Raw genomic sequence first — 52,483 nt, forward strand, 5'->3', positions numbered from 1 at the left:
CAAATGTGAGAATGACATTTATGCTCTTGGGACTACCACTCTTCAGCTTCTTATGAAGTAGAACCATATGGTAAGGATGGGTCTGACTGATCACCATCACATTAAAATCGTTGTGGAAGAGAATGCTCTGGCAGTGTCCCCTAGGCTCATATGCAGTGACACTACAACAAATAAATGTTTATTACCAAAAAAAAAAAAAAATCTTTGCAATAACATTAGAGTCATTGCAATAGTTTATGCAAAGTGTTGCAATAAAATTTAAGGTAATAAGTTTGGCTACAAAAAATCTCATTGCAATAAACCTTAAATATTTTAATAACAATTTTGATGTAATAATACATTTGCTATTGCAATAAACAATTTACTATTTTGAATATCTTGTAGCAATAGACTATTATTTCATGAATTTTATTCCAATAAATTGCAAAGAATTGACAAAAATAATTTGGGTCAGATTATTGTAACGATATCTTTATTGTAATAGATAATTGTTCATGTTTTTCATTACAATAGATTGTAAAGTAATTGGTATTAGATAATTGTAATAATATATTCATTGCAACTTCATGTTTGTCATTGCAATAGAATGTAAAATAATTGATATTTAGTTATTGCGATGATTAATTGCTGTAATAAGTTGTCTCTTTGAAATTTCTACTGTAATATATTGCATAATAATTGGTATCAAATAGTTTACTCTCTCTATTTTAGCTAAATTTTAGATTTATCTATAGTACTTTCAAAAAAATTATGATATTTTTAGTGTTGCATTAGCATTTCAAAAAAAAAAAAAAAAAAAAAAAAAAAGCAAAAGTCCAAGTTCCACTTATTTTTGCATTAGTTCTCACAGATCCATTAAACCTAGGCCTAGCTCTCACTAAACCTAAGCCTAGCGCTTACTTTAGAACAGCAAAATGGCTCCTATCACCTTCAATGAAGATGATATTACTAGTTTTCTTTCAAACTTTAATGAAGACAATAGATTAGGAACTTGGTTTAGTTCCCATGTCTACAAAGGATCCATTCCTGAAAACAATAGGTATTCTCTTCTTGAGCAACCTCTTGCTATCAAAAGGTCCTTCGACTTGAAATTAGAAAAACAATTTAAGATATGATAAAAATGATCAAATGTATGTCTTACATCTTCATTAGTTGACTGATCGAGTATTTTTCCGTGTATGAGAGTTTTACTTTTAGGGTTTAGTTTTTTAACTATTTGTTGGTGTATGAAAGTTTGATGATTTTATTTTTTCAAGTTGAGATGGAGTGGCGCACAAAGCTCGAGCACCGAAACATCATTCATTTGATTGGACACTGCCAAACAAACACCAACTATTCATTTGAGTGTTTCATATTTTTCATTATAATAAATTGTAAAATAATTAATATTAGATAATTGTAATAATATATTCATTGTAACTTCATGTTTGTCATTGCAATTGATTATAAAATATTTGATATTAGATAATTGTAATAATATATTCATTGCAACTTCATGTTTGTCATTGCAATAGATTTTAAAATAGTTGATATTAGATAATTGTAATAATATATTCATTGCAACTTCATGTTTGTCATTGCAATGATTGTAAAATAATTAATATTTAGTTATTGCAATAATATATTTGTTGTAATAAGCTATCTTTTTGAAATTTCTACTATAATATATTGCAAAATAATTGGCATTAAATTATTACAACGGTTTCTTCAATTTAAGTTATTGCAAAAAAAAATTTGATTTCTTCAATTTAAGTTATTGCAAAAAAAAAAAAAAAATTAATTCAATTTAGTATTAAAGCCTCTACTACAACTAAAAATTATAAATTATTGCAACTAATTATTATTAATATAATAATTTATCACTTTAAAGTTACTATTTCAACTACTTTTAATTTATAGATGTGATATTACGTTTAATACTGCTATACTAATTTTGTTATATTAACACTTGATGTAATAGACTTATTTTAATCTAGTGTGGCTGCAAGAAGAAGCACAGATAAAGACTTAAAGAGTTGGTGTCGAAGAGTCTTCCTACTATATATATGGCAGATTATGAATTTGCAACTTCAGGGGAGTGGAGCTTATTAGTAAATTCACTAAACATGGACACATTTAACAAATTTAAGGACCAGTCTACTTTAAAAAAAAAAAATATATATATATATATATATACCACTAAACATGGACACAATTAAAATCATAGTTTGAATTTAGGTTATATGTAATATGTTTCTCTTAGCATAGGATTGTGTCTCATGGACTTGCTCTCTATTTTAAACCTTTTTTTTCTCTCCTTTCCCTTTTGTTTTGTTTCAAAGCAGGCTAAATTAGGCAATTTGGGGAGGTTCATGACAGTGTATTAATTTGTGTAAGAATTTGGCTTGTTCTAGTTAACCCACAAACAATTTGGGGAGCCTCCTTTTATTTGTCTGTTAGTTCTTTTTTCTTTTTTTCCTTTAATTATTTGTGCTTTTCTTTTTAGTTATATGATTTGTGTGGATATCAGACGGTTGGTAATGACATTTTAATAGTAGCATATAAGCATCTTTCAATTATACATGAAAGTAATGTTAGAAAATAGCTTGAAGTGATTGTAGCCACTATGGAATTGCTGATTGGAAAAGTACTATAAGCCAAATAGTACTTGCATTTGATCGCTTCTCTCATTTGCATGTGTAGAGAGGGAAAATTCCCGACCTATCACAAGCTGACACGTCACATTACCAAGTCCACAAAATACAGCCAATTACAGAACACCATATATTGCTGCTAGGTTTTGCTATCACTATTCAGAAGCCAACAGAAATTTGCCAAGTGTCATGCAAGAGCTAATCACGCATCAGCGCACGTGTAAGCGATGACTCAAGCAGCCTCGCACGTGTAAGCGATGACTTAAGCAGCCTCGCACGTGTAAGCGATGACTCAAGCAACCTCGCACGTGTAAGCGATGACTTAAGCGGACCAATCAAGCTGTGACATGTGTCACCAATCAAGCTCCGCCACGTGTCGCTCACCCACCCCAAAACTCCTATAAATAGAAGCCTTCCTGAGACATTTAGAGGACCAGAATTCAGAAGTGAAAAAGCTCTGTGAAGATCAAGCCTCAAAGCCTTCAAGAACTTCAAGAACTTCAACCCCAAAATCGAAGAACATTCGAAGCAGAATCATCCAGATCATCTGCCTAGATCCTAAAGTTCACGGGAATCAAGCCAAAAGTGTCCGAAAACATCAACAACTCACAAATCATTGAAGCTCAACGGATTCAAGCCTCTAAAGCTCCGAAGAACTTCCACCACAAACCTTCGAAGACGAAGAACGCACGAAGAACACGAAGAACGCGAAGAACAAAGGATTTCTAAACAAGCTCATAGCCAGAGATTCATTGTAATTCCGTTTCAGTAATCTTCGATCCATCCATCAACCAAATTGAAGGATATTTTGTGTTTAAGTCAAATCCACATTACCATAAATCTAATCAATAAGTTTTGCAAGGAGATTGAATCAGAGGATCACTCTTTTATAATTTCAGAGAATTGTACCACACAATCATCAATATAAATTCGCATTTGTGAAACTATTTTACTTGTTTGATTTATTTCAAACTAGAAATTTAGTCGCTTACAAATTCTGGCACGCCCAGTGGGACATCTCTGCCTCTCATCTCATTCTCCTTCAAAGAAAGAAATCAACATCACCATCTTGCTACCTACTTCAATGGGCTCTAGCAAGAATATCCGAAAATCAGTGGTTGATGATTCCAGTGCTGATGAGTATGTCGGCCCAATCACTCGCAGTCGATCTAAAGCTCTTGATCGACTCCAACCTCAACCAACCCAAGAAAACCAATCTCCTGCTGACACTTCTCTGGACTTTCTTGCAAATAGGAAAGCTACCACCAAAGATTCATCTACCTCGGAAGATTTGGAAATCAGTAATGAATCATCCCCAACAAAGACCTTTTCTATCAACTCTTCGCCCATGATGAGAAACTTAAGAAGTGAAGTACCACTAACTCATCCTGTTTCATCATTTTCTCCATCATCTATAGAGGTCATGCCAGTAATGATGACTAACACCTCTACCATGGAAGAAAAGATGGCTGAAATGGAACAAAGAGTCATCCTTCTTACAAAGGCACTTGAAGAAAAGGACGTCAAAATTGCAACCCTAATGAACAAGCTGGAGGTACAAGATTCGGGTGAATCAAGCCTTGGCCCTGAGCAGCCACCTGGCTTTACCTTCAAAGGAGAAAACGTCAAGGGTGATAAAGGAAAAGGAGGTGAAGGCACTTCTCAACACGGACATTCCACCTCAATGGCCTCAATATCTGTCCAACAACTGCAGGATATGATTACAAACACCATTCGAGCACAATATGGAGGTTCTTCCACAAGTTCTCTCATATATTCCAAACCCTATACAAAGCGCATTGATAACATGAGAATGCCAAATGGGTATCAACCTCTCAAGTTCTTGCAATTTGATGGCAAAGGAAACCCTAAGCAACACATTGCTCACTTTGTAGAAACTTGCGAGAACGCAGGGACTCAAGGAGGCCTCTTTGTAAAGCAGTTTGTCCGTTCCCTAAAGGGGAATGCCTTTGATTGGTATACAGACTTAGAGCCCGAGTCAATCGATAGCTGGGAACAACTTGAAAGGGAGTTTCTCAACCGATTCTACAGCACACGACGCACGGTAAGCATGATGGAGCTTACCAATACTAAACAGTGGAAGGATGAACCCGTCGTTGATTATATCAATCGGTGGCGTTCTTTGAGTCTAGACTGCAAGGATAGACTTACTGAAATATCTGCCATAGAGATGTGCATCCAAGGCATGCATTGGGGACTTCTTTACATTCTTCAAGGAGTAAAGCCCCGAACATTTGAAGAGTTGGCAACTCGGGCGCACGACATGGAATTAAGTATTTCCAGCCATGGAAATACAAAACCTCCCGTACCTGAGGAAAGGAAAGAAAGACGGGAAATAAGGAAAAATGACAGGAATGCGAAAAGTAATATCAAAGATTCAATGAATGTCAATCCTGCCCCAGTCAAAATTTCAACAAAAAATGCGAAGGCCAATGAAAAGAGGCCCGAAGGAGGTCAACAGCGTGAAACGCGTCGCTCATCACTTAAGGAATGGGAACAAAAGGTCTATCCTTTCCTAGACGCTGATATGCCTGAAATGCTAGAACAACTGCTCAAGTTGAAATTAATTGAATTGCCAGAATGCAAACGACCGGAAGAGATGAGAAAAGTTGATGACTCGAACTATTGTAAGTATCATCGCATCATAAGTCATCCAATCCAAAAATGCTTTGTTCTTAAAGAACTCATCATGAAGCTAGCCAAGGAAAGGAAAATCGACTTGGATTTTAATGATGTCGCTCAGTCAAACCCGGTCACATTTTCTTGTGAGTTACCTAGTTCCCTGTCTCCAAATACTAAGCAAGGGGCAAATACCACGCTCATCCATTTTGGTTCTCTAGAACCGGTTCAAATTCAGCTCTCACAAAAAGCACCTGATTATAATTCAGATGATGATAAAAGGTCAACGATGGATGAGGAAGAAGGCTGGACGATAGTTACTCGCAAGAGATGGAAGAAGAAACGAGCATTCCCTCTTCATTTGATCACCCGAGAGTCCAGAAGAGCACAAAACCAGATTCAGCCTTGGTCAGAAAGAATGAGTGATAAGAGGCAAGGGAGACTAGGAACAAAAGTGTATGAAGATTCAGCACAAATCCAAAAATCTCGAAAGCTCATCACATTGGAAGAATTCTTCCCCAGGAAATTCTTTCAAAATGACTCAGCCGAGGCCGTCCACACAATTTCTCGTTGCGAAATCCAGGACGAAAAGGAGGACGTTGACCATGATGATCCAAAAGAGACCTTGTCATCTTTGGAGAAACTCCAATCTCAGGTCGATGAAGTTGAACCCTTGCAATCCCCCACATCACCAAAAGAAGTGCTCACCCGAGCTCTTGAGGAGCCAGAGATATACGCCCCTCATACCAATACGCTTCAACAAACACAGGGATGTTACGCATGCTCTCCAGACTTGACTTTCACTGATGAGGATCTATTGTTAGGCTCTAAGCCCCACAATCGCCCACTCTATGTCTCTGGTTATGCTCGTGAACAAAGGATCGAGCGTATCCTTGTTGATGGAGGTTCAGCCGTTAACATACTTCCAAAAATGACCATGAAACGACTAGGTTTTACTATGGAAGAATTATCACACAGTCGTTTGGTCATCCAAGGTTTTAATCAAGGAGGACAACGTGCAATCGGCCTGATCCACCTAGAATTATCCATTGGAGAATTGAAAAGCAACGTCTTGTTCCACGTCATTGACGCTAAGACGACCTACAACATGTTGTTAGGACGTCCTTGGATCCATGAAAATGGAATAGTGCCATCAACCTTGCATCAATGCTTCAAGTTCTTTCAAAATGGAATAAAAAAGGTCGATGCCGATTTAAAGCCTTTTGCAGAAACCGAAGCTCATTTTGCTGATGCAAAATTTTATGCAAAAGAAGACATTTCTAGCGAGGTTCTTCCAGTTGAGATCCCGTCTATGAAAAGTAAACAGGATGAAAAAGAGCATGTTAAATTCATCGCCAAAAAGGACATTTCTTCCCCAAAGAAAGGCCCAGAACCCTTCCTCCGGTATATACCATTATCACACCGCAAGAATGGACAATCACCATTCGCGGAATGCCTTCAACCTACAAAAGACATGGGAAGACCTGCAAAGCTCACGATGGAGGATGTAGCCATATTGAAAGAAGATCATGTCATGCCTTTAACTTCATCCACAAATCCTTTGCCCTCGAAGCCGTTAAATGGATTCGTGAGGTCTTTGCAAACTTCGATAGAGCATGGTATTCTACCAAGTGGGCGGACAAAAGAATGGTTCGACCCAAAGGCATATAGGCTGTTAGCCAAAGCAGGCTACGATTTCTCAAAACGAGAAGACTTAGGGAAGCTAATTCCAGAAGCCACCGGAGAAAAGATGCATGGCCTTAGCAAAACACAAAGGAAAATGCGGCTTGAAGGGCATGAAATTCATATCCCAAAGACCGGATTAGGTTATACTCCCGAACAACCAGCTCAGATATGGATCAAGAAAAGAAGCGATCCTTCAAGTTCCCAATACATAACGGTGGAGGTCGGCGAAAGTTCAAATCAAAGAAAAGACCATTCTTCACCCCATGTCTCAGTGTTTGATCGAATCGAGGCCTCGTCATCACGAAACACAGTGTTCGACAGGTTAAATACAACTTGTTTAACACCAAATCGGGACACTTTTGCTTGTAAATCAGTCTTTGATCGACTGGGGGCAACGAAAAGGCCTATTGATAGTCATTCTCAAAGTTCAATAAACTTTGACGTTCAAGGGGAGAAGAAAGCCAATGATGAGATTCGCAGTAGCATTCCTTCATGCATGAAACGTAACTTTACCTTGGAGATCAACACTGAAGGATCGCTCAAAGTCAAAAGACGAACGATTGTACATACAAGTCAGTCACCCGTCTATGATGAGGAAATTGAAGAAGTATCATCCTCGTTTCATATTACAATAGAAGAGGGTACACTATCAGATGCTGAAGCAACCAATGAAGAGGTCGATGAAGCTCCTCCAGCCTTGGAAGATGGAGGACAAGCTACAGTTGATGAACTTAAAGAGATCAATTTAGGAACTGCTGAAGAACCCCGGCCAACTTTCATCAGTGCACTTCTCACCCCTAAAGAAGAAGAAGGATACCTCAAGCTCCTAGTAGAGTACAAAGATGTATTCGCTTGGACTTACAAGGAAATGCCTGGGCTCAATCCGAGTATTGCTCTACACCATTTGGCCGTAAAGAAGGGCGTGCGCCCAGTCAAACAAGCTCAAAGACGCTTTCGGCCAGAGCTTATCCCTCAAATAGAAACCGAGGTCAATAAGCTCATTGAAGCAGGCTTCATTCGTGAAGTGCAGTACCCGGAATGGATTGCTAACATCGTCCCCGTCAAGAAGAAGAATGGACAAATCCGAGTGTGTGTTGACTTCCGGGATTTGAACAATGCATGTCCCAAGGATGATTTTCCATTACCCATAACTGAGGTCATGGTTGATGCCACTACCGGTCATGAAGCTTTATCTTTCATGGATGGATCTTCGGGTTACAACCAAATTCGAATGAATCCTAAGGATGAGCAGCTTACAGCTTTCCGTACCCCTAAGGGAATTTACTGTTACAAAGTGATGCCTTTTGGACTAAAGAATGCTGGTGCTACTTATCAACGGGCCATGCAAAAGATCTTTGATAATGTACTTCATAAAAACGTGGAGTGTTATGTCGACGATTTGGTGGTTAAAACAAAAAGGAGGGAAGACCATTTGGCAGATCTACGATCCGTGTTCACCCGCCTGAGAAAGTATCAGCTTAAGATGAACCCCCGTAAATGCGCTTTTGGCATAACATCTGGAAAATTTCTTGGTTTCATTGTGAGGCACCGCGGTATTGAAATTGACCAGTCCAAAATTGAAGCTATCCAGAAAATGCCAGAGCCCAAGAATCTACGAGAACTTAGAGGCTTGCAGGGAAAACTGGCCTACATACGACGATTTATCTCAATTTGGCCGGTAGATGTCAACCTTTCAATAGATTGATGAAAAAGGATGTGCACTTTGAATGGGATGAGGCTTGTAGCAATGCTTTTGCGCTCATCAAAAGGTACTTGCTTAATCCTCCAGTTTTAGGTGCTCCTATCCCAGGAAAGCCTTTGGTGCTGTATATTGCGGCCCAAGAAAGGTCTCTAGGTGCTCTTATGGCGCAGGAAAATAAAGAGGGGAAAGAAAGAGCCCTTTATTATCTAAGTCGAACTCTCAATGGGGCTGAATTAAATTACTCTCCTATCGAAAAGATGTGCCTCGCTCTTTTCTTTGCCATAGACAAACTGGAGCACTACATGCAAGCATATACAGTCCGTTTGATAGCAAAGGCGGATCCGATCAAATATGTCCTCTCCAGGCCAGTGGTTTCGGGTCGTATAGCTCGATGGGCAGTCTTGCTACAACAATATGACCTTGCATACATTCCACAAAAAGCTGTCAAAGGACAAGCATTGGCAGATTTCTTAGCTGATCACCCAGTTCCATCTGATTGGGAGTTCTCCGATGATTTCCCGGATGAAGATGTGTTTTACATTGAAGAAATGCCACCATGGATTATGTTTTTCGATGGGGCTGCACGTCGAGAAGGAGCGGGGGCAGGTGTAGTGTTTGTTTCTCCACAAAGGCAAATACTTCTATACTCGTTCTCATTAAGCGAGCTTTGCTCTAACAATGTAGCTGAATATCAAGCATTGATTATTGGTCTACAAATGGCCATTGAGATGGGCATAGCGCAGCTTGAGATCTTTGGGGATTCCAAATTAATTATCAACCAAATCTTGGAGCAATATGACGTTAAGAAAGAAGACCTCATCCCCTATTGCAAATATGCGAAGAAATTGCTAGCAAATTTTGAGGCCACCACATTGGAGCATATACCAAGGAAGGAGAATAGACAGGCCGATGCTTTAGCTAATTTGGCTACTGCCTTAGCATTATCCCAAGAAGAGACAACCAAAGTCGCTATTTCCCAAAGGTGGGTGGTACCTCTCGTGGTTGAAGAAGAAGAAGAAGAGCAAGCCAACATCATTTCTGTATGCCTTGTCGAAAAAGAAGATTGGCGACAAGTGATCATTGAATACCTTCAACATGGAAGACTCCCGGATGATAAACGCCACAGGACTGAAATTCGGCGGAGGGCTGCTCGATTCATTTACTATAAAGACACTCTCTTCCGCCGTTCATTTGATGGATTGTTTCTCCGTTGCTTAGGAGAGGAGGAGGCTAAACAAGCCTTAGAGGAGGCTCATTCTGGCATATGCGGCGCACATCAGTCAGGTCCTAAGTTACACTATAGGATCAAACGAATGGGTTACTATTGGCCTACGATGGTACAAGATTCTATGGAGTGCGCTAAGAAGTGCGAAGCTTGTCAATATCACGCGAACTTCATCCATCAGCCGCCAGAACCTCTACACCCAACTGTAGCTTCTTGGCCTTTTGATGCATGGGGTCTTGATGCAATAGGGCCATTACCAAAGTCATCCGGTGGCCACTTGTACATCTTGGCCGCAACTGACTACTTCTCAAAATGGGCGGAGGCTGTACCCCTTAGGGAAGTGAAGAAAGAAACGGTGGTCAATTTCATTCGAACTCATTTGATCTATCGGTATGGTGTCCCTCGGTATATCATAACTGATAATGGCAAACCATTCTACAATAGGCTGATGACAGAGCTATGCGAGAAGTTTGAATTTAAACAATACAACTCCTCCATGTACAATGCCCCGGCAAATGGACTAGCTGAAGCGTTTAACAAAACACTTGGCAGTTTGTTGAAAAAAGTGGTATCCAAGACAAAGCGAGACTGGCATGAAAGAATCGGAGAAGCATTATGGGCATATCGAACAACATTTCGAACGCCTACTCAAGCAACGCCCTATTCTCTTGTCTACGGAGTTGAAGCCGTCCTTCCGTTAGAACGCCAAATCCCATCATTACGGATTGCCATTCAAGAAGGATTGACTGGAGAAGAAAATGCCAAGCTCAGGTTGCAAGAATTAGAGGCGCTTGATGAAAAAAGGCTCGAGGCCCAACAACGCCTTGAATGCTACCAAGCTCGTCTTTCAAGTGCATTCAATAAAAGAGTCAAGCCACGATCATTCCAAGTTGGTGACTTAGTCCTCGCCGTTCGAAGACCTATCATCACAACTCATCGTACAGGCAATAAGTTCACTTCAAAATGGGATGGACCTTATGTTGTGCAAGAAGTCTACACCAATGGAGCTTACAAGTTGATTGATAATGATGGTGTAAGGATCGGCCCCATCAATGGGAAGTTCCTCAAACGCTTCTATGCTTGAAAATCAAGGATTACTCCTCGGTAAGAGCTTAAACTACCCACTGTAGCGCTGCAAGAGTACATGATGTCTTCCCATTACCCTTCAAAGCGTACCAATAAAGAGAAATTAATCTCATTCCATGTCAACAATTGTGAGTGTGGCGTAGCGGTTGGACGCCCGTGTCACCCTTGAGGCCATCTCGGGTTCGAGCAGTGGTGATACCCACTATTACACACTGCGCCCCCCTTTTTGCGAAAAAAAAAAAAAAAATCTTTTGAACTACGTGATGACTTGATCCCTCTCAAGGGTACGTAGGCAACTTAGTATCTTTTGCTAAGTTCAGTCTCGAAAAAAAAAATCATTTGAACTACGTGATGACTTGATCCCTCTCAAGGGTACGTAGGCAACTTAGTATCTTTTGCTAAGTTCAGTCTCGAAAAAAAAAAATCTTTTGAACTACGTGATGACTTGATCCCTCTCAAGGGTACGTAGGCAACTTAGTATCCTTTGCTGAGTTCAGTCACGCACTAAAAAAAAAAAAAAATGAATGAAGGAACAGAAAATAAAGTCTTCTTTATTGATTGACGAAAGGAAAATAGTACAAGAGGAAAGCATGTTGACATATATGAAGGGAATTAAAACTAAAGAAATTATGACATCCATTTCAAATCTTTCAAACTAGAGCGATTATCTTCCAGAAGGATTCGTATCTTCTCTAAAGCCTCTATATCCTGGTCTTCAAGAACGGGGGCAGATTTGACTTCTTCAAGTTGTTCTTCTAAGTCTTGCACAACATTGTCTTGTTCAACTTGATGAGTCTCAATTTGAGAAAGCGATAGCTCTAGTTGGACGAGCTCGGTTTTCAGGTCAACCATCCTCAATTTAACAGCATCAAGTTCGGTCTTCAAAGATGCTTTCTTCTGCGATGCTTCAGAAAGGAGAAATTCAACTTCAGTCTGGCGTTGAGATAAGATAACAGGACTTGGTCGTTTGTTCAGAGATTCCTTCATCTTCAAATAGTCTGCGATACCTTCACAATATTTGTCAACATTCTCACGCAAGTGTTGAGGGTCCACTCCAAAACTTTCAACCCCGCTATAAATTTCATGCACTTCAGCTTGTGGGAGGATGGTGTCTACAGAAAGATTCGAAAGCCTATTTAGAAGAACATCTCCTAGCATAGAAGCCCCTTTCCTACGCACAGAAGAAATATGCGCCTTGGCTTGAAACACAGAGACTTCCGGAGGTTTAGTCGATTGCAGGAATGGGAGAGGTGACCTTTCTGTCTCAATCGGAAATTTGGACGACGTACCAACATCAGCAAACTTACACCTCCTGAGATCTGAACTCTTCGCAGATGGCTTTGAAATAGAAGACTCACTGTTTGCAAAAAGATGCGCATGATTAATAGAATTCTCTGGATCAACACCCTCCATTGGACTCTTTGAATGTCTCCAATTGGAGCCTAGGTCATTACACACCTCCTCTTCAGAAATTTTAATGGCATCCCTAACTGGTACAACAAATGGACTTTTGGTGCCTTGACTGCAAGTGACTTCGTTATGTTGAGATGAGTCCTTTGAATGATTACCATCTTCAAGACGACGTCGTGCAAACGCTGACAAAGGCTGTGGAATGTATGGGTCTTGTAGTTCCCTCTTTCCCTTCTGAGGCTTGTTGGATGTTAGTGGCTTAACAGGGAAGGAGGCAATGTCAGCTAGGAGGTCTGTTCCTTTGGTAAAATCATTTCCGCAAACTCTTTCCCACCATTGTTTGTAGCTATGTCTGACTCGACTTCCAAAGTCTGTGGCAAAAGCTGGGATGAATATCTTAGAATCTGTGTTACAGCAAGTGAAGGATTGATAGAATTGGCAGAGGTCTTTTAAAGAACCGGTATGAATTTCTTCCTTCAAATCACCTGGGATGTCTTGATAAAATCCAAAGCGTCGACTGAATCTGTGAGGACTGTATGCTTCTACAATATGTTGGTCTTCACATCGAAGTGACAAGTACCCCGAGCGAAGGCTCATAAAGTAGTCGAACTTCTGAACGGATAAATGATTATTGTCAATGAAAGTCTGGTCATAGTTTTTCTTGAAAGCAGTTCGGTGCCAAAGAAAGTTTGTGGCGTTTCGTATATGCTTGCGTGCAGAAAATTCGTTGAACGGAGAGACATAACCCACACCAGAATATTTAGTCATCAAAGCATCAGATGGTTTATCATGGGTGAGGCGATTGCTTCGGAAGAAATGACCTACCCAAGCATAAACATAATGGATGGCAAAGCTAGCTCCGGACTTGCTCGGGGTAGAAGAGGAAGAAATGGTATTAAGCCCACGATAAATGCTAGCCAATACTGGGGAAGCAAGGCCAAATGAACGACCATTAGCTATGGAACTAGCAATTTTGAAAGTGCCAGGACGGATGTTGTTCTGATCCTTGATAGGGAAGACAAATATGCACAGCCAACAGGAAAGAAGTGCCGATAAGTAAGTCTCTTCCTTTAAATCACCTTCAACTTGAAGATCCACAAAGACCCCGTGTTCTTTGTCAAGCCATGGCCCATGATCCTTTATCTCACCCGAGGGATTCTGACTATACTTAGGGATGGTTGTCCGTCTCGCTGGTTTTCTGGGAGCCGAATACTTGCTAGTTCCTCTATACCAAAAAGTAATCCAGTCGCGAACACTTACTTTCCCTTGTTTCTTCAGCCGATTTTGAAGATGATGATACGCCAGGAAAAGGTAACGGCAGCTGTACGGCAGATAGGGTCGTCCTTGGTCATTGATTCCATCTAGCTCTTGCGCATTGGGTACTACTTCATCATAAAATGCACCGGTACAAGGAAGTCCACCGAGAATGGAAAGATCCCATGGTGTGATGGAAATTTCTCCAATGGAGGTGTGGAGGGTATTAGTGGACGGACTCCAACACTCACAAAATGCTTTCATGAGGTTCTCATCATAATCATACGTGAACAAAGAAGCAAAGACAGCACTGTAGAGGTGGGTTACATCAAGGAGGTGTTTACACCGACTGAGCACATCTTCTAGCCAATCCCAATAAAGGGAGAAGTAGGAAAACCCTCCATTCACGCTAAAGGAAAAATCCCAATCCGCACGTTTTGCAATCATCTCTCGCCCTAAAGTGTTATACGGCTTTGATCTAGCAACATTTTTGTGGTGTGAAGCAAGAAGGATAGTTGTTTCCAAGTTAGAGCCGCCATCAGAAGGAACGATCTGTGACCATTTCGGCAAATTGAGAGGATAAGAGTTACGACCCCATTTTTCTGAAAATCTCCCAATTATGGGTGGACGAACAATCAAAGTCGTAGCCTTCGCATCCTTGCCATCTTTTTTTCTATAAATAAACAAAGCTGATTCTTCGCCAATCTTCGAATCTTTAAAAAAGAGCGTCATGATAGCTGTGTACAAAAAAGAAAAAAAAAAATTATTATTATTATTATCAAATAATAGAAAATGAATAAATAAATTTAAAAAAAAAGAAAAAAAAAGAAAAGAAAAGAAGGGCGTGCATGGTTTCACCATACAGAATATTACGTATTCTTTTTAGAGGTTATGTTTGCACAAGTTAGTGCATGCCTGAGTGGCTTTATATAGGGATCCACAGAAGCTTCTTCCTTTATGGAGCCAACTGCCACCAACTCCATGAGATCAGCAGAGACACTCAGTAGTTACTCTGCAACCACTCCCTGCCTGGATTGTCAAGCGTTGTCAGAACGGCAAGCACCAATGTAGACCAAAGTGGCAACCAATTCAACAATATCTGTGGACTCCATTCTGGATTTCTAAAGTTTCTGACAAGATTTCACAAAGAAATCAACCCACAGAGATCTTCTAAAGACTTTTGCGTACAAAACCCAGAAAAAAATCTTCAGCAACGGAGCCGCCACGCACCGCCACGCACGGCCACAAACTCACGATGACCCACGGTTTAATCCTTCAAATCTGTGCAAATCGGGACACCAATTCAGAAAACAGAAACCACCATTAGATCCATCGGCTCGCGATCTACAAAACCCAAAAATTTCAAGCCCAGAAACGGCCGCATCCGCCTCCATGCGCCGCCACAATCTCTCAATGAACCGCGACCTAAGCCTTCGGATTTGTGCAAACCTGCTCAGAAATTTACAAAACTGACCAGACAGGGGTCTCGAACGGCCTTAGATCAACAAAACCCAAAAATTTAAGGCCCAAAAGCCCATGCACGCGCCGCCACGCGCCGCCCAAAGATTCGGCGGCGCGGCCTTCAGTCTCACGCGCCGATTGGGACCGCCAGAGATCGCACGTGCCGCACGTGACCATGACGTCATGGATGACGTCATCCTTCGCACGTGCCACACGTTCCAGCACTGTGACGTCATGGATGACGTCACCCGCTGCTGACCCGTTTGCCCAGATCCGACCCGGACCGACCCGGAAATCTGACCCGGTCCGAACCGCCTTAAAAAAAAAAAAAAAAAAAAAAAAAAAAAAAAAGATAGAGAAAATGCTTGGACCAAGCAGACTTTTGACCTTGACCAGAAAATCAAAAATTTCAAAACGGACCTGTCCCACTCAGTTTTTCGAGTACATTCCGATTTTGGGACCCCTTTCTTCATTCGAAGTTCAGAAATTGTGCAAACGTCCAATTTCCAAAAAAGTTGACTTTTGTACAAATATTGACCAGAAAATCAAAAATTTCAAAACGGACCTGTCCCATTCAATTTTTCGAGTACATTCCAATTTTGGGACCCGTTTCTTCATTCGAAACTCAGAAATTGTGCAAACGTCCAATTTCCAAAAAAATTGACTTTTGTGCAGATGTTGACCAAATGTCAAAATTTTTTAGATAGACCTATTTTGCTCAATTTTTCGAGTACATTCCAATTTTGGAGTCCGTTTCATCATGTGAGACTCGAAAACTGTACAAATGGCTCAAATTCCAAGACAGTTGACTTTGATGTTGAAATCAACCTAAAGTCAAAATTTTCAAGTCACACTTGCCTTTCTCAATTTTTCGTGTACATTCCAAATTTGGGGTCTGTTTCTTCATTTAAGAATCCAAAATTGCTCAAATGGTGTGATTCTACAACTGTTGGCTTTGAAGTGAACTTTGGCCAAGAATCAAGACATTCGAGCAAAATTTGTCCTGTTCGGACCTTCTCAAAGATTCTGATTTTGAAATCAACTTATTTTGGATTTGGTGATCACCAATCAAACCCCCACATCTTTGAAGTATTAACGATGTCCAAAACTTAAACTCCTGAGATCAAAATTTGAGATTCATCCATTTAATTGGGATCTCCTCAGGGTTATTCTCCAGACTTCATCAAAACTTCTCTCTCCAAATATAAATGAACTCTCACAAGTGTGTCAGAACTTGAGGTTACACTGGGTCATTAATTCAACCTAACATTCTCATTCGGTGCCTACCATTCCCACCTACCATTTCCACCTACCGTTCCCATCTACCATTCTCACCAAAAATTCTCAACTACCATTCTCAACTACCTACCTACCATTCTTCATCTCTCTACTATAAATAGGAGGGCCGGGTTCATCAAAAACTCATCCAAAAAAAAAACCCTAAATCATGAAATGAAGATTTGCCTCTTTCAGATTTTCAAATCCTCCTTTTCACAACCATTTCTCACTATGATCTTATCATTCTCAACACCTAGCAACCGATTTTGCTTCATAATCGGTTTGAGATCAACCCTCCCATGGTTCGGTTGAAACCCTATTTACAACATCATTGCAGTTTTGAGATCCAAACAAACTTTATTTCTCCACTTAACGACCACCTTTGTCCATAAAATTACTCGTAACAAGGTCTGCATTGCGGTTCCATGTTTCCTTGGACTTGGTTGGCCAGGAAATCCAAGTCCAGCAGAAGCACCCGTTCCTAACCTCAGGGCTCCTGTAGTCTCTTTCCAATTGCTTGGTCTTCCAGCAGGAGCAGTAGTTCGGAACAAGTAGCAACTTGGCTGGTTTCTAGGGCCAGAATCACAAGTTAGCTCCATCTTTCATTTTTCTGTGCTTTTCCAACAAGTGGCAGTAGGTGAAGATGGTAAAAAAGTGTTGGGGTATCCTACAAATTGTTTTCCATCAACACTTAAAACAACCTCCAAGGTGCCAGCTCATCAGAATTCAGCCTTTGGTGCCGGTAAATGGTCATCAAAGCCTTATTCCATGTCCCCACTACTACGGGACCTAAAGGTCATCGTTGCTGGTACCTCAAAATTTACTTTCTGAAATTACTCCAACTTAAAATCAGCTTGAAGAATTTCAGAAGGTACTCTTCTGAAATTACTTCAACATAACATCCGTTGGCATGGTCCCATCACACAGGCACATTCGGTTACTTGCTGCCAGACCCCATGCAACACACAGTCAGTCCCATATTCAAAGGTGTACTTCCCATAAACATCTACACCAGAAGGGTCCCAGCATACAGGGCCAGCACCATGGTAGTGTATGCTTTGCCCATTTGCTTTGCTTCATCTCCGTCTTCTTTGTGATCTTCTGAAATAACTTCACCAGAAGTTCTTAAGAACACGAGGCTAGCACCATGACCCTGCATGCTGTACCCAGCCACCATTCTCTCATCTTCCCCATCTTCAACATCTTGTGATCGCCGCCAACGATCCAAAATACTCTCCTGAAAGTACTTCAACTTAATCTCTGCTAAGAAAGCTCCATCACGCAAGTACGTTCAAATACTTGCAGGCCCTTTTTCGGTCTCATCAAAGCCTTTCATATGGGTAGGTCTACTCTTCGGAAATTATCTCATCCTTCTGAAAGCTCCACCACCTTCAACAGCTCCACCACCTTCAACAGCTCCACTACCTTCAACTACTTCACTTAAATAGTCAAGTACCAAAAATCCATTTTTTTTTCGAAACTCATTCCCACACCACACTCTGAAACTGTGTGCGTGAACGAGTCTCGAGGGGGCATTTGTAGAGAGGGAAAATTCCCGACCTATCACAAGCTGACACGTCACATTACCAAGTCCACAAAATACAGCCAATTACAGAACACCATATATTGCTGCTAGGTTTTGCTATCACTATTCAGAAGCCAACAGAAATTTGCCAAGTGTCATGCAAGAGCTAATCACGCATCAGCGCACGTGTAAGCGATGACTCAAGCAGCCTCGCACGTGTAAGCGATGACTCAAGCAGCCTCGCACGTGTAAGCGATGACTCAAGCAACCTCGCACGTGTAAGCGATGACTTAAGCGGACCAATCAAGCTGTGACATGTGTCACCAATCAAGCTCCGCCACGTGTCGCTCACCCACCCCAAAACTCCTATAAATAGAAGCCTTCCTGAGACATTTAGAGGACCAGAATTCAGAAGTGAAAAAGCTCTGTGAAGATCAAGCCTCAAAGCCTTCAAGAACTTCAAGAACTTCAACCCCAAAATCGAAGAACATTCGAAGCAGAATCGTCCAGATCATCTGCCTAGATCCTAAAGTTCACGGGAATCAAGCCAAAAGTGTCCGAAAACATCAACAACTCACAAATCATTGAAGCTCAACGGATTCAAGCCTCTAAAGCTCCGAAGAACTTCCACCACAAACCTTCGAAGACGAAGAACGCACGAAGAACACGAAGAACGCGAAGAACAAAGGATTTCTAAACAAGCTCATAGCCAGAGATTCATTGTAATTCCGTTTCAGTAATCTTCGATCCATCCATCAACCAAATTGAAGGATATTTTGTGTTTAAGTCAAATCCACATTACCATAAATCTAATCAATAAGTTTTGCAAGGAGATCGAATCAGAGGATCACTCTTTTATAATTTCAGAGAATTGTACCACACAATCATCAATATAAATTCGCATTTGTGAAACTATTTTACTTGTTTGATTTATTTCAAACTAGAAATTTAGTCGCTTACAGCATGCATTGTCAACACAAGTTAATATAGGGGTGGCTTTAGGTTCATGCTAAGTTAAGTTTTTTTTCTCATAAAGTATGTGAACTTGTTCCATGGTAAAGCAAGTGAATCACGCCTACATTAAATGTGTTAGATTAATTTGCTCTATGGTCTTTGCCGAAGTTGTTGACTTCTTTGTTGCATGGCTTTCTTGCTTGCTTGCATGCCGACACTTTGGTATTGTTTGCTCTATATATATGGAGCCTGTTATTCAATTGATGTGGCAAAATGAAGGGGCTTGTTGGGGGGTTGTGCAGAGAAGAGAAAATTTCTCTTTGTATTAGGTGCAACCCCAAACTTTGTACTGAGTCCCAAGCCTTTGTATTGAGAGACAGAACTTTGTATTTGTGTGAGAGAATAATTTAGGTGTATTGGGGTTTGAGTTTAGTGAGAGTGTCATTACACCATTTGTATTCTCTACATTTGTTAGTGAAATTTCTCCTAGTCGTCGCCCGTAGACATAGGCTAAAAGTCGAACCAAATAAATTCTTGGTGCTCTCTTGTGCGTGCGTGTCTATTTTCTTGTCAACTTTGCTTCATTCATTTTTACTATTTGGTGAGGTTTTTCAAAAGTCCATAATATTTTCACAATTAATTTTGTGTGAAATGCTACCCAAAGGTATTTTTCATGACAATTTGGTAATAGAACTTCCGCTAACTATTTACAACAATTAATGAGATATAATTTTTTGACCGGATATGAAATTTATGATTAAATTAATGGCAACAGTGACAAATTCCAAAATTCAATTTCAAGCGTACGAAGAAAAACACTAATATATATATAAAGAAATAATTTCATAAAAGAAATTGGAATATACTCTCGGAATTCACTAACGTAATTGTGCCATTCTTGTTAAGGTTATAGCCTTATATATATAGGTAGAGTAATCCTGACATGTTGTTCTATTCAAACATAATTTTCCTTTCTAATTTTTCCAAAAACATATTTGGTCAGATGTAAGAATTGGGGTTTTGTTTGGGGTCTTTTGCAACGTATTTGACTTTAGTGGACTTTCTCGTTGACCCCAATGTTGTTAGAGGAGTCGGATCTGCTATTCACGCGTACACGAATGATAAAGAGCGTCTTTGTGTTCAAGGCACTTAGCAAATTTGTAAAAAAATCTCCTAAGGTATTGTCCTCCATTTTATAGCTTTTTTAGAGTTACTACAAATGTGCGTTAATCCAATAGATTCTTTAGTCTTTCATGAGCAATTATGCATCGCATATTGCATCGAGTATATATGACGTATTGGTCTCACAAAGTCACAATTGCTTCAAGCTTCAAGCTCATTTGAGAGCTTTTTAAGTGGGTCCAATTATATGTAGAACGGCTATTTTACCCTTCAATCCATCTCTCCTACTTTTAGTGTCTGTAATTCACTAATTACTATTCTAATGAAATTATGCCCGACAGTTACATCATATATATCAGATTTTCCCCCTACATAACATGTTATTGTCCATTGTTACAGAACTTTCTTATTTGTGACAATAACAAAAAATTTTGTGTAGTATTTGTAAATAGAAAATTTTGCAAGGACGTGGCACTTGTCACAATTAATGATTTTTTCTTTTTTGGACTCAATAATGTTTCAAGAAACATTGCAAATAAAGTCGGATCAAATGTCACTCTTTTGATCATCGATAAATTACTAGGTGAGATACTCTAGGCATATCTTTGGCTTGCCTTGACTTTGCACCATATAACTTGAATCCTTCTCACACTCACCCTCACAACACTAAGCATTTAGTAGTCAAAGATGGTACTTTTTTAGTTGGAATTGTCACATCCAACCCAAACAAACTCTTCACCAAAGTTCTAAATAAGGGACACTTCTTTATATTTCCAATTGGTCTCTTATTCACTTCCAATTTAACATAGGGGAGGCTAATGCTATTGCCTTTGCCAGTCTTAGCAACTAGAAACCTAAGTTGATCACCATAGAAAATCTAGTATTTGGATCTAATCCTCCCATCAATTCTGATATTCTCATCAAGGCCTTCCAACTAGACAAGAGTGTAGTTGATTCTCTTCAAAAATAATTTGGGCCAAACTAGAATCTAGAAAAAAAATATATATATGTAATAGGGATGGTGAGTTGCTAGATAGTTTGAATAAAGTTCACCTGGTTTCCCTTGTTGTAATATCAAACGAATATTTTCTATCTCATTGTAACTATCAAATTATCAAACAAACAATAGATAAGAGCTTTATTTTCAATTTTTTGCAAATGATAGGCCAAATTGAGGGCTCAATAGCATCTATCTATGTCAAAATACATTCATAAAGGTAATGTTGAAGAAACATTTTTCATTTTAATAATTTGATAGTTATAATGTGGGAGAGGGGTTTGAATCCCATTTTTTTAGTGTTGAAATAATATGATTTTGGCATTCACACCTAATGATAACTCTTTATCTTCAAAATAAAACTTCAATAAATTTTTGGTATAAGTAGGGATTGAACCCCAAATTTCTTATTCAACCGTTAAAGACTTTACTAGTTGAGCTAACTAGAACCCATGAAATATGAGCGAGTTTAGTATAGGAAGTGGAGACATCCAAACCCAAAGTTGGTGGTGATATTAAATTATTTCCAAGATTTATCACAATAAAATTTTGTCATGTTAATATTGGGTCCAGATAAGAATCAGTAAAAATTTGTCACATCAATAGTTTGTAAAAATATTTTAAAATAGTTTGTTCTTATAGCATTGCTCTTTAAGAAAATTACACTTACCCCCCTAAACTATAAGATGCACACTTTATCTCCCTAAACGATACCCACATTTACCCTTACCCTCCCTAAACAATGAATGCACACTTTACCCCCTGAACTATAACCCTTTTACACCTAACCTCCTAAACAATGACAATACACACTTATTTTACTAAATTATTACCTATGGGATGGGGTGCAAAGTATTACATGACTAATAGTTTATGAGAGTAAATAAGTGTTATATGAGTAATAGTTTAAGGGGGCAAGTGTTAAGCAGATAATAGTTTAAAGGGGTAAAGTGTGCATTCTCAGAGTTTTAGAAGGGGTAAGCGTAAAATGTGGTATAGTTTAGCGGCGGTAAAATGTAATTTCCCCTTAATCCTTATAAAAATCCATATTAGATTATCTACTCTAAAAATTTATTTCAATAAAATATTTATTCTTCTACATTTTTTATTATTTTCTTTACACTCTCATACTCTCTAGAACCCTCCCAATCTATTTCCTTCACACTTTCTCTCCCTCTCTCAAGAATCCTCTCACTTGCTCCCTCTCTCTCTCTCTCAAAGACCTAGCCCAACCTAAAATCACCAAGCAACCAGCCACCATCAATGGAGCAACCCACAATCATCAAGCAACTAGCCACCTTAAGCCCACCTAGCCATTTGTTTGGGTTTTTCTTTTTCTTTTTCTTTTTATTTTCTTTTCTTTTCTTTTCTTTTCTTTTTTTCTTTTCTTTTCTTTGATGAATCAGGCAGTAAAAGAGGCTGGGCTAGACAAATAAAGATTGAAAAAAAAAAAAAAAAAAAAAAAAGAGATCAAGGGAGAAAAGGAGTACGTCTAATACAAAGCAAGAAAAAAAAAGGAAATCAATTACATAATAGACATACAACTACAATAACCGTATAAATATAGGTAGTTACTATAGCTCTATTGTATATTTACAAAGCTATAGAAAAGCTTATACGGGTTAGTTTTAGGAAAAATTGTGTAAATTTTACATATTATTCTATTATGTACTCATTGGTGTAAGTGCTCTTACATACTACGCATATTGGTTAAAGAGAAGCATACCTAGTCTCAAAAATTAAAAACAAAAACCACCTTATATTACATTTGCTTTCATATATAGAATGACAGAGTTAGAATCCTAAAACTGTAATTTTATGACCAATTAAAGGGCATCCTTCTGATTTGCTACCCCCTCACTCCACTTGCATTAACGACTGTCGTTTGAGCCATACAATAGAGCTCTCTCTCTCTCTCTCTCTCTCTCTCTCTCATGCGTGCACACACACACACCCACACACACACACACACATATACACACTCAGAGACTCCCATGCTTATTTTAAAGTGTTATGTTAACAAGTTTCTTTAGGGCATTTGTTAATGGACCATATAAGAAGAATTTTGATTTTTATGGAAAATATAAAAAACTGTTAAAAAAAATTAATTAATTTTTTCTTTTCCCATAAAAAATTTCTAAAAGTATATGCTAAACCAATGCCCTTATTCATTAAATTTTCCCTATTTTAGAAATAAAAACCTCAAAACCAAGACCATTACGCCTCAAACCAACCACATTTATTTAATTTGGATTCTTTATACTTGTAACCTCAATCTTTATTAGTAAATTCTTCAAGAGTGGTGACTTACATAATCACCTGTTGGGGTTTTTCTTGTGAAATATTTTCCCATCATAACCATATTACTTATGTCAAATTTATTTTCCACTATACTTAACTCTAGACAGGTGATGTGGTTGTGCCATTAGCTAGACTTTACATGTAATTAGACACATCAGTCAACTTGAATAATTAATTAATTTAATTGTCAACTTTAATTTAACCAAATAGATTTGATATAAATGCAATGGTAATTATTGGTTTACATTATAATATCAATGTAAACCTTACATTGTAGATTAATACTCATTTGCAAAAAAAATGTACAATATTGAACATAAATGTTTTACTATATAAATCTTACATTATTATTATTATTATTGTTGTTGTTATTGTTAAAAGGTAAACTAAAAATTTTCCTAAATACGTGTAAAATCTCGACCTTAACAAAGTGGATTTGACCCTTTTTTCTTTTTCTTTTTTTTAGCAAGCAAGCTAGAAAGTGACACATAAGATGTCTTTTACAGAAAATTATTAGATACTCTTGGTGTATACTCTTTTTTCATATGAATGGTAAGTCCCACTATAAATTTAATTAGTAAAACTTACCATTCATGTGAGAAGAGAAAATACGTACTTACAATACTTTGAAGGTATACAATAATTTCCCGTCTTTTACCAATGCTCAAAGGGTTTCCAACTACCAAGCTTGGCAAATCCCTAGCAGTTTCAAGAATTGGATATTCCACATTGAATATCCCTGTTGACCGAGGAAATGACTGTTCTCCACACGAATTTGAGATGTTTACAGGAAGAAACGTTCTATTTAGAAGCCAAGAATTTTAATTATGACCTAATCACTTAATCTTTATACCTTCAATATTTATAAAAGTGAAGATTTGAAGTTTAAAATATCGAGATTAAGGTTATTTAATTGTTTGGAGGAGGAAAAAAAACAACCAAACATGAATGATTTGCGTTTTTTAAAATCTAATTTTACAATTTGAATGATGAAGCCATAAAGATTCAACAAAAACTGGAAAAAAAAAAAAATTTGTTCTACATTTATTAAAACTTGTATATGAGGAAAACAAGAAGAAAAAATAGAAAAATTTACCTACAAAAATCTACAATTTTGTATGAAGAATTGAGGGAAAAAATATAAAGAAGCAAAACCTTCACAAGAATGTCTACATTATCTCACAGTGGAAGCAACAGTATGAGCCCACAATCTTAGAGTGTCTTTCATGCGAGTCTCATTGTTCAAAGCAGGAAATGGAACCCTCAAATTCATCAATGGGTTTTCTCTCTTTCTCCTATCTAAAACCTCCCAAGCTTCAGAAAGATAAGGCCTTGGAATTGTAGACTCATCCACTGCCTCTTCTTCATCATCTTTCTTTCCCAATCTATGCAATCCAGGAATGACTGAAGCCAAGCTTGAATTCCTATCTTCCTCGGAAAAAACAAAACCCAAATCCATAAACCCTTTTAGCTCTTCAAATTCAAGGTCTGATAAGCTCTTGCTTTCACCACTTTTCCTCCTACTAGCACTTCGTTTAACCTTCTTTTTGGACGATAATACTTCAAAATCTCTCTGTTTTGGTGTCTCTGATTCTGTGACCTTTTTTTCTGAAAGGTTGGTATCGAGCTTTGGAGTGTGGAGGACCGAGTTGGGAGATAGAGAGCCATATCCGAAGCTTGTGTTGGAGCTCAATTGGTCACTCATGGACCTAGTATGGAGGGTAGAGATGCGTGAAATCTCAGGTTCTGATGGTTTTTCTCGGATTTCGTTTTCTGGTTTTGCTTCAAAACTTGATGGCTTTGTTAGATTTGGTTGTTTTGTGAAGATTTGACTCTCGAACCAACAATAATCAAAGAGCTTCATGAGTTCCTCCGCGTTCATCAATGGCTGCTGGTCTGCTGAGATATGTTTGGGTTTTCTAATTGTGTAATGTGTATGATGAGAGGCTGAAGCATTTAGGCTTTATATATACCTCAATTTTAACACGGAATTGACCTTTATGTTGTAGAATATTACTCCAAAAAAGTTCAAATACTTCAACTGGCTCTGAGCACGTTTTTCATTTGGGTTACGTTTTTTAATAATTTTTTATGATAAGTAAGTTTCTTAATGGCCTTGCACTACCTTTTTTTTAGTATTATTTAATATAGTGTGTTGTTTTTTCCAGGAAAGAAAAGTGATGTGAACGTGTTGGCTTTAATATGAATTGGTAAAGCAATTGAATTTTTCCTTCACTAATCCATGTTTTGCCACACGCAAAGACATTCCTGATTATTATTATTATTATTATTATTATTATTTGGTAATAAGTCTATTATATAAACAAGAAAACTAGTGGGCCATAAAGGCAATACAAATTGTGTTACATCCCAAACCAATAAGGTTATACATAAAAAGTAAAGATAGAAAGGTAACTCCACACGAAGAATAGAATAAGGAAATTTTGTTGTAGGTAGACAGTCATCTTGCAAGGAAATCAGCATAAAGTTGGCCTCTCTTAAACAGTGGTTAATCTTTTACTGGGGAATTTGGTTCAACAGGTTTTGTGATCATCAACAATAAGTGCATATTTAGCTTTTGAGAAATCATTATTGGTGAGCAAGCTAACAACATAGCTGACATTACTGATTATTAATTGCTTTGAGACACAATATATATATATATATATAAAATAATTTTTTATACGGATTGGAATAAAATTACTTTTCTCTACGTTCAATATGGCATACACATTACACAGCAAAATATGTCAGCAGTGGTAACAAATATCGCGTAGAGTTCACCTTTAAAATTATTTTTATTATGAATTAATCACCTTTAAAATTATTGCGTCAATAATAAACTCATCATTAGTGTGAACTGTAGACTGTAGAGTTTACTAGATGGACCCAGACGGCGGTGCCCAACGTTCTTGATGGCAACCATGAATGTGCATTTTTTGTGTCAAATCCAAAGACGTTGATTTGTTACCTACATATCCTATCATGTTAGAGAACTGTACCAGACAATTATGTGGCTAAGATTGTTATGTACCAATGATGTTTTTGACTGGTTGATTGTTTCTAAATTACACTAAATTGTAAATACATCTACCTAAATTATTAGGTCGGTAAACTATCTTTTTCGAATTCATTAAAAATTTTGATGTATGACAATTACTAAAATTATTCATTAGTTCTAATTATGTAATTTATTTAAATAATTTAAAATTTTTAATTTATTTAAATAATTTTAAAAAATGTAATTTATTTAAATAATTTTAAAAAATGTAATTTATTTAAATAATTTAAAAAAAATTTATGAATTTTTTTTTTGAGAATCAAAAATTTTATTGGTGGACATGTGGCAATGGGGTAACAAGACAAATCAAAAGGGAGTTAGCATGATTTTCCAGTTGGCTCTTAATAAAGAATATTAGGAGCATTTCGGAGGAAAGTTCTTCGCGTGTGCCATGCATGCCAGAAGATAAGAGAAATTTAGGAGATGTCTGATATATGCAATTAAAAACTAAAAATATATATTTGAAAACATGTGTGAAAATACATGTGAGGGAAAAAGTATATAGAAATACGTGTAATATTGTTTAAAAGCTAAAAACATGTGTTTGAATGGGTGTACCAAATGAAGCCTTAATATTACAAACAATTTTTTTAACATATAACATCTTTTTTTTTTTTCTTTCTTCTCAAAAAAAAAAAAAAAAAATCTATTTATTTCTACCTTGACTAATACCTTGGCCCGTGAACTTAATATTACTCAAACAAATGTTTTAAGATATAGTAAGTTGTAATTGGAGAAACATCATTTTCATATAATCTTATCATTGTTATTATTTTCTATTAAATATTAATCATAACAGTTACCTCATAAGAGATAATGAAAATTTTATATATTATTATTATAATAATGATGATATTCCGAGTGTTGTGTGGGTAGGTTATAGTTTCTTGGAAAAAATAACAATTAGGATTAGAAAAACATCATTCTCATATGAGTTCATTCTTAGTACCATTTATATTCAATATCAATCATAACAAGTATCGACATTAGAAATTATGAAAAAACAAAAACAAAAACAAAAAAAAAAAAAAAAATTGTATTGCTTTACTACGTTTATTGATAATAATTACCAAGGGAAGCAGATGTGGGGTTAGGGAATAACAGTGCAATTCTCCTTCGACAAAATAAAGCATGCACATGCATATTGTATACTTCTGTTTTGCCGAAGGAGAATTGCCTTGCCATTCACCTACACACGATTATTTCATGCCCGCAACTTCAATACATCGTGGCTATACCAACAAATAAGCTTATCACGGTTTCTCTTGCCAATGTAATAGTTCTATTCTTTTATTGTTGAATCCGACATGTGGACGTATTATCAAGCTTAAATAGATCTCTATATTATGGTGAAATATGGATTAGAAGAATATATGTGATTGATATTGAAGGATAGCTCAATATATTGAGTACTTTTTGCTACTAGCATTAGCTACTTCTTCTTTTCCCCTTTTTCTTTTTCTTGGAAGCATAAGACTTGTATGACTACAGAAATCTTTTTGTGAATTTTGTATTTCCCATTGTAATGGTTTACTGTTATATCAAAAGTGACCTCACGTTGATCTATTTTCTCCATGAAGAGCATCTTAAAAGTTCTTCAATTACTAAACTAGCTCTATTAGGGACCACAATTTAACTCCCTAAAACCATTTTAAAAATAGGCCTACGTGGTGTGATATTGAAAGCCATAAAAGATTTGAATGTGTTTTCCTCATTACCAATTGATTTTGAGGTAGAATGGCATAGCTCACAATCCGAAAAATGGTATCAGAGCCAAGGTCATGGGTTCAAGTCACAAGAATATCATTGTGAGGGGGGGATTGTTGGGGGGACCATAATTTGACTCCCTATAATCATTTTAAAAACAGGTCTGCATGGTTTAGTGTTGAAAGTCATAAAAGATTTGAGTGTGTCTTCTTTATCACTAATTGGTTTTGAGGTGAAATGACATAGCTCATGGTCCGACAAGCTCAAATGATATTCATGCATGTTATTTTCCCAAATGTATGTATTGTTGGTACTCCATCTCCCCCCACACCCCCCCCCCCCCTCAAAAAAAAAAAAAAAAAGAAAAGAAAAGAAAAGAAAAGAAGAAGTAAAATTACCACATGTACATAAAAATTGAGAAAAGCCATAATTTCAATCAAGACATGAACAATTTGGTTCCGAAATCCCTTATATTCCTCAACTTTGTTGAAATTAGTCTAATTAGGTCAAGCTTGAGATATTCATAACAAAACATAAGAGTTGACCTCATGTTTGATGGCATTTGATCCAAAACTAAGTCAATTAATTGTGCCAGTCATATATAGCGTGAAAGCTTCTGTAAGGATCATATTGAGTGGCTCCTTATAAAATTTATAAACGAACAATACTTTCAGAGCCCCACAACTTCTCAAAGTTATGTACAACCCTCCTAAAGCAAAACGTCAATAGAAATTTGGGGTCATTAGCTTTCCATTGACAAGAAGCGCTTGATACTGTGTTCAGTAAGGTTTCCATGAAAATGTGTAAAATTTCACAATGAAAAACTCAAAGTTCCAAAATGTTTATGAGGTACCCTTAATAATCCTTTAGAAATCAATGTTAACATTGGAATGTCTCAAAAATGCAGCATGTTAAGCTCACAAACCTTAAGGACAGGGGCACGTAAGGCTTACCCCAAACACGCTTGCCAAAATACTTGTATGAGTTGAGGGACAATTTAAATTTTGTTATGGCTCTGCCAAATTACTAGCAAAGTGCTGCTAAGGTGCTTAATTGTAGATAGCTTACCAAATATCATGTTGCTCCTGACGGTGTAGCTATAGTAATATTAAGCTACGTACTATTGCGCCATGGTCAAACTTGAAGACCTCAGCAAGTGGCTTAATATTGATACCAAATCTTCTGTCCCACTTTTTCTACTCCACTCTATACTCCACTAACAAAAATTTGCCACATATTCACCTAACTAGATACTCCATTAACAAAAATTTGCCACATGTTCACCTAACTAGTTAGATGAACATGTGGCAAGTTTTTGTTAGTGGAGCATAAAGTGAAGTAGGAAAAGTGGGACAGAAGATTTAGACTTAATATTGACCATGGCGCAATAGTCATAGTAATATTAAGCTATTAGACTATAGTTGGAGTATCATGCGCTTAAGCGATATGCCACTCTCAAATACGTAGTCTCATATAATATGACCATGCATGATTCTGTCAAAACTCTACCCAAATTCTGGTTTGATGTTTTCCATTTAAAACCTTTTAAAATATTTGTAGTCTATATATTTTTTTTGCTAGCAAACTGTGATCAAATGTAATTCATTTATAGTTTTTTTTTATCAGTCTTGAGTGTATTAAATGTGTATTTTATAGTCGAAGACCAAGACTTAAGTTTAGATCAAGAAAAAAATCAAGTTTAGAGCAAGAAAACAAGTTTATGTCAATTCAACACCTAGCTCGACCGATCGTGATTACGATATTAGCAAAAATCTGAAATGCGAAAAAACTCATATCTTGCTCGTTTCAAGCCCGATTCATGACCCGTTTGTTGTGCTATTTAAAGGATATCATAAGCTATCCCTAGAAGGGCTTTTCAGAGAGAGAAATCACTATATGTATGGCTAGGGTTTGTATAACAAAGTTTCTTTCAATCTCACTATACTGGAGACATTCAAAGTAATTTGAGCCTCCATCTATTCAATCTGTGAGAGTTCTAAAGCATATAGAGAAAGATCAGCACAGTATTGCTGCTGCCATTATGCATATCTATATGAAGCCATAGAGAAATCAGTTGACCACAACTACTAATCCAAAACCTTTGAGTGGAGATCTCAAAGTCACAAACATGAGAGTTTGTGTGCAACAATTCAAAATAGAAAAGTTCATGGTTTCGGAGTTACATGTGGTAGTAGTAAATTTAGGGTTAAGTTAATTTTATAAATTTCGATTCTATTTATTGGATATGTTGCCTTGAGAATTGTTTAGGTTATATTCTCCCTAGATTTTTTTACTTTAAAACCACAGTTTCAAAACTTTTCCTAGGTCATTATTCTTAGTGTTCATGTGATTTGTGAATGTGTGATGTATGTTTAAATCAGATCTATTGCATAATTACTCACTTTAATTAATTGGCTAGAGATTTGATAAAATCTAACTAAGCTGGGGTCTAAAACTTTAACAATATCATGACCATTTTCAAAGATTAAACCCTATTTATGATTTTCTTCATCAAAAACCATTTTTCATACATCAACCCTAATCATGTTTTTTCACTTCAAAAACCAATTTACAAAGATTAAATTTTAAATTTAAGTTTTTTCCAATAAAAAGAGTCCTTCAAACAAAATTTAAGAGTTTGAAGGTTTTTCACATCAAAAACCTCATTGACAAATGATAATTTAAATCAAATCAACACACATACCGATCATTCAACATGGAAATATGAGATTCTGATGATTCCTATAAGTTATAAAATATGTGGATTTAAGTTATATATATATATATATATATATATATACACACCAATTAATCGAGTACCTAGAAACTCGGCTAGAAGATGTGTAAGTATGTAACAAAGTTATTTTGAAGTCAAGGTTAATTTCCAGCTTTAATTTGATGGTGAGTGAATTGGGACCACGAGGCCATGAACAATGAGAAAGTGATCTTATATACCAATTGAGCAGGCATATCCAGATATCCTATTTCATACCCCTCGCATATTCATAAATTTGGAGCGAATCATGTGGTATAAAAAGGCACTGTATATAGAATTACCGTGGCAGCTCGAACATGAGGTATTGCAAGGGAAGCAGATGTGGGGTTAGGGAATAACAGTGCAAATCTCCTTTGGCAGAAGAGAACATGCAGATGCATATTGCATATATACTTCTGTTTTGCCCAAGGAGAATTGCATTGCCATTCACCTGCACATAATAATTTCATGCCTGCAGCTCCAGTATTGTGGCTATACTAACAAATAATCTTGTTATGGTTTCTAACTCGGTTTTTTAGTATAAGTATTTTGTTTCTCTTTCCGTAATAATAGTTGCATTGCATTTTTTTTTTTTTTTTTTGGCAGGTAAATGTTGAATCATAACAACTTGGATCATCAAAATGTGCACTAGAAGTTTGACGTGAATTTGTGAAGTCTAACATGACCATGTATTATCAAGCTTAAGTAGATCTTTATATTAAGGTGATATATGGATTACAAGAATGTGATTGATATGATAACTAAATTTAGTGTGTTCAAAATTGAAGCTTCTTCTTCTTCTTTTTTTCCTTTTTCCGCGTAGCATAAGCGTTATAAGCAACTTGAATTTGCTGCCTGAATTTTGTGTTCTTCGTTGTAATGGTTTAATACACCTTGTGTCGATATATTTATCCACGAGTAGCCTTCTTAGTTCTTATGGCTATCTGATTACTCAACTGGCATAGCGGATTCTCTATATGAAGAAACTGAAGTTTATCATTCTGATTTCACAGGGAAAAAAGTGTCATGCTGTTTTTAAATAAACATTAAAATCGTTTCAAATTCATAGAGAATACATGGACATTCAAATAAAAATTGAGAATAAGCAATATATATATATATATATATATATGAATTTGTAAGGTTACAAAATGAATCTCTACTATGAGACTTATGATTTCATGCTTTTCACTATTCTTCATATATTTGCTGATTCAGGTCTACATTTCAGACCTTTTTCTTTGGTTATATTACGTTTTTGATAGCAGATCCTTAAACAAGAGTCTCATTGGATGAAATCCAAAAGGGGAAGAAAAAGACCTAATTGATTGCTTTGCTAAACTAATCAGAGGGTGTTATAAAGAATATTATGCATGCTGCATGCAAATTATGTAATAGTGTGCACATTAATGCATCACATTAACAGGAAAGATTTAATAGAGACTTGTCTAATGAACCCTAGAGCTTATATATTTTTCCATGATGGGGGATTATCTTGAATTTTTTTTTTTTTTTTTTTTTTTTTTGAGAATAAGATTGTCTTGAAAATTGATATGGAGTGAGATAGGTCATAGCTGGAATTGGTTTGGACTGTATCAGAAAACTTGAATTAATTTCTTTTATATAAAAAAAAATCATATAATAAATCATTGCTGTGTACTAATTCAAATTAGAAATAAAAATCCAAGAAAGAAAGAATGAGTTTAATTTTTTAATGATAATTTGGTAGGACTGTCCTTTAAAAAAAACATGAGAAGAGATGAATTGTATCAAAAGAGATTTTATAAGTTAAGTTAATTGAAACTCAAAAAGAAAAAATAGTTTGGGCATGCACACCAAAGAACTTTTCGTTGTATGAAAGTTGAATATATATATATATATATATATATATATATTTGTTTGAAATTTTTTAAACAAATAAGTTATTTATTTTGGGTAAAATTGGTAGATTGAGCCTTTTTTTTTTTTTTTGTGCGTGTGATCAAATGAACCACACTTCAAAGGTATCACTTGAGAAGCAGGATAGATGGAAAACCAATCCATAGTTCTCACAGCTCGATCTAGCCTTTACCATATAGTCACATTGTTAGTAACAATCTTATATGTACAACATAACCAAAATCCATTAAGTCCGCGTCTAAAAGTTTTCATATGCATAAAAATGCCTCATCCTATCCTCTTTCCAGTTTTTTATGAGTTTTTTGTACTCTCATTAAAATCGTCTGCACACATCCAAGGTATAGCAAACTTGAGCTAAAGGTCTCTCAATAAATTTCAAGAATAATCTAAAGTTGAGAATGAGGTGCTCTGTAAAAACCCGTAAACCTCCAAACATTTTCTTTGCCTCCTTTGACTAGAGCATTTTTTTTTTTTTTTTTGGGGTATGATATTTAAATATTAGAACTTTTTTTTTTTTTTTTGGCTCAAAAAGATTAGATATTTCCAATCAAAAAAACATAAAGTAGAGTAAAAAAATAGATATGATGATTGATGACTAATTAGATACTCAGAAAGGCGTTACTAGATACATTACAGCCCCAAATTAGTTTACCAAAAAACAAAAAAAAAACCCAGGTTAGGAAGCACATTGAATTTTCACACGCGACTTGTAATAAAAAGGAAAAAATATTAGTTTCTCAAAAAAAAAAAAAAAAAAAAGGAAAAAATATTAAATATAATCCTTAATTATTAATTGGAGATTGGGGGTTTTGTTTTTCTTTTCCATCTGAAGCAAACACACACACACACACTATTTGTCTGATCCGACAACTACATCTACAGATTGTGCTCTCCGGAACAGTTTTGGAACAAGCGTGAATGCCCGTGCCAGGTAATTTTCTAGGGTTTTATTTTTTTGATGAATATAAAGCTCTAGGGTTCTTATTATAAAGTTTTTAATATTGGTTTCAATAATAAAATAAATTATGCAGAAAGAGATGGAATTTTCTGTGAAAAAATATAGCTGGAGGGAATTGGAACTCTTAACTGATTCATTTAGCGAAGAAAACTTTGTTGGAAACATAAAACATGGGAAAGTCTATCGGGGGAAAACTGAGCAAGGTCAAGAGGTTACTGTCAAAATTTGGTTTCGCTTTGAATCACAAAATAGGGATGTTGCCAACCGTCATGCCAATTATAGTCTTACAAGACTGGAGGTATCTATCTATCTATATACATTACATTACATAACATACTGCTTCCATTTATTTACTACTACAAAAGTTTTTTATTTTTTTATTTTTTTTTATTTTTTGTAGTCTGAATGCACTTTTCTGACACATCCAGATGGTATGAAGCACCCCAATTTGGTGAAGTTGATTGGATATTGCTGTGAAGTTGAAGATCACCACTTGGGTGTTGTCTATGATCTTAGATCAAAGGATACTCTTCTCAATCTCATAGACAAAGGTACATTTTAGTTTGTTCATTTTTCATGCATTAAATAACTTTAACCATTGATGCCAATATGCATAGGAAAAAGAAAAAAAAAAAGCCTAAATGACAAAGTTCTTTTAATTGCACTTGCAGATGATTTAAATTGGAACCAAAGAATGCAGTTGGCTCTTGCGATTGCCCGTGTGCTTGAGTATCTGCATTGTCATAATCCCCTTTACCAACTTCGCTTTGTTCACCCTGCTCTTATAATGCTTGATCAGGTAGGTCATCTTTGGTTTTCTTCACGCTCTCGATGGACAGATTGACTTACTTTTGTTTTTGTTTTTAGAAAAAAATGATTCCAAAATCTGGTCTAATTTGATCTTCATTGTTCCACAGGATTCCAATCCAGTGTTATTTGATTTTTTCATGCTATCTGGTGGAATTGTTGGTGATAAGCAGTTTGTGTCATACCGAGACAAGTCACATTTGTGTTATCTACCCTATTTAGATATCTACTTTAATGGTTTGGGTATGTCCATTTATATATTTCATTATTTAAATTTGTGTGCATATGTGAAATAATTGATGGATCTGAGATATACGTGAGAGTATGATAAGTAGATGCAACAATAATTAGAAATAATTCTTCTCTTGTGTCTGCATAATTACACAAAATTCGTTGAGTCGAGCCATTCCTTGCATTCTGCATTTGGAACCTTTTGTTTTGCTAGGATTTTTAACTTCTGCTATCTTGTGAATGGTCTTCCATCAGGTTTTTGTTGTAGTTGCTCTAGTTATAAGTCTGGTCGACCAATGTAGATTTTGACTGGTTTTCTAGTTGAACTTGATTGGAAAGTTTGCTTGGGTTCCTTGTTTACTAGGTGCCAGGCTTTTAACTTGAAATGGGCTATGCATTATCTTATCTGGACTGAGATGAATGAAGCCAAATCATTTTGCCTTTGTGTGATGCTCACATTGTGGTGTGGTACCATTACAATTTTGGTGTAAGGTGCTTCCCCTCATTAGGTGTGATGCTCACATTGTGGTGTGGTACCATTACAATTTTGGTGTAAGGTGCTTCCCCTCATTTGCTGTTTCACAGCTTCAAGTTGTTTTCCAGCAATCCTAATCATTCTCTACAAATGAGCCCTTTTGCTTTAACATCTAAATCTCAAAAGTGAGATTCCCTGTGAACTTTACTCTAACCCTTAATTATTACCAAAAAACTAGCTCTACCTCACTTACTATATAACATCCTAACCTGAATCGCTATAGCAGTATCTGGTCCATTTAATAATTTTTTTGGTGCTGAAACTGGAACTTTGATCACTTTTTAGTTTCAAATCTGCTGTCCTGCATCATTTTGGTTTCTGGTTCTGCCTTTTATCTTATCTATTTTAGCATCTTTGTGATTTTTTTTAAGCACTATCTTGTATCCTTACATAAGATGCAAAAGCTACTTATCAAAAAAAGAAAAAAAGATGCAAAAGCTAAATTTCTTGTTGATGTACATTTTAAAACTAGGAAGCCTTTGATAAACACTCATTATCCCTTCAACTAGCATTCAAGCATATGAGTCCAGAACAATATTTCTTGGGCACTAGTCATAGCATCCAAAAATCCGTAACCTAAAATTTGACTTAAAAAAATAAAAAAATAAAAAAAAATAATCGTTGTAATCCCAAATGGTATTTTCTCGATTTTTTTTTCATATTTTTTATTCTTTTAATGAATTTTAATCCCAAGAGCACCTATTTTTACTGTTAATTCAGTCATGATTTTGAATGTGTTGCAATAGAACATTCTGATTTTTGGATTATATTAATGGAATTCATGTCCATTTGAAAGATGTGATGTTGCAGTGCAAGATACCACCCTTTTTTTATAGGTTAATGTTTCTTACTTATGTATATGTATTCACCAAGTCAATCTTTTCTGTTATCCAAACACGGTTGTAGAAAAAGCATGTTGGAGCTTTCAATTAATTGTGTGTCATGGACACCAGTGACAAGTTTGAATGGTCTAAGATGGGAGAGGATTCTACTTCATTAGATGTGTATTTTTTGATTTTTTGGAGATATTTTCTCATCTTCTTTTTCCCTCAGATCTATTATGAAGTTTAATTTCAACCTAAAAATTATTTATAACTTATTTTAGGTAACCTTTGGGTGCAAATCCTGTGTACTAGAGGTTCCTCTTTATTGAATAAATTTTCTTTATCTTTAAACAAATAAAAACTGTTGTGTTAACTTTAGTTTGATGACTAATTTCATTAAATGATGTAGCTAGGAAAAATGGGAAAGGATCCAAATCTGAGCTGACAGATTTGGACAGCAAGTTGTGAACAGATGGCGTTAATGGTGTAGAAAAAGCGTAGGATTTTAGATTTGGAGGACAGCAAAGGGAGAAAACTTGATTTTAGATTTGGAGGACAAGAAAGGGAGAAAACTTGAGGATTCGGGGGCTGCTCTCAGTGCCAGCCCTTCCACTAGGCCAATTAGGCAATGGCCTAAGGCCCCTAGTGGAAGGAGGCCCCAAAATTTTGTAAAAAAATGGGTAGTATATATAGCCTGAAAAATTAAACTTCACCCCAACATATCAACAAATTATTTTTGGCCCCTACTAAATCTTGGAAAATAAATAAAGAAATAAATAAAATCTGCTCCATCCTTTTGACCCAACAAGAAGAAAATCTTCTGGTCTAAACAAAATCAGTTGTCTCAAAAATAAAGTCATTTAGCCTCTAGACAAACCAAAATTAACTACAAGATAGGTCTAAAAAAATTACACACAAAACAATTACAAATAAAAAACCCCAAATCCCAAATTTTTTTACCTGTATTGTTTCTCTCTCTGTCTTTCTCTCTTAGCTCTGCTTTAGCAATTTGCATAATCTTATTCTTCCTCTTCACTAGTCACTACTGACCCAATTTGAATCCCTTCTGTTGGTGGCTTGGTGTCATACCTTCACTTTTCTGTCTGATCTATTGTTCACACTCACACACTAGTAGAATTGGCTGAGGTATGACCTTCTCTTCTCTAGTTTGAGTTTATTTTCCTCTCTCTTTTCTGATCTAAGATTTGATATCTCTCTTTGACACACTCTCTCTTTGCTGCCCCTAGTCTTGACTCTTGTATTTTGGGTTCACTGCTTTTATTTTTTTCTAATACAATATTTTAAATCTGGGCTGTGGTTGACGTTGCTAATAATAAGACTTGTGGGCTGGAGTTTTGGTTTTACTCTTACTATATATTTTATTTAATCTTGCATTTTATGTATTTTTTTTAATGGGAGTGTTTTATTTTTATTCTAAATCTTGCGTTTTGGACCTTTTACTGTGTATTACTGCAACAAAAGACTTCAATCCAAAAAAAATAAAAACATTGGAACACGTAAAACAAAAAACAAAAGTAAATAATAGTACTAAAGGATTATCAAAAAAAAAAAGTATGCATCTCAAAAAAGAAATGTTGGGAAAACTGGAATACAAAAATTTAATTAGATAGTTTGCATCTCAAGGGCAAGAAAAATAAATTTAAATAAAATATTTTATGATATAAAAATATTAATTTTATTAATATGTAAATATAAAAAAGGCCTGTTTTAATTGTTCGCCTAACGCTTCAAAATGTCTAGGACCGGCACTGGCTGCTCTATTCTGTGAACAGTGTTTTTGGGGTTTTGAAAGTTTTAGAGAGCAATTTGATGAATAGCTGTTTTTGTGAACCCTTTTATGATATTGTGGGGAACTCACAAATTCCAGACGGCCTCTTTTAGTTATGTTGATATTTGGATGAAATATAGATTAGTCATGGTCACTATAATCTATCAGAAAGCGATGTTGATTATTATCAGAATACAGATCCCAAGTGTTGATTATTATTAGACTACACATGCAAAGTGTTGATTACTATCTGAATGCACATGCAAATTATGGAGATTTTAAGACATTGAATTAACAAACTCCTAGGCTTTGCCTTTTGATTTTGACCCCGCTTGTTCTTTAACTTAGACGTCTTGAATGCTTAACAGTTCTGTTTGTTATGTTCAACTACTGTAGCGGAATAGCTTGTACTCATGAGTCTTTTGGCATTGCAGTTTTGCTTTTTTTTCTTTATTGCACTTACAAAAATTTTCTGTAACAGGTGTCTGGTCGCTGAGATCGGATCAGTTTTCATTTGCTATTGTACTTATAGGGCTCATAAGTAAACGTGCCTTTAGTGGGGAGAATTGGAAAGATGAAACAGAAAAACCTCTGATCTGGGCTTCAGATCAATACCATATGAAATTGAAGTCTGGCTTCCAGCCAAATGACTGTCATCTTGTTCATGAGAGCCTGAAGGCAGAACCTGGTTTTCATGATCTTGATGGAGTATCACTAACAAAGATGATATTTCACTGTATGAACTTTCATTCAGTGAAACGTCCTACGATGTCGCAGATTGTTCAGTGTTTGCAGGGTTTACATGTTTTCAATGGTGATTTTGGTGTGGTGGAAGGTCTTTTACAGGGGTGGGACTCGTATACTTTTCCAGGGAAGAAAAAAAGCTCAAAATGGAAAGGATGTCTTAAGATTGCGTGTCTGGGTATGAAGGCTGATGAAATAGATCAGGGGAACAAGAAAGATGCTCAACGAATCAATCACTGATGAACTGTTTTCTTTTCTGTTGGAATGAACCAAATGTAAGGTTACTCTGGGAACTGGACTGGTATGAGAATACTTGATATATTGTTTTCTTTCCATTTTGTTGATGGACTTTGTGGTGATTGCAACTAGTAGATGAAACTACAATTTAAATTTAAGGTTTAATGCTAGCTCTATATTAGTGAAATATTTCAGATTAGACTTCCTTTTTGTTTCCCTGTAATTTTGATTAAATTGCTTCTGGATGGCTCTTAAAAGAGCATTTTGTATTTACTAAAAAGGGTCTATTTTTATCCTTTATATATATTTCGAATGCCAGTGATTAGATTTGACAAATTTTGTGTGATGATTTGGCAATAAGAGAAACTTAATATGGGGCTGAGCCCTACATTTATATTACTTGTGCAGTACTATATAGGTTGCAATTTATATTAGTTAGTGAAGGGGGTGTTTTTGTGAGTAGCTGTCATGTTGTCAAAATTACATCAGTTGTCACTTGATGGCTACGCGGTGGATATATAGACTACTTAATTGAAATCTCTTCAATATATCATCTCCCCAGTAATAGGAAAATAAATCCAACTTGTAATTCCAAATAAACTCATTAATTAAAAGTGCAGGTTGTTAATAATCAAAAGAAATACGAGCCAGTTTATTATAGGAAGTGGAGACATTCAAATCCAAAGTTGGTTGTGATATTTATTACTTTCAGAGCTTTATTTGTGATGTTAATAGTGAGTTTAGATGAGAATCTATAAGAATTTATCATACAATAGTTAGTAAAAATGTTGTAAAATAGTTTGTGTTTATATGTAGCATTACTCTTTATGGAAATTACACTTTACCTCTTAAACTATAACAATGCACATTTTATCTCCTTAAACTATACTCACTTTTATACTTACCCTCCCTAAACTATGAGAATACACATTTTACCCCCTAAATTATAACTTTTTTACACTTATCGTCTTAAATAATGAGAACACACTTATTTCCCTAAATTATTACCCATGGGATGAGGTGCAAAGTGTTACACGATTAATACTTTTGAGAGTAAATTAGTGTTACATGAGTAATAGTTTAGAGGGCGGCCGCGCGCCGCGGGGGGAGGGGGGGTGGGGAAGGGGGTGTAAAAGTGTGCATTCCCATAGTTTTAGAGGGTGTAAGTGTAAAATGTGGTATAGTTTAAAGGGTGGTAAAGTGTACTTTCTCCTTACTCTTTAAAAACATCCATATTAGATTATCTACTCTAAAAATTTATTTCAATAAATATTTATTCTTCTATATTTTTTATTATTTCCTTTACACTCTCATTCTCTCTAGAACCCTTCTAGTCTATTTCCTTCACACTTTCTCCCACTCTCTCTAGAATTCTCTCACTCGCTCCCTCTCTCTCTCAAAGACCTAGCACAACCCAAAATCACTAAGCAACCAGCCACCATCAATGGAGCAACCCACAATCATCAAGCAACTAGCCACCATAAGTCCATTTAGCCACCATCAACATAGCAACCCCACACTCATCACACTACAAAACATGTGGGCTATAGCCGCGTTTATTTTAGCCACGTTTACAAAAACGCAACTATAGCTAACCTATAGTCGCGTTTTTAGTAAATGTAGCTTAAATTATTGACCTATAGTTGCGTTTTCAAAATGCGCTATAGGTAAGATCTAAGTTGCGTTTATAAGTGTTTTTAGCCATGTGTTTTGGATAGGCCCTATTGTTGCATTTAAAAAAATGTGGCTATAGGACCAGTAGAGTAAACTTTTTTTTTTTTTTTTAAGATGACATATACCCACATTTATAAACCGTGACTTTAGCTTTCCTATAGCCGTGTTTTTAAAACGTGACTATAGTTTAGGTCTATAGTCGTGTTTATAGGATTTTAGAAGCACGATTATAGGTTTAGCTGATATTGTCATTAAAATAAAGCTCTTTGTTAGAGAATAAGCAATTATTAATGCAATATCACTGCTAAATACTCACCATATTTTTTGTAAATGCTACATAAATAGTAAAAAATAATTGACCTTTGTTAAAAAAATAAGCAGTTACTATGTAATATCACCCCTAAATACTCACCATATTATTTAATTACTTGAAAAATTATTGATGGAAAAATATAAACTTTTGGTAGAATTGTGATTACTGTAAAAATGAAAACATTAAAAGCTCTAATAAAAAGAATATCAACAGCCAATCATATAATTAACCATTAATAAAAAGAACATAAACAGTAAAAAATAGCTGACCTTTACTAGGACAATAAGCTGTTAAAAAAGCCTCACTTCATTGGCAATTGAGTTCCCAATTTTATGACAATCTCCTATGAACAAAAAAATTAAGACAATAAGCAGTTAAAAAAGTCTTACTTCGTTGGCAACAAAGTTTCCCAATTTTATGACAATCTCTTGTTAACAAAGAAAATTACACAAAATGCAGCACACATGGTCATTTTCTTGCAACTAAACAGGAATTAAGCATAACTAGATGAAAGAACGGCGTACTCAAACCTAAGGAATGCTTGGAATGCGTTTTGCAGAGCATAAACCAGAACCATTAAAATTGTGAAGAAAAATAAAATTGGAATGTGTAGGAGTGGAATTTCAGTTTTCTTTTGATTATGAAATTTTGGTTTTCTAATCTAAGAAATACGGTTGGATTTGGGGAAGGGAATAGGTGAGCTTCATATTCCAAAAGAAACATATAATTATAGAAGGGGAGGTGAACCCTAAAATCGATGATTCTTATTTGATATTAAAGAAACATAGCATTTTAATGAGAATGGACACTAATAAAAGGATAATTAGAAGTGGTCCCCATAGAAATTTAAATACATGGAGCAAGATTGGACTTCAACTCAAATTTTAATTAAACACTTTGAAAGATAATTATGTTGTGGTCCCACATAAATTTAGACATATGAAACAAAATTGAACTTTAATTTGAAATTCTAATTTGACTTTTCTAAGCTTTGCTTATATATATATATATATATATATATAGATTATTATTATTATTATTATTATTATTATTATTATTATTATTATTACAAGACAAACTAAAAATTTTCCTAAATACAAATTTGTAAAATCTCGACTTTAACAATGTGGGTTTGACTTTTTTTTTCTTTTATACTTTTGTTTATGCAAGCAAGAAAGAGACGTATAAGGATATCTTTTACCAATGCTCAAAGGGTTCCAACGACTAGGCTCGGCAAATCCCCAGCAGTTTAAGGAATGGGATATAACAATATTGAATATCCATGTTGACCGAGGAAATGACCAATTTCCACATGAATTTGAGATGTTTACAAGAAGAAACATCTTATTAATTTAGAAGCCAAGCATTTTAATTATGACCTCACCACTTAATCTTTATACGTTCAATATTTATAAAAGTTAAGATTTGAAGTTTAAATTATTGAGAATAAGGTTAATTTAATTGTTTGGAGGAGGAAAGAAAAACCAATCAAACACGAATGATTTGTGTTTATTTATTTATTTATTTTTTAGAATCTAATTTTATAAATTCGAAAATGCTGAAGCCATAAAGATTCAACCAAAAACTGGAAAAAATTTTGTTCTACATTTATTAAAACTTGTATACGAAGGAAAACAAGAATCAAAAATAGCAAAATTTACCTATAAATCTACAATTTTGTATGAAGAATTGAGGGGAAAAAATATGAAGCAAAACCTCAACTAGAATGTTTACATCATTATCTCACATTGGAAGCAACAGTATGAGCCCACAATCTTAGAGTGTCTTTCATGCGAGTCTCATTGTTCAAAGCAGGAAATGGAACCCTCAAATTCATCAATGGGTTTTCTCTCTTTCTCCTATCTAAAACCTCCCAAGCTTCAGAAAGATAAGGCCTTGGAATTGTAGACTCATCCACTGCCTCCTCTTCATCATCTTTCTTTCCCAATCTATGCAATCCAGGAATGACTGAAGCCAAGCTTGAATTCCTATCTTCTTCAGACAAAACAAAACCCAAATCCGTAAACCCTTTTAGCTATTCAAATTCAAGGTTTGATAAGCTCTTGCTTTCACCACTTTTCCTCCTACTAGCACTTCTTTTAACCTTCTTTTCGGACTATAATACTTCAAAATCTCTCTGTTTTGGTGTCTCTGATTCTGTGACCTCTTTTACAGAAAGGTTGGTATCGAGCTTTGGAGTGTGGAGGACCGAGTCGGGAGATAGAGAGCCATATCCGAAGCTTGTGTTGGAGCTCAATTGGTCACTAATGGACCTAGTATGGCGGGTAGAGATGCGTGAAATCTCAGGTTCTGATGGTTTTTCTTGGATTTCGTTTTCTGGGTTTGCTTCAAAACTTGATGGCTTTGTTAGATTTGGTTGCTTTGTGAAGATTTGATCCTCGAACCAACAATAATCAGAGAGCTTCATGAGTCCCTCTGCGTTCATCAATGGCTGCGGGCCTGCTGAAATATGTTTGGGTTTTCTAATTGTGTAATGTGTATGATGAGAGGCTGAAGCATTTAGGCTCGATATATACTCAATTTTATCACGGAATTGACCTTTATGTTGTAGAATATTACTCCAAAAAAGTTCAAATGCTTCAACTGGCTCAGAACACGTTTTTCATTTGGGTTACGTTTTTTAATAATTTTTTATGATAAGTAAGTTTCTTAATGGCCTTGCATTACTTTTTTTAGTTTTATTTAATATAGTGTGTTGTTTTTTCCAGGAAAGAACGTGATGTGAACGTGTTGGCTTTAATATGAAGTGGTAAAGCAATTGAATTACTCTTACACTCATCCATGTTTTGCCACACGCAAAGACATTCCTGATTATTATTATAATTATTATTATCTGATAATAAGTATATTATATAAACAAGAAAATTAGTGGGCCATAAAGGCAATACAGATTGTGTTACATCCCAAACCAATAAAGTTATACATCAAAAATAAAGATAAAAAGGTAACACCACACGAAGAATAGAATAAGGAAATTTTGTTGTAGGTAGACAGCCATCTTGCAAGGAAATCAGCATGAAGTTGACCTCTCTAAACAGTGATTAATCTTGTACAGGGGAATTTGGTTCAACAGGTTTTGTAATCATCACCAATAAGTGCATATTTAGCTTTTGAGAGATCATTATTGGTGAGCAAGCTAACAACATACCTGATTATTATTGCTTTGAGACACAATATATATTTATATATATATATATATAATAATTTTTTATACGGATTGGAATAAAATTACTTTTCTCTACGTTCATTATGGACTCTACTTCAGGCATACATATTACACAACAAAATATAGTCTTACAAGACTGGAGGTATCTATCTATCTATATACATTACATTACATACTGCTTCCATTTATTTACTACTAAATTTTGTGTGTGTGTGTGTGTGTAGTGTGAATGCACTTTTCTGACACATCCGGATGGTATGAATCACCCCAATTTGGTGAAGTTGATTGGGTATTGCTGTGAAGTTGAAGATCACCACTTGGGTGTTGTCTATGATCTTAGATCAAAGGATACTCTTCTCAATCTCATAGAAAAAGGTACATTTTAGTTTGTTCATTTTTCATGCATTAAATAACTTTTACCATTGATGCCAATATGCATAGGAAATAAAAAAATAAAAAGCCTAAATGACAAAGTGCTTTTAATTGCGCTTGCAGATGATTTAAATTGGAACCAAAGAATGCAGTTGGCTCTTGCGATTGCACGTGTGCTTGAGTACCTGCAATGTCATAATCCCCTTTACCAACTTCGATTTGTTCACCCTGCTCTTATAATGCTTGATCAGGTAGGTCATCTTTGGTTTTCTTCACGCTCTCAATAGACAGATTGACTTACTTTTGTTTTTGTTGTTAGAAAAAAATGATTCCAAAATCTGGTCTAATTTGATCTTCATTGTTCCACAGGATTCCAATCCAGTGTTTTTTGATTTTTTCATGCTATCTGGTGGAATTGTTGGTGATAAGCAGTTTGTGTCATCCCGAGACAAGTCACATTTGTGTTATCTACCCTATATAGATATCTACTTTAATGGTTTAGGTATGTCCATTTATGCGTTCATATATTTCATTATTTAAATTTGTGTGCATATGTGAAATAATTGATGGATCTGAGATATACGCGAGAGTATGATCAGTAGATGCAACAATAAATAGAAATAATTCTTCTCTTGTGTCTGCATAATTACACAAAATTCGTTGAGTCGAGCCATTCCTTGCATTCTGCATTTGGAACTTTTTGTTTTGCTAGGATTTTTAACTTCTGCTATCTTGTGAATGGTCTTCCATCAGGTTTTTGTTGTAGTGGCTCTAGTTATAAGTCTGGTCGACCAATATAGATTTTGACTGGTTTTCTAGTTGAACTTGATTGGAAAGTTTGCTTGGGTTCCTTGTTTACTAGGTGCCAGGCTTTTAACTTGAAATGGGCTATGCATTATCTTATCTAGACTGAGATGAATGAAGCCAAATCATTTTGCCTTTGTGTGATGCTCACATTGTGGTGTGGTACCATTACAATTTTGGTGTAAGATGCTTCCCCTCATTAGGTGTGATGCGTAAGAAGTTTGTTCTATTTCCTTTCACCTCTTTACTTCCTATTTGCTGTTTCACAGCTTCAAGTTGTTTTCAAGCAATCCTAATCATTCTCTACAAATGAGCCCTTTTGCTTTAACATCTAAATCTCAAAAGTGAGATTCCCTGAGAACTTTACTCTAACCCTTAATAATTACCAAAAAACTAGTTTTACCTCACTTACTATATAACATCCTAACCTGAATCCCTATAGCAGTATCAGGTCCATTTAATTATTTTTTGGTGCTGAAACTGAAACTTTGATCACTTTTTAGTTTCAAACCTGCTGTCCTGCATCATTTTGGTTCTGCCTTTTATCTTATCTATTTTAGCATCTTTGTGATTTTTTTTAAGCACTATCTCATATCCTTACATAAGATGCAAAAGCTACTTATCCAAAAAAAAAAAAAAAGGATGCAAAATCTAAATTTCTTGTTGATGTACATTTCAAAACTAGGAACCTTTGATAAACACTCATTATCCCTTCAACTAGCATTCAAGCATATGAGTCCAGAACAATATTTCTTGGGCACTATTCATAGCATCCAAAAATCCACAACCTAAAATTTGACTTAAAAAATAAATAAATAAATAATCGTTGCAATCCCAAATGGTATTTTCTCAATTTTTTTTTTCATATTTTTTATTCTTTTAACGAATTTTAATCCCAAGTGCACCTATTTTTACCGTTAATTCAGTTATGATTTTGAATGTGTTGCAATAGATCTGATTTTTGGATAATATATAATGGAATTCATGTCCATTTGAAAGATGTGATGTTGCAGTGCAAGATACCACCCTTTTTTTATAGGTAAATATTTCTTACTTGTGTATATATATTCACCAAGTCAATCTTTTCTGTTATCCAAACACAGTTGTAGAAAAAGCATGTTGGAGCTTTCAATTAATTGTGTCTCATGGACACTAGTGACAAGTTTGAATGGTCTAAGATGGGAGAGGATTCTGCTTCATTAGATGTGTATTTTTTATTTTTTTGGAGATATTTTCTCATCTTCTTTTTTCCCTCAGATCTATTATGAAGTTTAATTTCAACCTAAAAATTATTTATTACTTATTTTAGGTAAGCTTTGGGTGCAAGTCCTGTGTACTAGAGGTTCCTCTGTACTGAATAAATTTTCTTTATCTTTAAACAAATAAAAACTGTTGTGTTAACTTTAGTTTGATGATTAATTTCATTAAATGATGTAGCTAGGAAAAATGGGAAAGGATCCAAATCTGAGCTCACAGATTTGGACAGCAACTTGTGAACAGATGGTGTTAATGGTGTAGAAAAAGCGTAGGATTTTAGATTTGGAGGACAAGAAAGGGAGAAAACTTGAGGATTTGGGGGCTGCTCTCAGTGCCAGCCCTTCCACTGGACCAATTAGGCAATGGCCTAAGACATTGAATTAACAAACTTCTAGGCTTTGCCTTTTGATTTTGACCCTGCTTGTTCTTTAACTTAGATGTCTTGAATGCTTTACAGTTCTGTTTGTTATGTTCAACTACTGTAGCGGAATAGCTTGTACTCATGAGTCTTTCGGCATTGCAGTTTTACTTTTTTTTTTTTCTTTATTGCACTTACAAAAATTTCCTGTAACAGGTGTCTGGTCGCCGAGATCAGATCAGTTTTCATTTGCTGTTGTACTTATAGGGCTCATATGTAAATTTTCCTTTAGTGGGGAGAATTGGAAAGATGAAACAGAACCTCCGATCTGGGCTTTGGAGCAATACAATATGAAATTGAAGTCTGGCTTCCAGCCAAATGACTGTCATCTTGTTCATGAGAGCCTGAAGGCAGAACCTGGTTTTCATGATCTTGATGGAGTAGCACTGACAAAGATGATATTTCACTGTATGAACTTTTGTTCAGTGAAACGTCCTACGATGTCACAGATTGTTCAGTGTTTGCAGGGTTTACATGTTTTCAATGGCGATTTTGGTGTGGTGGAAGGTCTTTTACAGGGGTGGGACTCGTATACTTATCCAGGGAAGAAAAAAGGCTCAAAATGGAAAGGATGTCTTAAGATCGCGTGTCTGGGTATGAAGGATGATGAAATAGATCAGGGGAACAAGAAGGATGCTCAACAAATCAATCACTGATGAACTGTTTTCTTTTCTGTAGGAGTGAACCAAATGTAAGGTTACTCTGGGCACTGGCCTGGCATGAAAATGCTTGATATATAGTTTCCTTTCCATTTCGTTGATGGACTTTGTGGAGATTGCAACTAGTAGATGGAACTACAATTTAAATGTAAGGTTTAATGCTAGCTCTATATTAGTGAAATATTTCAGATTAGACTCCCCTTTTGTTTCCCTGCAATTTTGATTAAATTGCTTCTGGATGGCTCTTAAAAGAGCATTTTGTATTTACTAAAAAGGGTCTATTTTTATCCTTTATATATATTTCGAATGCCAGTGATTAGATTTGACAAATTTTGTGTGATGATCTGGCAATAAGAGAAACTTAATATGGGGCTGAGCCCTATATTTATATTACTTGTGCAGTACTATATAGGTTGCAATTTATTTTAGTGAGTGAAGGGGGTGTTTATGTGAGTAGTTGTCATGTTGTCAAAATTACATCAGTTGTCACTTGATGGCCACGCGGTGGATATATAGACTACTTAATTGAAATCTCTTCAATATATTATCTCCCCAATAATAGGAGAAAATAGAAAATAAATCCAACTTGTAATGCCAAATAAACTCATTAATAAAAAGTGCAGGTTGTTAATAATCAAAAGAAATACGAGCGAGTTTATTATAGGAAGTGGAGATATCCAAATCCAAAGTTGGTGGTGATATTAAATTCTTTTTGAGCTTTATCACAATAAAGTTTTTATTATGATGTTAATAGTGAGTTCAAATGAGAATTAGTAAGAATTTGTTACACAATAGTTTATAAAAATGCAGAAAAATAGTTTGTGCTTGTACGTAGCATTACTCTTTATGAAAATTACACTTTACTTCTTAAACTATAACAATGCACACTTTATCTTCTTAAACTATACTCACCCTCTCTAAACTATGAGAATGCACATTTTATCCCCTGAATTATAACCCTTTTATACTTACCCTATTAAACAATGAGAACACACACTTATTTCCCTAAATTATTACCCATGGGATGAGGTGCAAAGTGTTACATGATTAATACTTTTTTAGGGTAATTAAGTGCTACATGAATAATTGTTTTGTGTTGGGAGGGGGGGGTAAAGTGTAATTTCTCCTTACTCTTTAAAAACATCCATATTAGATTATCTACTCTAAAAATTTATTTCAATAAATATTTATTCTTCTACATTGTTTATTATCTCCTTTACACTCTCATTCTCTTACAATTCTGAAATTGACTAGAAATCTAACTTCATATAATTTGAAATTCTATATTTAATAAAACTTTTCAAAATTTATATATTTTTCACTCTTTTATCTATTTATTTATAATTTAGAGAGCTTTTTAAGTGGGGTCCAGCCATATGCAGAATGACTATTTTACCCTTCAATCCATCTCTCCTACTTTTAGTGTCTTAATTAACTAATTACTATTCTAATGAAATTATACCCGACAGTTATATCATCTATATCTGATTTTCCTCCCTACATAACATCCATTGTTACAGAGCTTTCTTATTTATGACAATGACAAAATTTTTTGTGCAGTATTTGTAAATGGAAAATTTTGTTAGGACCTAGCACTTGTCACAACTAATGATTTTTTCTTCTTTGAATTCAATGTTGTAAGAAATGCTTGCCAATAAAGTCGGATCAAATGTAACTTTTTTTATCATCAAAAAATTACTAGGTCTTAATACTCTATGCATATTTTTGGCTTGCCTTGACTTTGCACCATATGGCCTGAATTCTCCTCACATTCACCCTTGCAACACTAAGCATTTAGTAGTCAAAGATGGTACTTTTTTAGTTGGATTTGTCACATCCAATCCAAACAAACTCTTCACCAAAGTTCTAAACAAGGGATACTCCTTTATATTTCCAATTGGTCTTATTTACTTCCAATTCAACATAGGGGGAGGTTAATATGCTCTTGGCTTTGTCAGTCTTAGCAGCTAGAAACCTAAGTTGATCACCATAGAAAACATAGTATTTAAATCTAATCCCCCACCAATCCTGATGTACGTTCTCATCAAGGCCTTTCAACTAGATAAGAGTGCAGTTGATTCTCTTCAAAAATAATTTGCACCAAACTAGAATCTAGAAAAAAATATATATGTAATTGAGATGGTGAGTTACTAGATAGTTTGAATAAAGTTCACCTAGTTTCCCTTGTTGTAATGTCAAATGAATATTCTCTATCTTGTTGTAACTATCAAATTATCAAACAAAGAATAGATAAAAGCTTTTTTTTCATTTTTTTTCAAATGATAGGCCAAACTGAAGGCTCAATAATATAAATTTTTTAGTGTTGAAATAATATGATTTTGGCATCCACTCTTAATTTTGGCATCTGCTTTTTATCGTCAAACCAAGACATCAATCGATTTTTGGTGTAGGCAAGGATAGAACTCAAATCTTTTATTCAACCACAAGATATTTTACTAGTTGAGTTAACTAGAACCCACTATAAATATGAAGATTTGTATTGTATTTATGCCATGAAAATATGGGAAAAAATTATACAAGGTAAAGTAACGTCATACTTAAGTGAGTGAATAGAATTATTATTTTTATGTAGAAATTAATGGGAAAAATATATAATACCCTCTGTGGGGACCAAATGATTTATGGGCCAGGCCCATCTACCCGGGGGGGGGGATCCAAAGGCCCAAGCCGAGGAAGGCTGTGGCCTTAGTTCGACAAGATAGCCTGTGGATATTGCCGAGGGCAGTTCAGTCCTCGGCAGACCCAAAGTTCCCCCTCATAAAGAAGGGTAAAAACGGTATAAGACTGAAACTCGGAAGAAAGATCTAAAATATCCGGGGAAAGCTCCTGTTATTGTCATTTAATGTTCTGAACCCAACAGGGCCGCATTCTTTGGCTTTTACAACCACCCCCAACGACTTTGGGGGATGGACTGATGGGACAAGTATCAGCCTTGGAAAGATTGACCCTACACGTGGATGAAGGATAATGGACACAGGCGAGTATAAAAGGAAAACTAAGTAACCTTGGGAAGGGCTGGGAAAAAAGATGGCCAAACTATAGAGCCTCCCAGCCCACCTCCTGGAGAAAGACTCTAGGGGTGAATGAAAACTTAACCTTGTATGAACATCACGAAAAACCCACCGCCTATCGATCAAGGCCTAGTCTTTCAAACCCACGCTCTATAAATGATATTGTTAGGGCTTTTTCATGTGCGAACCCGACACTACTACGGTCCGCCACGAATCGTGTCCTTACACCCTCTAAATTCGTCCAGTCTACCTCAGCATGAGTATGTGATGGTAAAAGATAAAGCTTTTCATATTTCGGCGATGTTGGCAACCAAAATAATTGCTATTATATTCAAGATCCAATCAAGTTTCCGTATAAGTTGATGATTGTTGATGTAGGAAGTACACTTGAGTTATATGGAAAATATACTTACATGTTAATATAGTGGTATGGTCAGGATTTTGGGTTAGGAAGCAAGATTTAGATAAATTATTTAAGACAAAAATAATTCCAAAAAATTCAATTGATATAAAAATATATACTTCCTCCGTCCTACTTTGTTTGTCCTTTATTCTATTTTGGGATGTCCCAAAATATTGTTTTGTTTCTAAAAATAAAAGTCATTAATTTACTAATGTTCCTATTATATCCCTATTTTATTAATAATTCAATTTTTTGATAAATTTATTTAAGGGTAGTTTTGGAAACTTATACATTTTTAAAAGGTAGACAAGACAATAAATGATGTCCCCTTAAAAGTTTGACATTTCAAATAGGACAAACAAAGTGGGACGAAGGGAGTATAAATATATATATATATATATATATATAAATATATATATATATATATATAAATATATATATATATATATATACTTAATTTCTTAAACAAAATACTTGATTAAGTTATAAAATATAATATAAATATAAGTAACAATTTGTTTTATTTGTAGTTGGTTCTTCATTTTTTCTTTTCTTTTTTTTTTCCTTTTTTTAGCTTAGTATGAGAGTTAGTATAATAGTTGTAGTTCTTAATCGATTTCATAATTTAAGCTATTTATAAATATATATTTCAAGTTGAGCCTTGATATGATAGCAAGTGGTTTCCACCAAAAGTGACTAGTCGAGAGTTCAAATTCAAGAATTTGTCTACCATGAACTCTTTTAGACCTTGCATTAGTCCGAGTTTTGTGCACTAGGTACGGACTTTAAATTATAATTATACACACACACACACACACACACACATCATATGATAAAATAAAATGATGTGCTCTATTGGTGAGTAAAATAATATCTTTCATGTGTGTGTAATTTGTCTCAAATACAACTGTACATTTGTAAACCCCTTAAAACACAAGTTGTTTAATCTAGTTATTTGGCCAAGTGATTACTTAGATAAATTATTCAGTTCTAGGTTAACACATTCAAATCTTATTATGTAAAAAATGCGGAAATATAAAGAACCCACTATATGATAACCTAGAAAAACCAAACTAGTAAAAAACCTGGAAAGGATTTAACCTAGCTATTCTCAAGGTAAAATAGATCCACTATGAAAGAATTGAAGTTTGTACAATAGACCTTGGACCATTAACATCCTATTGCTACCTCGAGTAGAAAACTTACTACCACGACCATGTGATAGCTCCGAATCCACGAACTACTTCTCTCCTTGATCCATTGCAACCACAAGTTCTCCTACTTGTGACTTTAAGACTCCACTCAAAGGTTTCAAATCTTCTTTAAATTCTTTATGCAGCAACTGAATCAATCACCAAGTTCTTGACATAAATCTTGATCTTGATAACTCTAAGTGTATGAAGGTAAACATCTCTAGATCTCACAAAAGATTCAATAGACAGCACATCAAAATATTTTTAAAACGTAGTTAGGGTTTTTCCTTTTGTACTTGGAGTAAAATATAAAACCCTACATGTCATATGGGCTTGGGCTGAATTGGAAA

At 35.5% G+C, this 52,483-nt stretch overlaps 2 protein-coding genes across 4 annotated transcripts; one reads left to right on the plus strand and one right to left on the minus strand.

Moving 5' to 3' along the window:
- Nucleotides 1-24,296: 24,296 nt before the first annotated feature.
- LOC115993046 lies at nucleotides 24,297-25,192 on the minus strand. Its single transcript, XM_031117319.1, has one exon. The coding sequence runs from the start codon at nucleotides 25,154-25,156 to the stop codon at nucleotides 24,449-24,451; it is 708 nt and encodes a 235-aa protein (XP_030973179.1). The 5' UTR covers nucleotides 25,157-25,192; the 3' UTR covers nucleotides 24,297-24,448.
- Nucleotides 25,193-33,482: 8,290 nt separating this feature from the next.
- LOC115988364 (probable serine/threonine-protein kinase PBL21) lies at nucleotides 33,483-47,698 on the plus strand. Of its 3 annotated transcripts, XM_031111895.1 has the most exons (7): nucleotides 33,486-33,627; nucleotides 33,728-33,952; nucleotides 34,055-34,205; nucleotides 34,326-34,453; nucleotides 34,572-34,704; nucleotides 38,322-38,828; nucleotides 47,458-47,488. In XM_031111895.1, the coding sequence occupies exons 2-6, from the start codon at nucleotides 33,734-33,736 to the stop codon at nucleotides 38,822-38,824; spliced, it is 1,134 nt and encodes a 377-aa protein (XP_030967755.1). In that variant the 5' UTR covers nucleotides 33,486-33,627; nucleotides 33,728-33,733; the 3' UTR covers nucleotides 38,825-38,828; nucleotides 47,458-47,488. The 3 variants fall into 3 exon arrangements, with proteins under 3 accessions (XP_030967756.1, XP_030967755.1, XP_030967753.1); XM_031111896.1 differs by lacking the exons at nucleotides 34,055-34,205; nucleotides 34,326-34,453; nucleotides 34,572-34,704; nucleotides 38,322-38,828 and adding exons at nucleotides 44,220-44,370; nucleotides 44,491-44,618; nucleotides 44,737-44,869 and having other exon boundaries at nucleotides 33,483-33,627; nucleotides 47,003-47,698; XM_031111893.1 differs by lacking the exon at nucleotides 47,458-47,488 and having other exon boundaries at nucleotides 38,322-39,020.
- Nucleotides 47,699-52,483: the final 4,785 nt, after the last annotated feature.

The sequence above is a fragment of the Quercus lobata genome, chromosome 5 (assembly GCF_001633185.2).
Source record: "Quercus lobata isolate SW786 chromosome 5, ValleyOak3.0 Primary Assembly, whole genome shotgun sequence".
In the NCBI taxonomy this organism is placed as follows: Eukaryota; Viridiplantae; Streptophyta; class Magnoliopsida; order Fagales; family Fagaceae; genus Quercus; species Quercus lobata.

Coding starts and splice junctions, on each gene's coding strand:
- LOC115988364 (XM_031111895.1), top strand. CDS start 33,734: ATGGAATTTTCTGTGAAAAAATATAGCTGGAGGGAATTGGAACTCTTA. Junction 33,953..34,054: donor ATAGTCTTACAAGACTGGAG/GTATCTATCTAT, acceptor TATTTTTTGTAG/TCTGAATGCACTTTTCTGAC. Junction 34,454..34,571: donor CTCTTATAATGCTTGATCAG/GTAGGTCATCTT, acceptor ATTGTTCCACAG/GATTCCAATCCAGTGTTATT.
- LOC115993046 (XM_031117319.1), bottom strand. CDS start 25,156: ATGAACGCGGAGGAACTCATGAAGCTCTTTGATTATTGTTGGTTCGAG.